This window comes from Bombus pascuorum, chromosome 7 (assembly GCF_905332965.1).
Source record: "Bombus pascuorum chromosome 7, iyBomPasc1.1, whole genome shotgun sequence".
NCBI classification, from domain to species: Eukaryota; Metazoa; Arthropoda; class Insecta; order Hymenoptera; family Apidae; genus Bombus; species Bombus pascuorum.
In genome coordinates, this window is record NC_083494.1 from 4,166,310 (window position 1) to 4,238,398 (window position 72,089).

Here is a 72,089-nt window from a genome sequence, read left to right on the forward strand (position 1 = left end):
TTTTGTAATAGTCTTTACGTGTTACGAATTAGTGGCAATGTTTGTATCTGAGCAAATAAACATCGTGAGAGAAAAAAATCTTTGCCTCAATTGTCTGTGTAGGACTCATTCCGTTTATGAATGTCAAGCAAGCAGCTGCACGCAATGCCATAAACTGCACCATTCTCGTCCGCATTTGATAATTAATTTATCATAGCCAGCTCAAACACATCTAATATGTCATTCGTCCCATATATCTTCAAATGTTATCTTGTCGACTTCTATTATAAACATCACTGATCGGAACGGAGATGTACAACCGTGTATAGACTTACGAGATTCCAGCACCGAGACACATTTTCCGACCGAAAAAATGTGAAAGCGTCACGGTTTAAACACGCGAAGAATTGTCGTATTGTTACGCGGCACCAATCAAATGACATCGCAGATCAATCAAATAATTCGAGTGAAAATCTAGTCACGCGCCAGTAATTATACGGCAGAATTGACATTTCTAATTATTAATGAAATATCGTCACTAGTTTCACTAGAAAATGTTAATCGCGACAATTTAAAAATACCACATGTCTGATGTCGATGGTCTCTTTGGAGCTCATACGTTTTGGGACTTCGTTCGCGTAGGAAAAATTAGCTTAGCGGACGAGGAAATTCAATTACATAACACAGAAGTCGGCTGGATCCTCACGAACGAAACGGTAGGAAATAATCAATCACGCAAAGCAATCTGCAGCACAATACTCAAGGCACTACCTGACTATATTTAAACCTTTAGGAACATAGAGGAACGCTCCTCAACGAGAATTCTTTATTTAGAGGAACACGCGTGCGGAACACCCTACACAATACATACCACACGCGATTCAACTGGCAACTACAATCACGAAACTATTTTTTAAACAATTGCATAAATTGGCACTTCACCAGTGACTTGTGCGAGTCTATCCGTGTGCGATAAGTGAGATCGAAATGATCACTTAAGCGTAACGTGCGTATTTCCTTTCTCCGCGGTGATAATGATTCTTGGACGACAATTTGCCCAATTCCAACGACAGTTTGCGACATTCCGATAGCGATTGGTATTATTCTGATGAGAGTTGCGAGCTCGAATCTTTGCACAGAGGTTCAATTTGGAGAAAGGGCCAGCGATTGGTTCGCGGCGATCTTTTAGCCAGGAATGATCCATTACTTGACGGAAACTATTGGCAATGGCGTAATAAAATCGAAATATCGAACCTTAACCTAACCTTAACGCAACCAGTCCAAACGAATTTTTCTGCGTTTGATGTCGATTTTTGTGTTTTTAAATGATTTAACAGATTGCGGTGGATAAGACATGGTTTTTAGGATGTGCAGACGCACAAACTGCAGTCATAACCCTGGTAAAGATACGTGAAAGTTGGAAAATCCGAACATAACTTAAACGCAACCACCCCGATGAATTTTTATAAGTTTGTAATGGGATGATAATTATATAAAAAAATGGGGATACTCTTAAAATTATTTCCACTGTTTGAACGCAATCCGTTAATATCGGCAAAATTTTAGTTAGTGTTTGTCTAAAGAAAGTTCATTGTATTCATTTATGTGAATGAGAAATAGTAAATACATAGTAAAGACAATAAATATTTGTCCCATGACAGGTTCAAATAAACGCAATTCTATATATTCCACATATACTACATACAAATTACAGGCGTTATTAAATAAAATAACGTAAGTAATAAAATTAATAATTGAATTAAAACAATACTTACATATTACAACAACATAATCTTATGTTAGAAAGTAAGATATAGTTGTGTGTGTTAAAATATATTTGATTTATATATTTAATAATTGACTGTTGAACAACTTTACTTGGAATTAAGTTAAGAATAGTTATAAATTGTTATAATGGGTTGCGAAAATTAAAAATTCTGTAAAGAAGAATTCTAAAAAGTATGTTATTATTATAAGTTGAAATATTATTTAAATTCTTCTGCTTTTGGAATGGGTGACTACTGATCAACTTTATATTTGAGTATTATAGTACAATTATTTTTTTCATAGATTGCCACTTAATATAAATTAATACAGTTGTAATACAGTAAAATATTAGTATTAAAAAAGTGTAAATTTACACTTATTAATAATTACAGAAGTAATTATTATAATAAATTATTGAAGGGGATAATTTACAATAAAAATTAAAAAATTATGGTATATGATTGTGTTAAAATGGAAAAATCACTTTTCATAACATCGATGAAGATCGTTACCTTATGACGAACTTTCCGGAACCTTGTAAGAGTTTTATCACCGGGTATACATAGTATGTATAAAGAACACTTGCTCATACGCGAGTTCGTCTTTGCCTTAACTCCTGTAACAGTTTTAATTGTTAATTTATGACATTTAAGAGATTAGTTTATAACAATTAAGCTGTTAATTTGTATCATCTAAGCCATTAATTTATAACACTGAAACTATTTATAACAATGATTCCATTAACTTATAACAATTATGGCACTAATCGATAACAATATGCCATTAACTTAAAATAATTCTGTTATTTATTAATAAATTAATATTAATACTGCAATGCTAATTAATAAATTAAATAATAGTTCTACTACTAATTTAAATGCATTGCGCTATCAATTCTGTTGAGGTTTTATCTCAGAATAGAGAGAGAAAATGCGTGGATGAATGTATTATAGGATTTCTTTATCAGAATTATTAGAAATTAAGATTCTAGTGATTTGTATACTATACGATGATTTATTGATAGATGGATTTATTACAGTTGATTAAACAGAAAACGATGATTATTTAACGTGAACTTACTGCAGTAATGTGATATGACTACGACAACTCTCGACTTCCGACTCTTGACTCTTGACTCTTCGGTAGTTAAGTGACGACCAACGACTGCAGTGCCGAAAATATATCGATGGCCGTTAGGCCTATTGAAGTTTTCCGACTCTTTCCGCTCGGCACTTTATCGCCGACATTGTGTGTATTTCGGCGATTTTTCCGCAGTACTATAATAGAGACCAAAGAAGCAGCTGGTCAGAGAATCGTTGTGACGCAAATGTCACGGACCAACTTTCCTTTTTGCCATGTGGTACGCCAGATGTGACGGTCCTTGTAAAATTCCACGTAGTCCGAACGCCAAGACCTATCTATTGTTCCATTAACTTGCAACAGGCCTAGGAAGACAAACATAAACCGAATCTGTTCAGTTTCAGTTTCCTTCACGTAAACATTTTCGGTTTATGTTTGTTGCACGCTCTTACCTAATACGGAGAAAGCGGGTGTCTGGCAAGATAAGAGTTTTTCCACGAACAAGGATGCCCACGAGCCATATCTAGCTCTCCTTGTCTTTACTACCTAATTCATTTACCAATGGGCATCGCGGATCGTTACCCTCACTTTTCCACCAAAAAGTGTGGACAACGAATCCGCGTTCTGAGTTCCAAAGGGAACACCCACACCGAGCTTTCTTCTTTGATGGTACGAGACCGTTCAAATAGTTCTATTTCTAATTTCAATCCGGTTCTATTTCTAATTCCAATTCAGTCACAATATTGACCTTTGTAATAAAACTCTAAGTCTAAAAAATAAAGACTATTCTAAAAATCACCAGTTGTGTAATTACTTAAAAATTACGTGACACAAACGCGTTGTGTTTGTAACATCAACCACATCTCAATCCACGTCAGAGGCCAGGCCGCGCTTTGGAACCGATAAGCTGATGACGGAAATAAAGATGTAGCGGCACTCAGCGACAATGTATGTCGCCGAAGCGAGGTGCCTAATGGACCCTCAATATCCCAACGGTCTTTTCGCCGAATGTTCGAGAACGTCTAACAAACGCGTGGACAGTGGGGATATTGAGGGATGACAAAGAAAAAGAATCGGATTCCGCCGGAAGTCAAGTTGTAAGAGTTTCAGTCTTGAAAAGTCGCGGCTGGAGTTCAGAAGTAAATTGTAGTTAGTGTAAATAAAGCGTTAAGAAATAAATTCTCTCTTTTTATTTCTTTATTTTTATCCTTTATTTTTCATCTTCGATTTGTCTTTTTTATTTTACGTGACATGTTCATCGTTAGTTGTAGCTTTCGCAGAACTAAGAACAGAAGATGTACAGTTTTCCTAAAACTTCTAAACTAGAACTAAAACCCATTTCAAAAAATTCTAAAAAATTAAATTAACGATTTATTTTATTTTATTTAACACTAAACTCAGTGCCGATCAACTTGACCGTTTTCAAACTTCTACACAAATTTTTTTTTTATTTGGAAGAATTTTACAATCAATTCTCATTGAGAATTATAAGTAAATTATTCTAGAGTAGTACTACAGGGTGCGCCGTTAGAATCCGGACAAAAGAAGTTTTGTGCAGAAAGTTGTTTATTTAAGTCAATACACAAAAACACATGAAAATGTTGTTATATCTCATTTAAAGGGTCCTTGCTGAGAACTTTTATTCTATGTAACCACCCTCTGCCTCTATGACCTGCTCTATTCTTGCTCTAAAGCGCGAGCACGCTGACTTCAACTGGTCGCGTTTAATTGTCGCGAATTCTGACTCGATAGCAGCTCGTAGGGAGTTGACGTTGGGGTGCCTGCATTTATTAGTTTGTCTCTCGATAACGCCCCACACGTAATAGTCCAATGGGTTTAGGTCGGGACTGTTAGGAGGCCAGAAATCTTTCGACCAAAACATGTCCACATTGTCAGAGAGCCAATTTTGAACAAGATGACTTGTGTGAGCAGGTGCGCCATCTTGTTGAAATAAATACGGCCTTCCAGAAGCCGTAATTTCCATCCACGGCTTTATTACTGTCTTCAGGACCTCCAAATAAACCTCCTTTGTGATTCTTTCGCCTTTTTGGAAGAAGTGCGGAGGCATGACGTCGCCCTCACTTGAGACAACGCTCAAAACGTGAACACTTGCTGGAAATTTGGTTTTGCCCACAACAGGAACATCTTCGAGATTGTGGGCCAGCCAACGGTCGTTCCTCCGAATTTTATAATTTCGACCGGCGTTCTCCCGGCGCGAAGACTTTCTATAATCGCCGCTCTTCTATCGTATTCCGGGTTTTGCTTAACGAGTTCTGTCATTTTGAGGTTATAGAAGACTTATTGACATATTTAACTAACTTCAGAGTCAATCAGCACAAACATCTGAATTCTAATATGGTGGGAACTACAAATTGAATTCTGTCCGAATTCTAACGGCGCACCCTGTATAACTTGAATAATAAGTATTTATCGTATGTTTGATTCTAGTTGAATCTAATGCTTAAATCTAACGGGTTATGTCTTTTTAGCCTGCGGATTAGATCCGTCGTGTCAAGTAATTGAGTAACTAGTGGATTTTGGTGGTTGTTAATCCTTATGTTATATTTATTACTGAATTTGGATATTTCTTCTTTAACTGTAGGTATCTTAAGGTCGCGATGTATTGTTTCGTTGGTAATATTCCAGGGTGCGTTTATTAAGGATCTTAGTGTTTTTGATTGGAATCGTTGAAATCGTGGAATTTCTATGTTGGAATTACTCGCCATAGTTAGACCCATAGGTCCAAACAGGTCTTAATATGGCTTTATATAGAATTATTTTACTCTGCACGCTTAAGTTTGAGCGTCTGCCAATGAGCCAATAGAATTTTTTAAATTTTCATTTAAATTGTTTGAATTTATCTACGATATGTCGTTTCCATGTCATTCTTCTGTCCAGAATCATGCCCAGATATCTGACTGTATCTTTATTTGGAATTAGGATATTATTTTTGGTCGTCTGTGTGCAGGATTGTTTTCGCAGCGTGAAGGTTATATGACTGGATTTATTTCCATTTATTTTGAAGCGCCATTTGTGAAATCAGTTTTCCATAGAGTCGAGACCTCGCTGAAGGTTGAGGTGGCAATTATTGGGTCTGAGTGGGGTGCTAATAAAGCTGTATCATCAGCAAATGTCGCTGTGATTACCTCTGTTAAAGTTGGTAAATCGGCAGTGTAGATGGTGAACAGCAGAGGTCCAAGGACATTGCCAGCTTCTATTCGAAATGTTGCAGTTATAATCTAAGTATTTAATCATGAACAGCCTATTGGTTAGATATAATTTTAAGATGGAGTAGTAGGTGTGTGGTAAGATTTTCTTTAGTTTGAACAAAAGTCCTTCATGCCATACTTTGTCGAACGCCTGCTGAATGTCCAGGAATACTGCAGAGCAATATTTTTTCTTTTCTAAATCTTGGCTGATTTTATGAGTTAAGCGATGAATTTGCTCCATCATAGAATGTCGCTTCCAAAAACCTAATTCATGATCTGGCATTGTTTTCAAATCCCCTAAGAGTGGAGGAGTTGTTTTGTTAGCATCTTCTCAAATAGTTTAGACAAAGTAGGTCGAACACTAATTGGGCGATAAGAGCTAGTTTCGTGTATTAGTACTCCAGGTTTAGGGACAAGAGTAATCAATGATATTTTCCAAGACTTAGGCTAGTATTCAAGGCGAAAAATTGCATTAAAAATAGAAATAATGAGTGCAATCCCTTTTATGGAAGCTCCTTAATAGCTTTGTTAGTTATCAAATCATGCCCCGATGCTTTCCTGGGATTTAGACGACGGATTAATTCTATAACTTCCGGAGATGCGAAAGCTTCAATAGGAGGAGACATCTGGAAGGGAGAGTGCAAGTATTCAGTTATTTCTTCTGCAACAGTGGAGGAATATGGTTTGAGAGCATTAGTTACGTTACTTGCAAACAGGTTGGCTTTTTGTATAGGGCTACAAGGCTAGGGGGATTATTTGCGAAGGACGAGTGAGTTTTCTGGATACCTTCCATAGTGAGTAGTTGCAGTCAGTTGTGAGAGACAGATTAGCAAGATATTTTTGAAAACAGTCACTTTTAATTTTTAAGGATTTTGGTTAGTTTTCTCGTTGCATTATTTAGCTTGCGCTTGTCATCGGGTGTTCTATGACTCTGCCATATTCTTCTAGGTCTGCATTTTTCTACGATTTTTTTATTATGTAATGGGAGTATTCATGTTTATTGACAAAACACTTAGTAGGTATGGAAGAACGGATCGCGTTTATTATGCTGGTAATTAAATTAAATTAAATATTCCGTGGCTGCTTCTATATTTTCGTTTGTTTTTAGGGATATTGAGGCTGATGTTGAATGATTGAATTGACCTAAAGAGCTGCCAGTTTGTGAGTTGGTTATGAATAAAGCCATTAAGTTGGTTTTCGATAATTGTTGAGTTAATTCTTGCTATGACGGGTGAATGATCTGAAGAAAGTTCCACAGAAGAGTTGATTTGGATGTATCTTGGCGAGATGTTTTTAGTTATGAAGAAGTCTAATAAGTTGGGTAGTTTGTTAGTGTCAGTGGGCCAGTAAGTGTGTTCGTTTGTACTGAGGTAGTTAAATCTGTTGGCGTTTATGGATTTCGAAAGGTTTTTGCCTCTTACTGTGATAAGTCTGCTACCCCATTGCGTATGTTTAGCGTTATAGTCTTCTCCAGCCATGAATCTATTGTCCAGGTCTTCGAGGAATTTATCGAAGTTTTCTTTGGAAATAGAATGTCTAGGAGGACAGTATACTGCTGTTGTGGTGATTGGACCATGCCAATCTTCTATCGCTACATTTGTAGCTTGGAGGTTTTTTTTATTTTTTTTAAATCGTTTATTTTGCCAAGATTTGTTTTTTTTTTGTACATTTTTGAAATTCACAATAAACAATGAATTTGAGTAAAGTGTGTTAGGCAAAAATACCGATACGCGACGGTACGACGTAGCCATGCTATATTATGTGTCGTGGTTTTACGGTTTTTGTGTTTATTTTTTTTTATTTTTGTTTTTTGGATTTAAGCCGCTGGGGAGCGGAGCTTTTGTGTATTCTTGTTTGTGTTGTATTTTTTGTCCTGAGACTTGGCCGCAAAACAGGACTCTTCGGTATTGTAGCTTGGAGGTAGTCCTTCTGGAATGATGGAAGCTCGTAGTGTTTTATGCTGGTCTTGATGATAATTTCGGTGCCGCCGTGGGCCTTTCCACTTGGGTATGGTAAAAGTTATAACCATTTATATTCAGGTAATTTTTATCGGTGAAGTGAGTTTCAGATATGAGCATTATATCAATTTCTTGTTGTTTTAGGAAGAGTTCTAGTTCGTATTTATGCTGAGCTAGACCATTAGCATTCCAAAGAACTATGCGTATTGGTTTTATTTTACGTCGGAGCGTATTAATTTATCCACTATGATTGTAAGTAATGATAGCAAGATATTACTTACTCTGTTTGTTTCACGATTAATTTTTCAAGCCTATTGAAGTTATCCGTGTCTTGTGAACTGGGAACACTAAATTGTGATTGAGCACTATGGATTTTCGATCCGCTTTGATTTCCTTGAACTGCCTGTACGTAAGGGATTGAAGGAGTAGTGAATTTTTGTGGATTAAGTGCTGGTTGGTTAGGTCCTTAACTCTGGGTTTGGGATACTTATTTTTATACAAAATCTTGTAGGCTGTGCTTTATAGTTCGCAGGATGCTCTTGTCACGTAAAATAAAAAGGAGATATCGAAGACGAAAAATAAAAGATAAAAATAAAGAAATAAAAGAGAGAATTTATTTCTTAGCACTTGGTTTAAAATTCACTTCTGAACTCCAGACGCAACTTTTCAAGACTGAAGCTCTTACAACTACTTTCGGCAGAATCTAATTCTTTTTCTTTGTCATCCCTCAATATCCCCACCATCTACGCGTTTGTGAGGTGTTCTCAAACATTCGGCGAAAGGACCGTTGGGATATTGAGGGTTCATTAGGCACTTCGCCTTGGCGACATATATTGTAGCGGAGTGCCGCCACATCCCTACTTCCGTCATCAGCCCATCGGCTCCGAAGCGCGGCCTGGTCCCCGATGCGGACTGAGATGTAGTTGATGTTAGAGATGCCCGGCTTTTGGGTGGCATTACACTCTCCTTGACAGAGGATGCACTTCGCAGGGGTTTCTGAAGATTCAGTGCACTGATCTGTAGGATGAATACTTGCACATTTAACACAGCGGTTGCAATATTTTTACGCGTGGCCGTACCTTTGGCACCTTTTGCATTGAACTATCTCTTTTTTTTATATAAAAGGTGGTTCAATTTTTACTACCGAATTCATTAAACGATTAATATTATAGGCTTTTTTGTTATTTGGTTTTTGCTTTAAGTCGATAAAGAATAAGGATAGCGGTTTTTTGTGATTCTATGTCTTATATTGCCAATGTTGGTTACTTCATGGCCATGATTTAAGAGTTCAAGTTTCAGTTCATCTAGGTTAGCTGAGTGGTGGATGTTGCGTAGTACCATACGAAAAGGTCTTTCTTGTCTCAGTTGATATGTGCAGAAGTTTGCGTTTAGGGTTTTTAGTAACTTTTTTAGTTTTCTGTAGGAATCTGGATTGGACGGCAGGATTTTAACCTGATTATTTTTACTTTTTAGTATGTAATCCTCTTGTTTGAATGTCGATAACATCGTCAATGAAGATTGGTGGGGAGGAGGATTTTTTGTGTGTGTGTTGAATTGTTGATGTTTCAACTATGTCCATAGAATTGTCTGTAGATCCTAATATTGCGAATCTGTTGTGAGTGGTAATGTGCCTTATTGTCGGTTCGTTCTGACTAGTGTTTACATTTTTCTTGACTGAATCAAGCTTACGTTTTTTGATGCTGTTGGTGTGGTTTGAAAAGTGGGTGATATATTATCCTTTTGCCACGGAGGAGGTAGAACGGTGCGGTTGTAGTTTTGTTCGTGAGGGCTTGATCTGGTTACTTGGGCCATCTTCGAGCTAGTTAATTCAAATTGAAATAACTAGTCGAGAGGCTATAATATAATATGAGATTTGAAGTGTTGGATTTTCCACGAGTAAGTTTAGAAAACACTTGGTTTGTTTCTGTTTCAACTCAGTTTCAACAGAAGGAGTTCCCTTTCGACAGCCGAAGAGTACAGACGTGTGCCTAGTGCCCAGTGAAGTACACAATAAGTGACGACTCTCCGTCGAAATCGGACGTGCAAAACAGTGCCACCGCAAGTGCGACAAGTGGGGAAAGCAAGGTAATGCAATGTGTGCCACCGCTAAGGATATTGAACAACGGCGAAATATACGCCAAAAACAGAGTTGTAGATGCTCACGAATGCACGGTTGCAAACGAAACGGAAATGGAAATTACACAAACGAGTAATGAGAGAAACACCACCAACATCGATTTATCACACCAGAATGAAAGCTGGAAGGTTGTAACTCCCAGTAAAAAAAGAAAAATAACAACAAACACAAATACTGGGAGGGCTGCAGAAACAGAAAGAAGGCACTGGCTCCAAGAAATTCCTCTACAAAACTCCTTCAGCGCACTGCCACAAGAGAAGGAACCAGGCCCAACTGAAAAACCAAAAACACACAACGCCAAACCACCTCCAATCTACATCGACGCGCAGATAATAGACTACCTCTTCGAACTGCTAAACACCACGGCAGGCAGAGAAAACTACAAAATTAAACAATTAAAACTGGACCAGCTAAAAGTGCTAACCAACACCCCAGAAACCTAAAGAAAGATAGTAAAAATACTCAAAGAAAAAAACGCCGGGTACCATACCTACCAACTTAAAACCCACAAAAGCTATAAAGCAGCAATCAGGGGACTACACCCAAAGATAAATACAAACAACATATGTGAGGAACTAGCCAAAATCGGACACCACGTAAGGGTAATTAACAACATAACGAGATTTGATACTAAACAACTACTACTGCCTTTCCTAATTGAACTAGAACCTAATAACAATAACAAGGAAATTTTCGAAATCAAACAAATCCTAAACACAATAACTACAGTCGAACCACCCAGATGCAAAAAGACATACCACAATGCATGCGGTGTCAACAATATGGACACACAAAAAACTACTGCAACAGAAACCCGGTGTGTGTCAAATGCGCAGAAAAGCATCTAACAATAAACTGCCCATACACGGGAAAAGTAAACGACGTAAAGTACTACAATTGCAGTGGAAACCACCCAGCTAGCTACAAAGGCTGCACAGCCAGAAAAATACTCCGACGTAAACTGTCTCCGCCGCTTCGAAGCAGGACATACAATAACCAACACACACAAAAAGACAGCGCAGAAACGGAGACGCCAACAAACGTACAGCACACAACGAATATCAACCACAATAACACCAATACCTCTGGCAGTCGAAGCTACGCTCAAGTAACCAAACAAACAACACCCGTAGTCAACCAAAACCAGAACAATAACACCAATGACGCTACAGAAATCAAAGAACTACTAAAGCAATCCATCAAAAACACCGAAATGCTAACAAAAATAATAAGCGAACAAAACGCAGTACTCAGACAGCAAACGCAACAAATAACAGCTATGTTGCAACTGCTAACAAACATGCTAAGCAAAAAATAAAAATGGACATACTTAAAATAGTAGCCTGGAACTCCAACGGCCTACAACAAAGCGCCCTTGAAACCAAAGCATTCCTGTACCACAACAGCATAGACATACTACTCGTATCAGAAACGCATTTCACAACAAAAAGCTACATAAAAATACCGCACTATACCATATACCATACCAAGCACCCCTCAGGAAAAGCACATGGAGGGACCGCAGTGATAATAAGAAACGACATTAAACACCACCTACACAGCCAAGTTAGTAAAGAACACATACAAGCCACTACCGTTACCGTACAAACTAGCAGCAACCGTCTACAGCTGTCAGCAGTATATGCACCACCGCGACACAAAATTACAGCACAAATGTGGGAAGAATACTTCCAACAACTAGGCGACAAGTATATCGCAGCAGGAGACTACAATTCAAAGCACACAACATGGGGATCAAGAATCACTACACCTCGAGGCAGAACCCTGGAAAAACACATCAGGAAAGACAACCTCAATATATTATCCACAGGAAGACCGACATACTGGCCGACAAACCTGAGCAAAATGCCTGACCTACTCGACTTTGCAGTCACAAAGGGATTAAATGGAAATAAAATAAATATAGCATCCAGCCTCGAGCTTAGCTCCGACCATAAACCCATAATAACAAAATACAGAAACAAGCCAATACTCTACAATAACTCGGAGACACTGTGCAACAAAACCCCCAATTGGCAAACCTTCAAAGAAATAATCGAAAGCAAAATCAACTGCAACATCCCACTGAAAACGCCCGAACACATCGAACAAGCTGTAACAACACTTACAAAAACAATACAAGAGGCAGCACGGGCAACCACAAAACCATCAACTACCACTAGACAAACAAAACAAATCCCATCAGACATCCTCCAAAAAATTAGAGAAAAAAGAAAAGCGAAAGCAAAATGGCAAAAACATAGAACAAAAGAAAACAAAAAACACCTAAACAAACTCGCAAAGGAAATACAAAACAAAATAAAAGAGCACAACAACAACGAATTGACAAAGTTCATAGAGTCACTATCTGCACACAAGAACTACAACTACTCACTATGGAAAGCCACAAAAAAAAAAATAAAGAAGGCGATAAAACCAGCCCCAGCAATCAGAAAAGCAGACAACACATGGGCAAGAAGCAACGAAGAGCAAGCCGAAGAATTTTCCAACCACATATGCAACACATTTACACCACACAATATCAATAACAGCAACCACAATTGTCATGCGGACGACGATGCGCTAACCACTAGCATCCCAACTGACAAGCAATACACCATACCTAAAACAACAGCACAAGAAATTAGAAACATAATCGAAAAAACAAAAAACAACAAAGCATCAGGAATCGGTTTAATCAATGGTAAAATCTTGAAACACCTTCCTCCAAAAGCGATACGACTAATCACTATAATATTCAATGCAATATTAAGAATCCAATACTATCCTAAATTATGGAAACAAGCACAGATTATAATGTTACCCAAACCAGGCAAAGACCCACACGGAAACAACTTCTTACAGATCAATATCATTACTTCCCGTGCTCTCCAAAATACTAGAAAAAGTAATATACGCCCGACTAAAACCAATAATAGAGAAGGAAAAATTAATACCAGACCATCAATTTGGATTCAGAAATAAACACTCCATCATAGAACAAATGCACAGGCTTGTCAACGAAATAATACACACAATAGATAACAAACAATATTGTACAGCCCTATTCATGGACGTAGAGAAAGCATTCGACAAAATAAACCACGAAAGTCTACTACAAACGATCAAGAAACAATTCCCGGAACAAATATACCAGTTAACAAAATTATACATAAGCAACAGAACCTTCACAATAAAAATCAAGGACGCACACTCCGAAGTCAAAGACATCAAAGCAGGGGTTCCGCAAGGAAGCGTCCTAGGACCCATATTATATACACTATACACGGTCAACATACCAACAACTACCAATAGCAAAATATTGACATTTGCGGACGACACAGCCGTGCTAGTCAGGCACACTAACCCTGTAACAGCAGCCACAATACTACAAGAACACATCACAAAAATAGAACAGTGGCTACAAGGCAAACAAATTAATGCTAACCCTAACAAATGCAACCACATCACATTCACACTGAGAAAACAGATAACACTAAACATCTTCCTGAACGGCACGCAAATAACACAAACAAGGCAAGTCAAATACCTTGGACTTCACATAGATACACAGTTCACATGGAAACAGCATATCAAATCAATAATAGACAAAATACAGACAGCAAGGAGACAAATGCACTGGTTAACAATCCGAAAATCCAAACTAAGCACAGAAAACAAACTGAAAATATACAAAATAATCATAAAGCCAATCTGGACATACGGAATTCCACTATGGGGAACAGCAGCAATGAGCCACATAAACAAAATAGAAACAATTCAAGCCAAAATCTTTAGAACAATAGTAAACGCCCCGTGATACGTTAGAAACGAGGACATACGGAAAGACCTGGGAATACCAACGGTCAAGAAGGAGATTACCAGACTCGCAAAAAGATACAGAGAAAGAATAGAAACACACCCGAACCAGCTGGCAGCGGAAACGAGCAACACAACAAACATCGCAAGAAGACTAAAAAGGAAACACCCAATAGACCTCATAAAAGATATAACTTAGAAAAAAAAAGAACGAAGCTGGTACCCCGCTGGGGGTAGCCGCCCACATGCTATATTATTTTTTATTTATATTTTTTTTTCTTCACCAACAAGATATAACACTTTACCAAATGTCCGCAAGGACAAATTGTAAAATAACCAAAATAAAATAAATAAAAAAAAAATGTATCGTTGAGGTGCTTCCTAATAGACTGATTCCGTTGTCATCACGATTTTGATTTCTGGGTTCCTGGTTGTCTCTACTGTTGTTTCCATTATTATTTTTGAAGCAATTTTTGCTGATGTGTTTCTTTTTACATATATAGCATCTAAAACAATCTCTTTTTAGATGTCCAACTTTTCCACAGTTGAAACAGCTTCGTCCTTGTTTCTCTTATTCAATTTTATTTGATCGCTTCTGCTGTTCCCTTTTACAATTATTACTTTTTGTTACCAGCGCCACCGATGTTTCCTGGTCGTCTTTCTTCCCTCTGATTTCTTCTGTCATCAGTCTGGTACTAAGCCTGTCTAGGGTCTTCTTTTTTTCTTCCATCGAATCCCACGCACTGTGAAAGTGATCAAATTTACTCGGTAACGCATGTTATCGCATAAAATGCGTGTTATCAGCATTCTCTCGGCGATTTCACTTCCAAGGGCTTTTATCTTCGCCGCTATTAGTTCCAACTTCGACAAGTTGTGGGACACATTTTCAGATTCCTCCCATTTGAAATTGAAGAACTGCTTCTGGACCATATTTAGATTCTCATTCGACTTCATATCATATACTGCGTTTAATTTTTTCCACATTTCATGTGCTGTTGTGCAGCATAAAAGAAGATCCAACGGTTTTCTTCCTACCGAGGTCACAATTAATTTCCTCACTAACCAATCTGCCTTCAAAAATCTTTCACGGGCGATTCCCTTTTCTGCACTGTTACCTGGATGATACAGATTCCCTTCACACACGTTGATCAGGTCGTCATCTTCCTCCAAAAGTGTACGCATAATAAAACGCCATTAGAGCCAATTTTCTTCGCCACGTAACATCTCGATCTTCGCACTTGGTGATTCCATTTTAGCACTATCACTTACTTTACTAAGCACAACATTTTAACACTTTATTCACTTCGCGTTGCTACCTTACAATTTACAGCCCTGGGCCCATAACCTGTTAAGGTTATTCGGTGGATATGTGGAATTAAAGAAATGCGTGGGTAAATCGTAAGGTATTGAAAGTATATACAGTGCTGGACAAAAGTATTGGCACAGCAAGATTGTTATGATACAAATGCTTATAACTATTAAACAAATTGATTTAAACAAAAAACTTTTTGACGTATTTATTTATTATCTATCCTAGTTTATTACATAACAAGAGCAACAATATAAATAAAATAATACGCAAAATAATAACAAAAATATATTTTTTGAACATTTTATGGGTGGACAAAAGTATTGGCACAGCATGGAACAAACAATGTATCGTCGCCGTTTTCAACGATTTCCGATCGTCATTTGGAAGTAGCGAAGGGAAATCCCCCGTTAGTCTTTTATTATAACACTCGATCAGTGAAACTGGAGACTTCAGTTATTAAACAACAAAAAACCAAGAAAGAGTAATAATGTCTAGAAAAACGAAAGAAACCACAATTGAAGAAAGAAAAATAATATTAAATTTATATAAGATGAATAAATCTTACAACGAAATTGCACAAATCATAAACAGAAGTCGTTTTACTGTGCGTTCAGTCATAAAACGCTTTAAAAGTGAAGAAAATCTAGAGAATCAAATTAGGAGTGGTCGCCCTTCTAAGGTAACAATTCGAGAAAAAAGGAAAATCGTAAATATTGTAAAGAAGGATCCAAAAACTAATTCGACTGAAATTGCTTCGATGTTAAAAGCTGAGTGTGAAAAAGAAGTAAGTACCAAAACTGTACGTAGGGTATTGAAGGATGCCGGTTATTCTGCCCGTGCAGCACGAAGAAAGCCCTACATCAGTAAAATAAACCAAAAGAAAAGAGTGGAATTCGCGAAAGAGTTTGTTACGAAAGATACTGATTTTTGGGAAAAGATCATGTTTTCAGATGAAAGTAAGTTTAATATTTTTAAATCTGACGGCAGAATATTAGTATGGCGAAAACCCAACACAGAGATGGACGAACTGAATCTGCAAGCCACCATGAAACATGGGGGTGGTGGTTTAATGGTGTGGGGATGTATGGCATCATCGGGTGTAGGAGAACTTATATTCATTGATGAGATAATGGATAAATATGTATATTTAAATATACTCAAGCAAAATCTTTTGAAAAGTACTCAAAAATTAAACCTCCCCAGGGATTTCTATTTTCAGCAGGATCGAGATCCTAAACATATGGCGTATATTGTTCGTCAGTGGATAATATATAATACTGCCCACACATTAAACACACCACCTCAAAGTCCCGATATGAATCCCATTGAGCACGTGTGGAACGAATTGGAAAAAAGAATTAGGAAACATAATATCACAAGCAAGTCTGAACTGAAGAAAGTTCTTCTGCAGGAATGGAGCAATATTGTACCTGAATTCACTAAAAAATTAGTCCACTCGATGCCCAGAAGATTAAAGGAAGTCCTTAAAAGAAAAGGACTGCCAACAAAATATTAGAAGTTTATTATGTAATTAGTTATAAGCGTAAATATTCTACTGTGCCAATAGTTTTGTCCACCCATAAAATGTTCAAAAAATATATTTTTGTTATTATTTTGCGTATTATTTTATTTATATTGTTGCTCTTGTTATGTAATAAACTAGAATAGATAATAAATAAATACGTCAAAAAGTTTTTTGTTTAAGTCAATTTGTTTAGTAGTTATAAGCATTTCTATCATAACAATCATGCTGTGCCAATACTTTTGTCCAGCACTGTATATTGTGAATAATAAAGTACAAAATGTGAAATACAATGTAAGCCGATCCAGATCCTCTCGCTAGCAACGTTACCCTGAGACTGAAACAACTGCTGAAACCAACGTCGCACGTGTACCGCTTATGGTCTTTCCTCGACGCATTCTTTTGTCTACGCGCTATCGATGACCTTAGCGCTTGAGAAACCGAAGACCAGATGTAGAGTTTTCTCAGAAGTGACGATCACTTCAACATTATATGAACACAGTCGCAGAAAAAATGTCGCTACATACGGGCTTGACTGAACTCCGTTTAGTATATATAGTAATGTTATGAAGTACATGTTTAATCAGGAATATTCTAGCGATGATGATGCATAAAGAAAAATACACCAGAATCGCTGCCTACTAAATCTATTTGAAATGTAAGTGGCGAATGACGATGCGATGAAACGACCCCTTAAATAGAGAAACAAGATGAAATAGATAAAACATAAACGTCTAATCAATATATGGAAAAACTAAAACTCGCGAAGAAGAACGAGAAATGTAATGTTAGAATAAATTGCAAAAAAGCAATGAAAAGGAGTTGAGGCTTATACAGATTTGACATCCAGATGGGGAGCACAAGGCGGGTATGGGTTCTCAGTGCGTAGCATCATGCCCTGAGAAATCCGGATGTATCTGATGTTCACTTATAGTCGGGTGGCGGCTGGTCGGCGCTGTGGCGCCCGTCAGATCGCTGATCCGATGCGGAGAACTTCGGAGAAGTTGGTGGGCCCATATCTGTCAAGACCACTCACCTCACCTTCACATGGGGTTCCCCGTCACCCTGCATCGGTCCCGACCGGGGTAGGGTGCGAAAGAGTGAGTGGCAAAGAGAAACGAGTGTATGGCTCGAAAACCATACAAAAGAAGAGTTATGGATAATGGAGGATATAACGAAGAACAGTTTACGGTGCAGGGGAGGGATACCCCAGTATCGGCGCAGTTGCGGGTTGTAAAGTGGGCCCCGTTGCGTCGTCATCTAGTGACCATGGCCGTTTGGGGGTGGACTGCCAGGCCCCCATACGAGTTGATACGACTGGAGAAGAGATAGAGATGGAGGAAACCCCAGCGGGAGAAACCTCTGTGGGAGAGGAAAGGGTGGCCGGAGCCACTGAAGAGAAAAGAAGGGAAAAAAGAGAGGGAAAAGAGAAGGAGAAGGAAAGGAGCAAAGGGCAGGGGAAACCACCATCGTCCCCGTCCACATCAGTGGTATCAAGCAACTCCTCCTCCTCCTCTTCCCCTTCGGAGGGAAGTAAGGAAGTTTTCCGGATCCCCAAGAAGGTGGGGAAAAAAGGAGAACAGAAAGAAGGGACCAGGTCTAGAGACCACTCAAGGGAGCACTCGGGATCGAGAAAAGGATCTATGGCAGAAGCCCGGTCTGAGGACGAGGAGTCATGTGGATCTAGGTCTACGGTGGCCTCGGTAACCTCCCGGGGCAAGAAAAGAAAGATCGCGAGTGTGAATCCGGAGGTGCCGTAACGCCTGAAGGCACTGATTCAAGCGTCCTCGCCGAGGGACATAAATGCGGAGGTCCTACGGCGTATGGCGGAGGTACTGCGAGTGGCAGTCACCTCCTCTAACCTGAAAGGGACCTACATAAGGACCCTGAGGGATGCTGCGGAGTACACGATGGCGGCCTGGACGGACCATCATGGTGACCTCATCTCCGAGACTGTATATTCTTGAAGAAAGAAAGAAGAGGGAAGCATTGGAGGCCGAGAACGAGGCCCTGAGGAGAAAATATAAAGAACTAGAGAGGAAGATGGCTAAAGAGAAGCAGAACGTCGCCAGAGAAACAGATCAACCCTGAACAGGGGAAGGACAACATGCTTTCTCGAGTGTCTCCACTCGAGAAGCAAGTAAGCAGCCTTGGTCCCACCATCATAGGGGCCATGGAAGAGAAGATGAAAGGGTTGATTAGAGAAATAATGAAGCCGTCGAAAGCTGCAGAGCCGGCCGGGAAGGGAGGCCAGCCACCACCACCGCCACCGATAACCAGCAATCGACCCCTTCCGCCGCCTCAGCCCCAAGAACATGGGCGCATGGAAGAAAGCGAGTGGCAAGTGGTGGTCCCGAGAAGGGCCCGGAGAAAGGCCTCGGAGTTCGCCAAATTGGAGGAAGGAGGTGGAGTATACATCCCGTCAGCAGCCACGAGGATGGCTGCACCAGCGGCACAAATGCCCCCCCCCCCCGGCTCGCAGAAGAAGAAGGAGGAGGGAGAGGAGAGAAGGTACCGGTAACGTACCAAGACTGGGAACAGAGACAAGGAAGACAGCAGCCGTAGGGCCAGCGCTCCCACAGGCACCCAAGTCATCGGCGGTGACCCTGACACTGAATGAAGGGTCACCCAGGTCCTATGTGGAAATGCTGGCCAAGGCCAGAAAAAGCCAAGCCCTGCAGAAATGCGGGCTAGAAGACGTTCAGGTGAGGAAGGCGGTGACGGGTGTGATGGTTATTAGCATCCCCAATGACGCCAGTAAAACTAAAGCCACGCAGCTGGCGACTCACCTGACCAGGGTACTAGATTCCTTCGCGGTCAAAGTGTCGGCCCCTACAACTATGACCGAGCATAAGATCGTGGGGATCGACATATCCCTGGAAAGACAGAAGCTGCAGGAAGAATTGACCAAGGCAGCAGGCTGTGAGGCTGCCGAGATCAAGATCTGGGATGCAGGCACATCCAGAAGCGGTATGGGGGTTGCCTTCGTCAAGTGCCCCGCAGCCGGAGCCCCCGCAAACTAGCTATGGGGGACAAGGTGGTGCTGGGAGGGACGAGGGCAAAGGTCATCGCGCTCCCCAAGAGGCCCCTGCAATGTTTCAGATGCCTCGAACTGGGGCACGTCGGGGCGGCCTGTGTATCCCCATTGGAGCGGGCGCACTTGTGCTTCCGCTGTGGAGAGTGCGGGCATAAGGCCCGAGATTGTATGGCAGCGGCCCCAAGGTGCCCCATCTGCGAATCTCGAGGGGTGCCGGCCAAGCACAGAATGGGGAGCGATGCATGCAGGCCCCCCAAGGCAACAGGAAGGAGCATCAGAAGGATGATGGCCAGAAGGGCTGTGGCAGCGAAGAAAGAGACCAAAGCCTCGGTAGGTGCAGTCACCGAGGCCATGGCCCAAGCAAAGATCGCGATACCAACAGAAGCGACAAAAGGCAGCACTTTACGCTAGCTCGCAGACGATACGTCAGGGCTCGACGGAGAACCTGGGGTCGAGACGAAGAGGAGATCCTTGTGAGATACAGGGCCAGAGTAGCCCTGCAGGGGCCTATCAGGGAAGCAAAGGAGAAGTCGTGGAGGCAGCTGCTCGACTCAGTCGAGAGCGATCCATGGGGAGACCGTACAAGCTGGTCTCGAAGAAGCTTAGACCCTCGCCCCCCCCCCGCTCACCGAAAGTATGGATCCGGGTCTCTTGGATAGAGTTATCAGCACGCTGTTTCCACGACAGGAAGCAGAGGATGACCCCACATCGCACTGGAAGGAAGATGATTTGGCCCCCCTGGACGAGAGGGGATGCGTTCAGAGCAGTGGAGCGCCACCAGTGGAACCCCTGGAGACCACGATCTCAGAAGAGGAGCTGCGCGCGGTCACAAAGAAGATGGCAGCCCGGGACGTGGCTCCAGGACCGGATGGAATCCCTGGGCGGGTGTGGGTCGAGACCATGGACATCATGGCCCCCCGCCTGCTGCATTTGTACAACAGATGCCTGAGGGAAGGTGCATACCCTCAGGCGTGGAAGAGTGCCAAACTGGTGTTACTGAGGAAACACGGTCGGCCGTTAAATTCTCCATCAGCCTACAGACCGATCTGTCTTCTGGACGAGGTGGGCAAACTATTTGAAAGGATAATTGCCACCCGTCTAGAAACACATATGGAGTCCAGGAAGCCAGGATGGCACAGTAATCAATTTGGATTCCGCCGGGGAAGATCCACTGTGGACGCGATTCTACAGTTTAGAAGAGGAGTGGAGAAAGTGGTCCCTCGAGACGGGACCACTTAGTGGTTTCGCTGGATATCACCAACGCCATCAACTCCATCCCGTGTAGTAGAATACTGGAGGCTCTGCGTTTCTTTCGAGTACCAGAGTACCTCCAAAGGGTCATTCGGGCGTACCTAAGTGAAAGGTGGATCGTCTATCGATCCAAAGAAGGAGAGACCAGAAGATCGGTCGAATGCGGAGTACCCCAGGGGTCGGTCCTTGGACCGATGCTCAGGATCACAGCTTATGATTATGTGCTCCGCAGCCCGATGCCCCCGAACACGGGATTGATCTGCTACGCAGACCATACCTTGGTCGTAGCAGGAGGGCGCTGGTGGTACGAGACGGCCGAGGTGGCCACGGAGGCCACTCGACGAGCAGTAAGGGCCATTGGAGACCTAGGGCTGAGGGTGGCTCCAGCCAAAACGGAGGTGCTAGGTTTCTTCAACCGGAGGTGCAGAGGACCGCCCCCGTCAGGATTGGCAATATCAGTGGACGGGGAGGAGGTTCAAGTGGGGCGGCAGATGAGCCTCGTAATTGATGATCAGTGGACCTTTGAGCCCCACTTCGAGCTCCTCGCCCTGAAAGTAACAGCCGTGGCCAATGCCCTCTGCGGTATCCTCCCGAACATCGGAGGAGCCGGTGTAGGGGTACGGCTGTATGACGGGGTGGTCAGAGCAAGAGTTCTGTATGGCGCGCCGGTCTGGGCGAAGGACCTGACGGCGAGCAGACGCAGCCAGGCCTTACTGCAAAAGATACAAAGAGCTCTGAGGATAGTAAGAGGGTACAGGACGATGTCGTATGCGTCCGCGATCGTCCTGGCGGCATTCCTTCCCTACGTGCTGCAAGCCCTGGCTCTCCAGAAGATTTATGAGGGAAAGAGAGCCAGGAGGCGAGATGAAGAAATAGAGGACCCTAACATCAGGGCAGAGATAGAGGAAGAGACGTGGGAAAGATGGCGATCCCAGCTAATAGAAGAGGCAGAAAAACAGTCCCACCGTGCAGTAGACGCCGTACTGCCCATATGGGATAAGTGGAAAGAAGCGCGGGGTGTCCCGCTGATCTGCAGGTTAACCCAGGTTCTCCCGGCCACGGAGTGTTCGGGGAGTTCCTGCTGAAGATCCAGAGGGAGGTGACCAACACCTGTCACCACTGTGGGGAAGCGGAGGATACAGCACAGCACACCCTGCAACACTGCCCAGCCTGGGCAGTACTGAGACATACATTGGAGGTGAAGATAGGAGAAGATCTGTTCCCTAGGGCAGTAATGGAAGCCCTGCTACGCTGCCGGCCGGACTATGAGGCTGTCCGTGAATTTTGTGAGTGGGTGATGCTCATAAAAGAGCGGGCAGAAAGGATTAGGATCAAGACCGGCCATCCAGCAAGAGTGCAGCGGAGCAGGAATCCGGAACGCAATGGAGGTGGGAGACCGCCATCTCCCCCCGCGGATACAGAAAGGTGACCATGGGCCCCGGGGATGGCTGCCTCGGGAATCACTATGAGGAAGCCTCTCCTCGGCCAGGAGAGATGACGGGAGAGAGGGGTCTTTCAGGTGGTATTTCAATTTGAGTGCCCTGAGACCCCTTTCTTGCGCGTCAAGCAGCCACGTGGAGCTTTAGTCGGTAAAAGTCCGACATTACCCGGCTTCCCGCTTGCGGGGACCGGGTGTCCATGAGGATTTCTCCGCGTTAAAAAAAAAAAAAAAAAGAAAAAAAAGGGCTCCCCCCACTGACCCATCCGTATCGCGCTTTTTTGATGATGATTCGTGTTGATTGGACTGGCTTGGCCCATGGGCTCTTCTTCGTCTCATCTTTAGTACAGAAGATGAAATCAGAAGTCTCTTATCTTCCTTTTGGTAAGACTCATTTCGTTCGATTGGATGCCGTAGATCATAAGCTCCAACAGCTGGCATTTGTAGCCATCCTGATTCCCTATATCGATAACTATCCGGTGCTAGATTGCTCCGAAATTGTCTTATTGACATTATTGCCGATTTGTGTGCGATAACGTCCGCTGGTTTCGTGTAACTCGGAATGTTCTGGCTAGACTCTGGTTTCAGGAGGCCGCTTCCCAGAGGCTTTTCTTGGATTCATTAAAGATAATTTTCAAGGCAATATTGTTGCATAATGGCAATGTATATCCATCGATACCAACTGCATACGGAACAAGGAGAAACGTATGACTTTTTAAAAATATTTTCGCAAAAGTCGTTCATACAACATATAACTAGTATATATGTGAAGACTTAAATGTTATATTTCTGTTGATGAATCTTCGAAATAGGTATGCAAAATATTGTTGCTTCTTGTGAAAATGGGACAGCCGAACTAAGTCACAGTATTGTAATATCAAAATCTAGCCCAAGACAAAATTTTGAATCCAACCAAAAATATGTACTAAATCCTAATTTAGTAGATAAAAACAATATATATCTGCAGCCATTGCGTATTAAATTAGAAACCATGAAAAACTTCGTAAAAGATTTGGACATAAACGAAGCAGCTTTCGGATATCTAAAGTTGAAATTCCCAATCTTATCATACGCAAAAGTAGAAGAAAGCATTGTCATACCATTCATCAATTACTGCCCTCAGATTTATCAATTAATACAAAACCTGGAATTTGAAAACAAAATGATACGCATAGAAAAGAAACATGGATAGTATATAAAAACTTGTGCTGCAATTTTCTCAGATTACATCAAACAACCAAGGTTATTTCCAAATTGTAGAAGAATTAATCTGAGCATGTGGGCAATTAGGATGTAATATGTCATTTAAAATGCATTTTTTGCATTCGCATTTGAACTTTTCCCTGAAAATCTGGTATAAGTAAGTGACGATTCCATCAAGGCATTAGTGTAATTAGGAAACGACATCCTGATAAAAATAATACTGTAATGTTAGCGGATTACTGCTGGCATTTAAAAACGGAAGCGGAGCGAGTATATAAATATCAATCAAGAAGGGAGCACTTTTAGATATGCCCATATCTTGAGTGTTCTTGCTTCTATTACATCGTGGTGTAAAGGAAACTATATTTGTTTAATAAAACAAAAAATATGGTTTATCTATTTAATGCTCCTGTACAATTTGTTCATCTGAAATTTTAGACACGGGTTGTGAAGAGGGATCTGTGCAGAAGAGCGTACCTATTTAAGCGAGGCTCTGTTCAAGTAGTAATCGCGCGGCACTTCAAGAACAACCATACTATAAGCTGTCCACAGTTGGTACTGCCGCGATTATCATCATATCAAGAAACGCGAGCGACTGTATCATAAGAAAATACTTGTCTCACTTCGTGGATCTGCTCTTAGTGGACCTGCACATGAAGGTCGCCCAGCCAATCCAAGCTATTACTAGGCGCGAATTTTACCAGTATGGGTAAAGATGGATACCCCACCCCGAAAAGAACCTCAAACTCAGCGTCCAGTTTGCACCATTCAGTGTGCGGTGGACTCGGAGCTATAGGGCCTATTAGAACGCTTCTGAGAACAGAAAGACATGCACTCACCTGATCCCTGAACAAAACATTTTATCCGAACATTCCGCCAGATCAGCGACGGAGAATTCGTCGTTCGGTTATCATTCAAAACAAGTTCAGAATTCGAAGAAACTAGGCCGTCGCTATGCACGGGAAATGTTGTTACGCATGCCCAGTGACCCGCATCACTGGGTTATGTGGGATTCGGGCGGATGTTGTTGCCATACCTTCTAAAAACCCCTCCTCCTTCTTTTTCTCTGCTTTGAGGGCAGACAACCCCGGTAATACCGGTCGGCAGTCATCAGGGTTGCCGCCTTTCTTGCCCCGTTGTATCTCCTTCTTCGGGCAGTTACTGCCCTCGTCATCTTCTCAGCCAGTTCAATACCGGGCTGATCTCCTTCTGAAAAACACCAACACCACACGGAGTTCCAAAGCGGTCACCCATCTTAGTAGTACTATCCGTGCCCAACGTTGCTTAACTTTCGTGATCGGACGGGAACGAGTGCACTCAACGTGGCTAGGGCGTTGGCTATCCAGGAGCTCCTATCTCTCATTGACCTGCAAGACGGACAGGTATCAATGACGTGAAAAGAAGAAGCTATTCAAAACGACATAGGCATCAGGTGGGTACCCGAGTTGAATTCTTTTACCAGAGGACCACAGATGTCATGGAAGAAGCTTCGCTGTCCACGAAGAGGAAGGTGCTATCTACACCATCCTCGACTCACTGAATTGGCTATCTGCGATCACCGTTTGGACGAGGACCATGTAAGCGCTGTGGATTATTAAGGACGCTTAGGACGCCTTCTGCGCAGGTTCGGAATTCACGAAGAGTCTGTCAGTACTCCAACGAAATTCACCCTCTGGATCAACTTGGCTGTGGGCAATCGATGTGTGGAGGTACGTGATTTCGTGGATGAAACTTCGGAAAGAATCTACGCTGCATTAGAGTATCTGCGGATAGTCGACGATGACGACCACGTGAAATTTTATCTAGTGGCGAGGTCCAAAATTGCTATGCTAAAGTTTGTTTTCGTACCGCGGTCGCAACCGTTCAGCGCCCTACTCGCTGCATAACTAGTCAGGTACGTTTTAAATATTCTCGACCTACGGGAAAGTTTCACCAATCTCTGGACTGACTCCACGATCGTTTTGGGATGAGTACTAGAAACGTCGCTGCAATGAAAGACATATGTAGTTAACGACGTTGCAGAAATTCAGCGATTAGTTTCTACGGCAACTTAACGTCACATCAAGGGAAAAGACAATGACGCCGACTGTGATCACGAGGTCTGCTCCCAGAGGAACATGCTTCAAGCACCCTTTTAGTGGACAAGAACCAATTGGTTGAAAGAAAATCAGTGAAGACATTTGAACAGGATGGACTTCGATTTGGGAAAAATCAATCACCTTCTATACATCCATGAAAGTCATAAAGAATGATCTCTTCCACCAGTATTCTTCTTTATAGCAATTAATAAGAGTTACAGCATAGTGTTGCCAATGGCTGAAAGGACGCCGAGACCGCAGTTAGCCTTTGATCGCTGCAGACATCGCTGACGCCCAGGACAAAATGGACAAGGTTGCACCAAACACCACATTTTCCAGAGACGAGTGGCCCACTGCCACGGGCTGACGGAGAATGCCGATCTCGGAGAGAAGCGCTCTCGCATGATTCACACTCTACAAGACGACTACTGTATTCTGTATGTCGGCAGGCAGCTATACTAAGCGTCCCTTCCTCAATAACAAAAGTATCCCGTCGTACTCCCCATGAATTTACGTTAATCCCATCTTACTACAAATCACAGGGAGCTGTATATTAATCGCGCGCGAGTGTGTCAATTTCAATCAATTGATTGATTTGATACAATTGATAGAAATTATATATATATGTCGGGTTGGCGTTAGGGGTGTGTAATGAGTCTTCGCCGGTGTTGTTTATTGTTGTTGCACAAACGTTTATTACACAGATGTAGTTGGTACAAGATTGACAAGCGGCCGCGGTGACTAGACGCTAATGACAATGACCCTAGGTTCGATATGGCGAATCCACGGTCCACGGGATAACGAATATACTTTGCTTCGAAGTCTAAGTCGGACTCGACTTACTACTCGTGATACGAGGATCGTTTAATTAGCTCTTTGCTAAGACGTAGATTATTCACCGATCGTACAAGCACACTAGGTATATGGCTAATAAGACTGCAAGAAAGGGAATGACTTTCCGTCACGACGACGCTGCAGAGGAAGACTATGATGGGATGTGCCTAAGGGCACAAGATCATCAGATTCGTCAAAGAAAGCCTCCACACGGAGGGTGGGGGAAATGTGCGTTGCTGTTAATTGGTCAATTTCTATGTTGGCGGTTAGAAAAGGATGCTAGCCGCCCTAGAGAGAGAGTTCCTGGCGGGAAGCGTCGCACGTGAGGAAATCTGATCTCCCATATCTTCCCGCAATAGGTGACAGATTTACGGGTGGATAGAATAAAGACTGTTTATCAATCGGAAGGACTTTAGTTAACTAAGTCCTAAGATTTGTAACGGTTCCTCAGGCTATCTGAACATAAACTGCAAACGATGCATCGGCATCTGGCGATCATCTTGCCCAAAGAATGGGGTCTGTGTGTGGCGAGCCGCGGGGCTGTTAAAATGTTTTATTGTCAAGTGTCGGTACTGCCAATTCTTTAAAGGAAAGCTATGTAACTTCATATCTCTGTTAGGCGGAAGGTTCATCCCGCGACCGTGGCTACGCTTCGGCGACCGATTGTCGCCTCGAGCGTAAAAGCTCATTGTCACAAGTTTCGAATGACTGTATTGGATTATTTCGTAAATGCTACGCTATTGAGGATTTCCAAGTAACCCCAACGGGGGACCCGGTGTCCTTTCATCTCCGACATATATGTCGGGTCGTCCTTGGAAAACGGGGCGTGTAATGAGTCTGTTGTTGTTGCGAGTTGCCCATAGTTGTCTTATACCAGATGATGTTTGTTTATGAGAATGTATTACAAAAGGTATGAAGTGATATCGGTGATTGAGCGCTCGAGATTTCGATGACGATGAATTTGGGTTCGATAACGAATACACGGTCAACGGGATGACAAGTGTGATTTTGAACTTGACGGACGTGTTCCCTGTACTAGTCGTACTTATCGAAGTGCCTCTCAGTCCAAGTGGAATTGCCTTTATATACTGCTCTCCGTACCTCTCCGTATCCCTCGGGTCAATCTTTGTTTTTAAGGAGAGTTATTTAAGTACCTTATACCTGTGTTAGGTACACGTCCCTCCCGTGACCGTGGCTACTTTCAGTGACCCGTTATGTCACTTCGAGCCTAAGCCCACTGTTATAAATCTCTGGCAACTTCACTCATAAACAGCTATTCCTCAGTTTTATTGTTTAAGTACGGCTATAATAAAAAGTTTGGACTAAAATATTGGGGACTTTCCCAAACATTCCAAAAGAAAGGCTCCGGTGTCCTTTCATCTCCGCCATATATGCCAGGTTCTCATTATGATTAGGGTTAGGGGCGTGTAATGAATCTTCACTGGAATTAACCATCGTTGTTATACAATCGAGGTAATGTTGATTAGCGCAAGTGTGAGTATTACAGAATTGACAAGTAAACGCGGTGATTAGACATTAATGACAATAGTCTTATGTTCGATAACGAATCCGCGGACAACGGAATAACAAATATACTCTCTTCCAAAGTCGGACTCGTAGTTAAAAACGTGAAGTATCCACTGATCGTAAAGACGATCTTTTTCTCGCTGACGAGATCGCACGAGAGTGTTTTCCGTCGCGGTGATGCTGCAGAGGAAAACTATAATGGGGTGTGTCTGAGGGAACGAGATCATCGGATTCGTCGAGAACAACCCTCATTCGAAAGATGAAGGAAATGGACGTTGCTGTTAATTGGTTAATTTCTATATTTGTGGTTAGAGAAAGATGCTAGCCGCCCTTGAGAGAAAGTTGCTAGCGGAAAGCATCGTTCGTGAAGAGAAGCAGATTTCCCGCAACTTCCCGTAACTTCCCGTAGGTGATAGATTTAGAGACTGTTAGTTTTAGACTTAAGGAATTTAGAAACTCTAAACCTTTTTAAGTTTATAATATGGAATTGTTATGTTTTTACTATTTTATATCTGCTTATAATGTTGAGATAAAATAATATAAACCTATTCTATACTAACTATTTTGTGAAATACATGTGTGACCAATCGCCGCCTCACGGAACAGACACATTTGTCCGCCTCACCGGTGGGTCGTGCCGGCATCAACGTGCTAAAGTTAAACGTTCAAATAAGGCCCTGTTGAAACGTTCGCGAGTAACCGTTTTGATCATAAAGTGATAGTTACATATATATATATATATAATGGTGGATTAAGGTTAGAAATACTATTGATGACTTTGGCTAGAGTATTACATGGCACCAACGCCGAAATGAAAAGGAGACGACAGCACAGGAGAACGGTGGCTACCCTGATGACTCCTAAGGAGCGAGAGGAAATACACCGTGGTGGCGTGTCAGTAGCCGTCCAAACCGAAGTCGGCCAGTCGGCAAAAAGGAAAGGAATATAGCCGTTGGAGGAAAGAAGAGCAGCCAATGAGATAAAGCCGAGGCAAGAGTAGCTATCATACGTTGAGGCATGTGGTAGTAACAGAGGAAACGTCGAAAGCGAGGGTGAATGGACAATTATCGCCAGGCGAAGAAGGATTAGGAGTGTAGCCGATAAGACTGATGAGGAGGCACTCAGAAGTAAAGGTGGTAAGGCAGAAATAAGAGATATAGTAGCAAGGGGAAGGAATCTTGGTTAAAGTTGACCAGAACGCTAACTGGATAGATTCTTACAAACCCTGGAGATAAGGAATATAGTTGACCTAGAACATAGTCATCGAACTGGACATCAAGGAGGAAAAATGGATTCAGATAAAATCGCTGAGAATGAGATCTTGGGGAACCCAGCAAGCGGTGGTGTTAGTTCCAACGAATAGCATTCCAAATGAGAAATCAACCATCACGATTAGGGCAGAGTTGACGATAGCAACAACCAGAGTTATCTCGAATATCCTCAGATGCTATAGATGCCACATGCTGGGGCGTAATGCGGTGAAGTGCACGGTATTGAGTCCAGAGAAGGAGCTATGTCGGAGGTGTGGCGATAGGATGATTCCTAAGACCATAAACGGCTGTAGTAAGGAGCCAAGGTGTGCAATCTGCGCGGCGGAGAGAAGAGCCAACCTGAGGCATATAACCGGATCGCTGGCATGTCCAGCGGTAAAGGATAGGATGAGAGGAGAAAATACACTTAGAAGATAAAAATCCTAATTATAAATTTAAATATGTGGCTGCACTCGACAGCAAATACCACCACGCGACACCAACTAGAGTCGGACGACGGCAGCTCAGTGGTCAGCGCCTTAGCTTACGAACATTCGAGAGCTGGGTTCAAATCCCGGCGACCGGACTCCGCTTTTTCTTCCGCGGCATCAAACATGAGAAGAAAAATGCAACAGTACCCCAGCAGCATTATCCACACCCGCAGCAGAACCTGTCTTACCCTACACACTAGTAGTAGCGCTCTATCACCACAACTAAACCGGCCAAACAACTACAAACAAACATGTCCACCTCAAATAGGTATAAGTTGGCTCAGGAGCTGATATACCAGTATACCTGCGAATCTAAAGTCGACATGGTCTTTATCACTGAGTCTTATCGACAGCAGGCTTACTGGTACAACGATGATCAAGTCGATGCATCGTTGTGGGTGACCCTGTTCAGAGAGAAACACCCGGATAAAAGTACGGTGACAACCAGGAACGGACTAATAGGCATTAGTGTCAGCGACATGTTTTCTATTGGGGGGTATTATTCCCCCAGTGTCAAACTAGAAGAATTTTACGATTACTGGAGACCATCATTCGGAAAACAGGAGGAGTTATCCCTCAATGATGATCGCTGGTGATTTTAACCCGAAATCTACTGCGTGAGGTGGCCAGAGAACTGATCGCAGGGGTACGAGACTAATGAATATGTTAATAAAGAACGGTATCGTACCCATTAACATGAAGGAAAACTATACGTTCTGTACGAACGGGGGGGGGGGGGGCTAAGTGCTGGACCTTCCAGCATCCGGGAGGCACCAGGCAGTCCGGTTGGTGATCCGGACGGCCCCTAGGAGAGTGCGTGACGTAATACGGACAGAATGTTGTGCGCGGGGGGCCCGGCGTGTCGCCGCAGCGGTTCCCGGGCACCTCTCGGTCGCAATAGGGACGGTCATCGTGGAGGTTTTAGTCGGTTGGAGTCCGATACTACCACGCCGCTCTTCCCCCTAGAAGCGGCGGGTGTCCGTGCGGATTTCCTCCACGAAAAAAAAAAAAAAAAAAAAAAAGGAACGGGGGGGGCGAGCTTCATCGACGTGGTCAGGACAGATAGAAGATTAGCCAAGAAATACGTAGGAAGGAAGATAGAAAAGGTGTGGGCAGCGTCAGACCACATGTATGTCCCTCACAATTTTAAAACGACAAAGACGAGGCGTAACCTAGAAAATTTTAGGTATACGTCGAAGGATGCTGATTTAAATAAAGATGTTTTAAAATTTGACGTGATGTATGATAAAATATTTAGTGAAAACACGGATTTAAAGGAGGAGGTATATGGTGAGCGACTGCAGTTTACGGTGGAAACATCTTGTGCCTCCGAATGTAACCTCCGACGGGCAAGAAAAACCATAATTATTGGTGGAGTGAGGAGTTTACACAATTAAGAAAGGTGGTGATGATGACAAGAAGAAGAGCTCAGAGGGCGATGGCGGGAGGAAGTAGAGATGCAGCACAGTGAACTCAGGAATGGAAGAAAAAGAAGAGGGAGATGAAGAAGGTGATACGAGCCAACAAGGAGAAGGGTTGGAAGGAGTTTAGTGCTACGGTGGACAGGGATCCATGGGGAAGGCCGTACAGGGCGATCATGACCAAGTTAGCCCGGACAATCCAAACGGATGGCCATCACCTAGACAAAGTGCGAGCCATTGTCGACGAACTCTTCTTAACGAGATCAAGAAATTTTATTTGCAGAATCAACGGCAGTATTAATATTAGTGAAAACGAAGGCAACTGTTTGATCACTGAGGAAGCGTTACTGAATGCCAGAGTTAGGATAAATTCTAATAAAGCGGTTAGCGTGGATGTCATACCAGGAACGGTGATGAAGGAGCTAATTGAGAAAATAACGGACAAGATGCTGAGAGTGTTGAACGCGATAAACGTCAGTGAAAGGAAACCTGCGATATGGAAAGTAGAGAGGGGTTGGTACTTATCCCGAAACCGGGTAGGGACCCCGCATTACTATCGTTGTACTGGCCGATCAGTGTGTTGCCAGCGCTCAGTAAAGTCTGGGAACACACTTTCAAGAATTTGATCGAGGAACGGCTGGGGCTCGACTCCTTCCATATAAATCAGTTTGGATTTCGCAGGAGAAAGAGTACGGTGGACACGCTGCGCCGGGTAGTTGAATTGGCGGTAGTTGAACTTCAAGAGAAGAAAACGGATATGTGTGCTCGCAGCAGTAGACATCAAGAACGCGTTCAATACTCTCAGCTGAAATAAGATTCTGCTGGAGGTTAAGGCGAGAGGGATGCCCCAGAAACTTTTATGTCTTCTAGGCAGCTACTTAGAAGACAAAAAGATTGTAGTCCGTAACAGCGAAAGGACGGTGAAGAAGACGTTTACGCAGGTGTCCCACAGGGTTCCATATTAGGTCCTCTGTTATGGAATCTTGTCTACGACGGCCTCCTGATGGAGCTTCGGGACATCCCTCGTTTAAATGTGGTCGCCTTTACCAACGGTCTGGCATTGATACTTGGCGTGGCCAGCCAGAAGGAGATCGGGGTAAGCCTGGGCAGGGCAATGAATGTGGTGACGCGGTGGTGTGCCGACAAGGATTAGTGATAGCACACGAAAAGACGGAGGTAATTCTGCTCACCGGGAAACGTATTTCCAAGGTCATGTATATCCAGATGGAGGGCCATCCAATAAGAATCAAGAAAGAGATCAAAGATACCTTGGGGTAAAGTTGGATAACTGCAGGAGGTTTGGGGCTTACTTTGAGAAAGTCTGCGGTAAGGTCAATGCACTCATGGGGACGCTAAGGGCGTTGCTACCTAACGTTAACGGTCCCATTGGTTCAGTCAGGAAGCTCTACTATGGAGTATGGGAGTCAGCGGTGCTTTATGCGTCCCCGGTATGGGCCAAAGCGCTGTTGATCAAGAAAAACAGAAACATCTTGAAAAGGATACAAAGGGTCGCACTCATAAGCCTCTAAACGCCTTGCGTTTACAGCCTACAGAACTTGTCGCATGCAGCGCTGTACGTATTGACGGGCACAATGCCGATTTACTACAAAGCGGAGCTCCGGGCCGAGATATACGAACTAAAGAATTATCAATAAGAACATTATGAGACCCGGTCTAGAGCAGGAATTGCCTCAAATTTCGTGAAAAGGATGCGGGCAGTGGAAGAACGTACAGACGACAGGTGGAGGGAAGAATGGAGTTTTTATAGAGAAGACAATTGGACGAAGAAATTAATAGGGAACGCTACAGAGGTTCACTCCAGTTGCTGGGATTGCGACGCGGAGCATGCGTTGTTACACTATCCTAGGTGGATCCTCAACAGGACCGAACTGGAGAGCTATGTTGGCACGCTATTGACAACGGAAAATATTAGTGGGCAGGTAATTAGGAAAGAGGACGATTGAACTAAGTTCCAGGCATTCTGCAAAAGGATTATGATGGCGAGACATAAGCAGGAGATGGATGTAGAAAGGAGAAGACGAACAGGAGCCAACAGAAATAATAATAATTGAAAAGATGTAATGAAAGAGAGGTACATACTAGGGCCAACCCTGAAGTAATGCCGAAAGGCGGTTCTGGAGTTGGTACCTGTACCATAAGAAGAGCGGATAGAGGAGAGGTTTTTAGTGGGTATGGCGACAACCTGCTGAGTCCCACTTAAACCAGTAACGTGGGTCATCAGGTATGTGTAACTGCATTTTCCCTTCCTCGCGGGAAAAAGATGGTTTGGTAACGGTATGATTTGTTTCAATATCGTTCACGCCAAGAAAAAATCAAATATGCTGCTCCGTCAGTCTGTATGCACGCAGTCACCATTCATTACTCACTTCTTTCAGAAGTAATATAATTTTGATTACAATATTTATATTAATTATAATTGAGTAATGTGTGGAATTTTTTAAAACATTCATTGGGATGCAAATTGGGTTTGCGTTCACAGGTGTCACAGTAGAAAACTGTTTGTTGTTTTACCGCATTACTTCCTTTTGGTGAACAAATAAGACACTTTTTCTTTTTCCCTTTCGACTACTGATTTAGTATATGGAGTTTCGCACTGAAACCTTATTCCTTATCTGTTCCGGAAGGCCTGCATTATACATTGTTATTCCGAAAGTTACTTACAAGCTGACTTACTAATAATTTGACAAACTTATAGTATGACAAAGCGCTTTCTTCTTTCCTTTCCTGAGAAATTTTGTAAAGTATATAAGCATTTATTACGCTTGTTTCTAGTCTCCAAAAGGACAATTTCCGCCACCATTTCAACGATTTTTTCAGGAAACAATATGTTGATGCATATTGATCGGCTTTATGTACAGTGCTTGAGAGGCACACTTTGAGCGTTAAGAGCTAAATGTAAAACGATTGTGAATAAACCAGTTATGCCACACGCCGCATAACAGTATAATGAAACAGTAGAAGGGCGCCGTCCATTTGTTGAATAAGAGAAATAACAGTTCATGAACTATAGAGTCCAAAAAACTAATTTTTAAAATTTGTATCTCTGTGTTTGTACTGTCCTCTCGCAAGGGGGACCGTTGGAAGTGAAGAACCGCGTGTCGCGGCTGGGAGTGGGACGAGTGGGACCGTCGAGATAAGACCCATGACCAAGACCATCGGCATCGATCGAAGACTGTACCTGTCGGACACCACTTACGTGAATGTCATCTAGTCTTATCAGTAACGACGGCTACAGGGACCCCGACTGACAGTGACTTGGCCGTCGAGCCACTTCGATAGTCCCACCAATGACTTAAATTAGTACCACAGGAGCCGAGATCAACCGGTACCTCGTGGCCTCCGCCGGTAACAACGCGGCAGATACATCGAGCGGCATCAACTAGGCGAGCTACCACCCGAAAGAGTAGGTTCAACTTGTCCGATGATCCACAAAGCGAGGCCAGCGCTTTTCTAAGTCTCGCACCCTCTACCTACGCGCAACATTCCACGGCAGGGATCATTAGAAAATCAGAAATGCGAGAAACGAACACCTTAAATGCGAAGCCAATATGAGTTCCAACTCGAGGTATGGCGCAGTCGACCGCAGGAACGAATTCTCTATGCACAAAATATTTATCTGTTTCTACACGCATCACGTAAAAGCTACTGGACGGATTTTGATAGGATTATCTATGTTATATAATTTAGCGTCCAAGAAAAAAAAACAGGCTACATTTCATACAGGCTCGATTCTTTTTGTATTTCATCCATAAAAATTTATCTACTTAAAGTTAAAGTTCCATATATTAATAGTTCATGTGAACGAAGTCGTGGACAAAAGTCGTGGACAAACAATAAGTGAAACCGATTAAGCACTGTTCTTTAATTATGTTTATGAAAATATGAACTCGCATAAGTATTTGCAGTTTAAAAATTACATTAAATAAGCTGAAATGTAACTACTACTCGCGTGGTCAACTCAATGATTCTTTTCATTTGTTTGTTTAATCCTGGATATTGCTTTGTCAATAATCTTCATGTCTACCACTGTTCAAACTACAGTAGTCGAGTAGGCCAAGTTCAACTGTATAGCCTTCATAACATCAATAATAGTAGTAGTTTTATTATCGTTTTAATATAAATTAATTGCACTCGCTTTCACAGAAAATTTCCGGTTTGATTAATATGTACGAAAAATGGAATCGCTTTGTATCGGGTGATAGAGGCGATAACGATATTTCTTTTTCTCTTATTCTATCCGTGCCATTGCCAATGTGAGAAAGGTTTCAAGAACAGCTTATTGTAATTTAATTTCACATAGTACTAGAATGTCGAAGAAAATAATTTATTAGGTTGTCTGGAAAGTTTCTGTCGTTTCATAAGATGATAATAGATGAACAACAAAACTATAAAACAAAAAAACACTGTGCGTCTATTATTTCCTTATAAAACGAAAGAAACTTTTTGCTCAACCTAATGTATGCGATGAATAGGTAAGTCGGTCTGCTTTATAGTATGATACGGTTTGTATTTCAGCAGCGATCAATCAATTTGTATTCGTTGCTTTCTGTGTTTAGTCAGAGTACTTTTACAGAAAAACCGTAAACCTTGCTATGATATTTCATTGCAGATGATTACGGATATCAGTTCTAAATTCAATTCAAACTCCAATGATGTGCTAAGTTTTGTATTAGTGCGGTTCTCAGCTGTAAGGATTAAAAATTTGTTTTGAGTGTAGTTTAGTGATCCCCATAAATTGCCATACTTGGTGAGGAATTTATATATACGACATTTACATAAATATTATTGTACATCTAAAACATTGTACCATTATTTAAAATTATTCATTAGCACTTTTCAAATCGCAGACAAGATTCTGTTTGAAACTGATGTGAAGTTTTTTTTTTTAGTTTATTTTGGTTTTTTACAATTTGTCCTGAAGGACATTTGGTAAAGTATTATATCTTGCTGGTAAAAAAATAAAATAAAAATAAATATAGCATGTGGGTGGCTACCCCCAGTGGGGTGCCATCTTCGTGTTTGCTAGGTTATATCTTTTATGACTGATGTGAAGTGATTAAAATTTGAGAACTTAAACTCAAACGCAGTATAAATTCCCGTTGTCTAGATATTCTAAAATTTCATATCATTTTCTCACCAAGTGTTATACTGTAGGGGTGTAAAATAAAAAGAACTCGGTGGTTGAAAAGCAGAGAATACCATGATTAAATGCGTATCTCATCCGTAAAACTTTATTCATTCTGGAATTTGATTCCATCGCCTTTGTCGGATATGTTACATACTTCACGTGGTTTTTAGTACGGTGAAATATGAAAAAGATGTTTTCAGAATCTGAAAAATACGATCTCGTGTACATTGATTTAAAAAAGATATTCTTCAAATATTTCCATATTATCGGGTTGGCAACTAAGTGATTGCGGATTTTGTCATTAGAGATAGTATTAACAAAATCCGCAATAACTTACTTGCTAACTCAATAATTGTGGATTGAAGATATCTCTGAGTATCTCTGATACTTGCCTCCGAGAAGTTTTTCAAATTGAAGACTAGCAGTCCTCCAGCTGATAGATTAGGAGCACTTGAGCAACTTCTTAGTACTAATACAAGCAACAGTTTCGTTCTCGTATTAGTATTATACCAGAACGTGTTATATCTGTAAACAAAGTTATTCATAAAATAAGTAGTCATAATTCAGTAAAAAAAGTTGTTCATTTAGGATAATGATAATGAAGGATTTAATTCAATTCATAATTTTAGTATTAACAACACAATAGAAATAAAGGAATCTTGCAGGTTTGATAGATCGACGTGTTATTCGTATGATACTGTAACAAAAAATGATTTCCAGACAATTTTATAATTGACATTTTCATAACCTCGCGAATTAGAAGAAAAATGTACAGGCACGTGTAATGGTTTCTAAAACCAAAGTACTTAGGACAACGTATATTCTATTCATATTTAGAAATTACTTACATCGATTCGGCAAATTCATCGTTTGCATTCAGTACGAATTGTCCTTGTAATAAAAAAAAAAATATGTGTACCAGTTGAGACAAGAGAAATACAATGTCCTTGATAAGTTGCCCAGAGACATTCGCTTGTGATGCAACCTGTTTTGAAGAACAATAATTATGAATAATTACGAATTGATGTCGAACAGTGTGATTTTTTAAATTGAAAAGCTCACCTTTACTAATGTAACGCTAAGAGTTGTCATTCCCAAAGCAACGGTGATGAAAAGATAAGCGGAATGACTGTTTTGAATAGTTCTTAGGTAACTGCTTTGAGATCATTAAAACCGGACCAGTAGACCGTCGTCAATAAAAAATTCAATAATATACATGTAAGACACATGCAAGTACATAAATTCTCTCAAATTCTCTCAAAAGTATTGAGATTATTCTGGATATTGTTTGAGAATTTTCAAGAATACGTGTTAAGCAATTGTTGTGCCATAGCACAAATGTTCAATTAATGAAATAAAATCATTGACACTATTTATCAATAATTAAAAGAATACGTCACATTATACTGTTTCAATTATATATTTTAATAAAACAAATAAATCTTTTTATTCGTAAGAATATTACTTTTAAACGGTGGTGAAAACCGCTTTTCAAGAAATAAGATTATTGGAAATATGTTTGAAGGGAATAAAAAATAAGCTAAAAATGGTTAGCTAAGAAATATTTTGGCAATTGTAGTACTGACTTTGTAGCATATTGATGTCCTCGAATCGAATGAACCACTCTTTCGTAAATCTTATCCTGCACGACACTCGTTTCACTGACAATAGAAAAATCTAAAATCGCATTCTTGAAACGATGTCTGAGAAAAAATGTATATTCCTTGCAATTCCAAACTAAAATTATTTGATCGAAGTGATATTTCTTTTTTTACCTAGCCACTGCTAACTGACCACAAGCGTGTTGTACAATGTACATGTAACTCGTATCGCAGCCAATATACACGAGACATGTTGAAACAATCGTACATATCATATGGAAGCTTATAAATGTACGATACATTTGGTCATTGACATAATAATAAGCTGGAAAAATGTACATTAAATCTCGCGTTTCGTTCATTGGTGAAATTATATCCAAAATAATTGGCGTCAAAGATAATTGAATAAAACTTATAGCACAGCAAATGCAAACTCCTGTAAATTGATTGCAACGATGTGTAGAATGAATTATAATTATAATGAATAAAAAGACGAAGTTTCAATATGATTTATCCTACCGAAATACAACCAAGAAAAGAATGCTCCCTTTTTGGCATACTCGAACATAATATCCAATTCATCATTTAGTCTATCGGTTGACCAATCCTTCCAAATAGCGTTAAATAACATCTTGTACTGCAATGTAATCAATCTCGTGCAATCAATAGATATATATAAAGATATGAAAAACTCGATAGGTCGTACTTCTCATTTTTTCTATACAGCAATATTTTTGCTAGCACACATTAAATGGATATGCAGACTAATATTAATCGTGTTCAAATAGTATTATTTCTTAAAGAACATTTTGGATTTATCGTCATCATTTTGATAACGCTTATAACTTCGAATTTATCAGGTTATACACTTTGTCAAATGTTTCATATCAAAATCCTTCTTTGTAATCTCCGAATGGCGTGAAAGTGGGAAACTCAACAAGAATCAACTTACTATATTTCACAGTGTGGTTTTTACATAAAACGTAATATGATTGAGTAGTAATAGAAAATGAAAAATGAAACAAACAGTTTCTTTACCTCTGCAGCGTTGATAATGTAATTCCCTTGTTTTATCAGTGCCCCGAGTATCGCATTAAAAAAACACACCTGCTCTATTAGCGTATTTACGCTAAAGAAACATATTACGTTTGCCATCTGTAATCAATGATCGATTAATTTAAAAATTAATTAAAAAAAGAAATTCTCGCACTAATAGGCATTGTCAATCCAAAAAATATTCAAGTACTAACACATATTTGATTTTCACGTTTCATATCATTCTTAATTTTGGTGAGTAAATTCGAGATTGTTTTCATTGGTAGATCATATATTTTGCTTTGAAATAAAAGTGAATAGAAAGAAGTAAATGAATTTTTAATAACCAATGTTCATAGTTCTAATATTTAGTAACATAGCCTTTTTATTTTATTACACATTTTAATCGTTCCATAATCTAATTATACTAATAATCTTAACGACCTTTTAATAACCTTCTTCTAATAACCTCCTAATAATCAATAATAATAATTTTAATCATAATACTAAATATGATTTTTTTAAGATACCCTGCGTTTGTTTTTTCTCATTTGTTTTGCGATCTTTTCTCAGTTCTTTTCTGCTTGCTATTGATGTTTCATTCTACGATTAAATTATAAATTTTCTATTGAACTAAAATCTGGGGGCTAAGGAGCGTACGACTTAAGAATAATTCTAAAGTAATTATAGTAGTTATATGTAGTAATTATAGTAATTAAAGCAATAATTATAAAGCAATGTATTTGGCATCATTGTCCTGATAAAATTAGCGTGTACTTTAAATTCCTATTTTAATGGCACACTGCAATAAACTTAAAAAATGCTAATGTTTAATTCTGTCCATAATACCTTCAATAAAAACGAGATTCTCTACAGCCCGCTCGAAATGCAGTACCAGAACATACATCCATCAATAAATTTAAAGATGGATTGCAAATTTTTTGGATTCAATGCTATATCCCGCCAGATCACACCATGTTTCATTCATTCGAGCCGTAAATGTCTGCCGAAAGTAACCGACGAATTATCTGTGTGCCTATATTTTTTGCACTCTGTAAATATATATGTAAATATTTTTGCACTCTCAAAATATTCTTGCCTTCTCGCTAAGTCGGTATACCAACTGACAACACAGTAACAAACTTGATGAAATCCGTTTATAAAGAAACGCTATGTTTCGAGTTAAACGCTTTCAAGAAATGCGATGTATCCGAACATTTTTGTCACACTTAAATTGAATACGATCTCTCTTAATTTTTAATATTGTTAAATTATATTACGTTAACTAAGAAGCTTCATCCAGATTTCAAAGTATTAGGTTATCGCAAAAGTTTTTTTCGTTTTATAAGAAAATAATAGATACATAACATTTTTTGTTCTATATTATTTTATTGAATTATGTTTGTATTGTTTCAATAGAACAAAATGGATCGTGCATAATTCAATAAAATAATATAAAACAAAAAGACATCTGTTATTTCCTTATAAAGCGAAAGAAACTTCTAGGACAAGCTAATACAATAAATGATCTATCAATAAGAACATGTATTTACAGAATTTATTAACAGAGCTACAACACGTCAGAATCAAATGTGCGTTAGTGTGCGAATATTTTGAGGATTCACTGTACATAGCGCATTAAAAAAATTTAGAATTTTGCGAAAAATTCGGGGAACAGCACAATGCTTGTGTGTGATTACTAATGCAGTGCGTTTATTAGTATAGTAGGTACATAAATATACATCAATAAACCAAAGTTTCTATAGAGTACAGTTGATTATAAATTAATATTTACGTACCTGTGTAACAAGCGATAACAAACTAATGATATATATAATTATTCGTGTGAACAGTTTCGAAAATTTACTCTGATCAGGCCAAATTCCGGCGATCATACTGCATGTCTTCACTACTTTCAGATACGTTTTTTCTATCGTCGTTTTGTTCATAGTAAAATGAAAAATGGCATCGATATTACACAGCTGTATGTACGACTGACAAGTGAAGAATGGAAGAGAAGTTTGTTGAATGATTGAAATTGACGTGTATACTCCTACCTCCTTTCGGTCATAAAAATTTATCGGAATGACGCTCGTAAATAATGCGTATTTGCTGCTATCGTGACCCTCGTAAAATAGAATGACTATTTAATTATTCATTCCTCCCTGTTAAGTCTGTGCCTCTAACAATGGTATACCTTTAACAATGGTAAATAATTGGTCGAAGCATTAGCTGTTGATCGATGTGTACTCTTATCGTTTTTCACAAAAAAAGAAGAAACCATTTCGAAGCATTATTCTCGAAGCTATTTTGTTTGAAAGGTCAATTACGATTAATAAAAATTGACTTAAAAAGAATAGATACTGTAGTATGGATATACCGTGAAATAATTTGAATTATTAAAAGCATGGAAAAGCTTTCTGGCCATGACACGTAAAAGGATAAAGTATAGCTGAATATCAAAGTGAACTATGCATATTTTGAACTCGTTATTTTCATCATCGAGCCACAAATAGTCAAAATACGTTTTGTCTTCCGTCTGTCTTCTCTCCGCAAAAAATTATCGCGAGCTTCATACTTAAAGCTGTTCTACTACCACATTCCAGATTAATATTTGCAACGAGATTAATGTGTGTGTGAATATTCAACCACTTATCATGATTAATACTAATATTTTTCTTATTGTTACTGGTGCTACCGTATTACTTTAAAAAATGCCAAAACTGATTGCTCACAGAAGCTAAATCGTACATAATTTCTGCATGTATTTTTCGTATTATGCGAAACATTTTGGAATTTCATTAGCATTGTAACGGAACATATTGGTAACATCTGAAACTAATTTAAAAATATATATATATATATGGAATTACAAAGAGTTTATTGCAAACAAATATTTAGTATAACATTAATATGCAGCCTAATATATATGTATATCATGATATAGACTATTTTTTTATATTATATATCATCATTATATATCTTTATATGGACTTATATATAGACTTTATATAGATTCATTATATATCTTTATATAGACTTAAAATTTTATGAATGTAATCGTGATTGTTAAGATTCGTAACAGCGTGAATGAAATTTCAAAATGTTGCGTATGGTACACATAATATATTCACAAAAAGTTTCCACAAGTGTCCAGATATTTTATATGTTTCTGTACGTAGAAACAAAATTGTTATTTTCTAATGGATTATTTCAATAATACTCGTATGTATACCGTGTATCGAGATTGTATAAGAACAGTTTTATTAAGTTATTTTACAACATTAATCGTAGTGATATTGATAAAACGATCGCTCTCAATAATGCATCTACTGTGAATCACTGAATATCGATCCGTTTTTCAAGTCGATCTCAACACTGTATAATATGAAACACATAGTTTTATCACCTGAAATTTACCAATATTGTTACAGCTGATGTGTTGTAATTATTGAAGATAACATTATTGATACATTACTTCTGAAAAGCTTTGCATGTTCAATTGTATTAAACCGCCGGCAGTTAAATAGCGTGGAGTTAGACTTCGCCGCAACGCTAATATGTACAATGCTTGCGTTTTTGCATTCATCTTGTACCATGATGCCTCGTATCTACGAATTTCATTATAATCTATAAATTAATATTATATTAATAAAGGTTAAATATAAACACTTCAGTCGTACAAACATCCATTCGAATGAAGCGAAAATAAAATAGAAGTTTCTTGTTTACACGACTCAATAGCAAGTATGATTATTTTATATATATTTTAATTACAAAAGGAAAATTATAGAGGACAATTTGAAAAATCATAAATGAATAAAAGAACTAGCAAATTACTTACAATGCTTTTACACTGTATAGAAACACATGTATAGTCATAATTTGTTATTCTTTTATTAATAAACCAAGCAAGTGATTGATAAGATTACAAGTAATGAGAATGCTGTTATAATATATGTTATACTCACATTGCATCGTAAATCTCATCGGACGAATTTATGACAAACTGACCCTGCATCGTTAGGTAAAACAGATGCAAGAACTGAATAATCAGAAAGCTGGTAAACTTGTAAAAATCCATACATATTTCCATCGTAGCGATCTAATTTCAAACAATGATAGTCCATTGACGAATCATATTCAACGATACAAAGTCGATTAAAAGAAGCTCACCTGTACCATCGTAATACTAACGCACAAGACTATTATACCCATACACATAAAAAGATATGTAACGTGTGCGCTCTCAATTTTTTCCAGAAACCTGTTTTACAAGTAAAATCAAGGAAAATATTTCTTGATTACAACAGAAGTACTTAAGAAAAATACATAATTAGAAATGAAAACGTAATACCGAAATAGGGCCAAAAAATATCAGTCGCTTAAAAAGTTGTGAGAGGATTAATTTTTGTTTAAATGGGAGATAATTATTACCAAACATTCAAAAGATTTATTAAAAACTGAAATTATAAAGGATATTTATCTAATTCAATGTTAACGATGGTTAAAATTAATTATCTAAAGTAACCAAAAACAATTTCCGTCGCCAATAATGGTTAACATTAACCGAAAATAATTAAATCATTTATCATGGTTATTCGCACAAGTCATTAAAATTAAAATATGAATTCTTATATCATATTTTTTTCAATTTACATTATAAGTCCAGAGACAAAAAATATATCCTTAAGATTTATGAGAAAAAAATAAATAAAAAAATAAATAAATGAAATCGTTTAAATAACAAGCAGCGATCACTAAATCTTGAATAAATTTTTCAAAAAAATAAACGATAAAAATATATAATTTTTAAGTATTACAAATAACCGTTATAAATAATCAACGTTTTTTTTTGTTTTAGCGATAACCATTATTTATAAGAGGATTCTTTTTTCGTTACTGATGATCATTATGGATAAAAAGATTTCATTTTGATTCCCGACGACCATTATACTACTAAAAGTGGTCGAACGCTGTCTTGCATGAACCACACACATTTTCCACACAAATTACTGATCACTACATATTACAATATTGACATACATACACATGAAACAAAAACTGAAACAAAAGAAACTACAAAAGCAATTATTTAAACTTATACTAGAAGGACTAATAAAGGTATTATTTTATAGAGTAATATGTAATAATACAGATTAATACAAATGCAGCGAAATGAAAAATTGCATTTATCGCATTGAACAGCTTTTTTAAGTTTTCGTTTTCGTTGTAATAAATAGTACTATCTTTGCAAGGCAGTTTAATCATTTTTAAATACATCTGGTTAGGAGCTTGTTCATTTTTTCAATACGCATACCCAACGATGCTTCTAAAAGGTACCTCAGATATCTAACTAACCCTAGCTAATTTCGGGAAAATGATACAAAGAAAACGAAAGCGTCGGCGAAAAATATCATAAATCTTTTTCTGAATGAACTCTTCACTACTACCTTGTTACGTAACATATTTTAACGATTTTAGAAATTTGATAGGAGGATAAAACAGTTCTGGAAGGACAGAATCATTTCGAAAACCTAAGAGAAATATTACGGGGAATTGTACAAACATAAAATTGCACTTAATTGTAAATTTAGTATAGGTTTAAGTTACTCTGATGTAGATTTCTTTAGACCTTTTCATTTTTAGTTCTTTGAACGTTTTATTTCCTTTATTTTTGTATTCTGTGTTATTTTTTAAATCTTTTTTATTTATTTCCAATACGAGTGATTTAGGTGTCTAATGTGTACAGTGCGGGTTGTATTAAATTATATTTACTGTAATATAAAACTTTTGCCATTTTCGTTACGATTTTTCCGTTAACAGGGAATACACTCACGGTGGGTGTGATTCCCCTCTGGACACTCACGAACGGGATGATCGTGATGCCTGTGTTAAATTTGTATAAATATTAATTATTTATGAAGGGGAAGGATTAGAAGAAACTACTCGAAAATTTCATGAGATGGATTTCGATATGCTGTTATAGATGTTAGTGAGTAGACAGATATTGCAAAACATCACGAATGAGTAAGAGGTAAGCTGCCGCCCATGTATCGTTCGATTTAAGGATCCCTGTGTAACCCGCTACCAAGGTTGACCTACTTTCATTCCGCATAAGTGATCGAGGATTGTATTTAACCCCTTAGGTACGGCTGAATTTTGCGCGGAGCTGTTTCTTTGTATGACAGAGTTTGATGCGAATTACGCGTAAATGATACAGCACTGCAATGTATGACGGATAATGCTGTTCTCTAACACATCGTAACGAACTGTTTGATTACTAAATTATAATTCTTCTTAAAGATATGATACATATGCTTTAACTTTAATAATTTACTTTAATAATTAATAATACAATCGAGTTTAATATATTTTAAAGCATGATACCACATAGATCCACGTCACAATTTTCACACTCATAGCGCGATAGTGTTTTTCAAATTGCTCTTCGTTTTCTATTTTGAAGCGACATTTTGAGGTTGAAGATTCTAAAAAATTATAAGGGTATGGATTGGCATGTTAATAAGAGCATCTAATAATGGTATATTTATATTAACGAGAAGCAACAATTAATACCTGACACTGGCGTAAAGACTATATATTCTGTCTATATATTGTTAACACTGTTATAAAACGTTTTGACAGCAAGAGAAGTGTGAGGCAAAACAAATGAAAAAGATCATTTAGTTCAAACGATGAGCGAATGAGTCAGTAAGGTGAGTTAATATAGTGGCGCGTCGTAATATAAGATGACATCCGCGAAAGCCACTATAGTGGCGCTTTGTACCTAAAAGGTTAAAGCTCTTCTATCCAAATGTTAATAAAAATTAACGATAGTCGCAAGTAACCAAAAAGAAAATTCCATCACCGATATGGATATCGGTACACAAAAAAGAATTCTCTCATCTATAATGGTAGTCGGTAAGTAAGAAAAATTTCGTTAGTCGATAATGTTTATCGGTAACTAAAAAAGAATTCTTCCAGTTATAATGGTTATCGGCAACCACATTTATATTGATTATCTATTGCGGGTATTCGTAAACAAAACCAGATAAACTTATCTACTAATTCTTATATTGCAACCTTTAGTCGTTTTGTTTATAACTGTCCCTGGTTATAACAGTTAGAGACGCTGGCTAATACTGACATTATTGCCCGTTGGTGCCCCTGTATAGAGAAGCGTACTCTGTCATATGTCTCCTTCACCTTTTTTTCAGAAATCTTCGTATTGAAAGAAATGTCGTTGATAGCATTCTTGAAGCGATACCTAGAAACAGTGCAATTTATTCGATAATATTTGAAATATGGAGGAAATTTTCGATTTGCTTACCCAGCCACAGTCAACAGTCCGCAAGCATGCTGCACAAGGATCATGTAACAAGTGTCACAACTAACGAACACGATTAGCACCACATATATAGCGAGGCCTAGATATATTTGAATATAGTAATAATATTTGAGGTCATCCTCGACAAAATAGTATGCTGGTATAGTGTATAACATGGGTGGCGATGTATTGTGTGGTTTTATTATGTGTATCAGACGCATTGTCCATGGTAGTTGTACAAAAAGGAATGCGCATATACACGCATTTACTGAAAACAAATGGTTACTATCTTAATTCACTGCGGATATTTATGCAAATACATACCTATTGTTGCAAACGTATGTAAAACATTAGGACATAAAAAAAGATTTGTGTAACTCATGAAATTGCAGAGCATTGAGTGCTATTCTTTGGACATTTTCTATTTTTCTACATATTAAGTGCATTTCGTGCATTTTAGCAGCTCTGAGGTTTCCATTAATACATAAACATTCGTATTCTATTAATTAAATTACAAAATGTAAAATAATGAACAGTGTGGACAGTCGGCGCCCTTTTATATTATTCCTGTCAAGTATTTTATCTTCTAATAAAAATACCACGAAACAACAGCGGATTGCTATTCATTACATATTATTACATCGAAAAGGCAACAGTTTTCAATATTAACCCTTCAAATTTTCTTATGCATTTATTGAATAATCGCGGCATTTTACTTATCTACATGAATGTTAGCCAGATCAATCTGTTATATAATAATGAGATTGTCAACTAAAACTGCGATTAACCTTTGCAAGTACATATTTCAACTTACCAAAGTAGAACATCGCAAGAATGCTTCCTCTATTAGCGTATGTCGTCATAATGGAAAATTCTTGTTTCAATCGATCGGTTGCCCAGTCCTCGGACATGTCATTCAAAAGGGACTTGAGCTATAATATTTGTAAGATTGGTATCCAAACTGAAAGAATCTTCTCATAACCAACAAGTACTTTCTTACCTTTTCAGCGTTCAGAACATAGTTACCATGCTTTATGATCATAAGAATTGTCGCACCTATTAAGGACGACTGCTCTATCACGACTTCCAAAGTACCTATATGTACGACTCTTGCTACCTTGGATTAAAGTTAATGGTCTACTCTTAATTATTTATAAGTTTTACCTCTATCTTTAGCCCTTAAGGGCTATTATCAAGATAATCGCAATAATGCCATTTACATCTTTTTATTTTAGAAATCAATTGTTTAAACTTCAAACAAATACAACGTTTTTATTATCTTTCATTATTTTATTAAAAATAACAACGTTCTTTTCCAAGTGGTATCAAAAAGAAAAATTCGCTAGGTGTGAAATTTTAATAATGATGGCACCTAATTAGTGGGTTAATCATGTCTTCCTAAAATTATCTACGGTATCCGAAAATTTCTTTACACGATCCTACAAGACTCCTTCTTTTTTGTTTGCGTACAGCTCTTTTAAAATCGAGAGTTACGTTTTGAGATGTAAATCATTAGAACTATCTATGGATTTTATTTGTATTTCATACCGGCTATAACAGAGGAGCAATGGAAAGTGATTTGCGTTACTATCATGGAACGTTTTGTTATCAATGTCGTGTTGTAATATTGCTGAATTGTTATATAAATTGATAGATACGTACCTGTACAACGACAAACGATCCCATGGTAATATGCACCATAGCCCACAAAATAAATTTTACTTTATTTTGATCTGGCCAAATCCCGCCCAGTTTCGCAAATATTTTCGTTATTTTCAAGAATCGCGTCTCTAATGTAGCTCTGTTCATGATGAAAGCTTGATCTCAACCAACTCAACGCTCGACAACTCTATAGATCATTACTAACACACTGTAAATGAAACCTTATAATGTATATGAAAAATGTATATACGATAAAGTGCTCCCATTCTTAAATTACAGTTAATCATACGTCACTAATGCAACGTATATGCTCCACGCACTTCATAAATATTTAATCACTACATTTGCAGAAAGAACCAGCAGGTGTTCTCATTAGCTGTCTTATCATTCTTATATTATGTATGTATGTCACAGACGTTGGGAACGAGCGGTATTTAGGTATACAATTGTATATTGACAACATAGAGTTTTAGGTATACCGTGAAAAGCAACATAATGTAATGTAGTAGGTTGCAACAGACCAACGAAGACAGTGAAATTCTGAGTGTCTAGTTGTTTTCACAAACTTCGTAATCGTAATTTTATTCCGTGTTGAAACTTCGTGAAGTAATGAGTAAATTCGATAATAAGTGCACGAATAACAATTATCGTATACATTTCATTGGTACAATGCATAATAAATTGATGTTTAATAGTAAATAATCAATATATCACTATGATTTACAACCAATTTCATATAACAAATACTTCAATTAACTAACACGCAGATTAACATTATAATAACGTACTTTATATTAATACGAGTCTCATACTAACGTAACTTGTTTTATTTCACTCTTATTTCGTGGAAATATGTCGTTTGCATTGTCATGTAATAAGAAACTACTTTGATGATCCGAAAATAAAAACTCCGCTCATATAAACATACGTTTGAAGTGTTTAAAATCACTTTGTAACAGATTGTTCTGTCACTTCTCGGAAAAATGGGAAATTCAATATTATAAGGTGTGTTAATAGAGGAGCATTTAGACAACTTTTCAACACTAATTTAATGCTCGAATTTTAGCTAATAAAGTATGCCATGGCGATTCATTCCCGCAAAAAACAATTTATATTAAATAAGAAGAATTGAAAATGAGAATTGGAAACTGGTTTAAACAATTAAATATTTTCAATGTACTGGAGGAATCCACAGTCGCGATACGAAGATATTAATTCTTTGAGAGGAAATGAGTTCGTAACGTATCCAAAAATTTCATTATGTTCAACATATTCAAGACAGGTGTATTTGGATGATTATTTCCAATGGTCGAGTAGTTTCTGCGTTTATAATTAGTACACGTGTGTATATGCAATTATAGAATATTTACAGGTGCAAAAGTTTGCACACGTAATAAGAAAAAATGTCCAGAACATCTAAACTATTTGTTTTATTTATATTATTGATATTGATATAATATTATGATTATTGAAGTTCTTGTTAGTATTCATTGTTTATTTGCATGGAGTCATAAATGCCTTCTAGATTGATTAATACAAACTGGCTTCGGTCAGTAAGATTCCTGAAGAGGAAGGTAAGAGTTAGATCTGTTAACCTCTCTCGAAATTCTCCTTCTTCTATAATGACGCTGCATAAAGGTTACGCTAGCAGTATTCTATTATACAATAGTATATCCGTACGTAGATATAGGTAAACACAAATCACTAATAACAGACATACTTTTTACGTCTAAGTAAAGATTTATTGAAATTGACATATTCGTGATTCTTTAGATTTCGATCATATTTTTAATCCTCTCCGCATTTAACAGCCGAGATGTCGCCTCCGGCGAATATTGCCTTTACAAATATCTTGAGTTGATATTCCTACTTTTCATATGTAATACAATATTAACACATGTAATGACACTTTATTTTCATGAAATGATATTTAAAAATATGTTTCCGCTGAAGAGGACTGATATAGACATGTTTAACCTTTCTCCAAAGAAAAAGAATTATCTTCCAAAAATTAAAGCTTATAGGAAATGATTAAATAACTCTTTTATGTAAAATAAGGTACGCTTTACGATGAAATACAGGAAAAATGTGAAGACATCTTTATTTAAAAAGAAATATATTAATTTTAATAAATGTTTTCAGTGTATATTCTCTAAAATATTTCTAGATGATACATAAAAAATTACGAAATACTACAAGGGTTAATAATATCAGATGGAGAAATGAACTTTTCTCTTTTTTTTTTTTTTATACGTGGGGAAATCTTCATGGACAGCTCCTCCACCCCTTACTCTTCTGGAAAGGGGCGGGGTAATTTTTTTTTTATTTTATTTTGGTTTTTACAATTTGTCCTGAAGGACATATGTAAAGTAATATATCTCATTGGTAATAAAAAATAAAATGAAAATAAATATAGCACGTGGGTGGCTACACCCAGCGGGGTGCTAGCTTCGTTTTTTTTTAAGTTATATCTTTTATGAGATCTATTGGGTGTTCCCTTTTTTATCTTCTTTCAATCCTTGTTGTGTTGCTCGTTTCCGCTGCCAGCTGGTTCGGGTGTGTTTCTATTCTTTCTCTGTATCTTTTTGCGAGTCTGGTAATCTCCTTCTTGACCGTTGGTATTCCCAGGTCTTTCCGTATGTCCTCGTTTCTAACGTATCACGGGGCGTTTACTATTGTTCTAAAGATTTTGGCTTGAATTGTTTCTATTTTGTTTATGTGGCTCATTGCTGCTGTTCCCCATAGTGGAATTCCGTATGTCCAGATTGGCTTTATGATTATTTTGTATATTTTCAGTTTGTTTTCTGTGCTTAGTTTGGATTTTCGGCTTGTTAGCCAGTGCATTTGTCTCCTTGCTGTCTGTATTTTGTCTATTATTGATTTGATATGCTGTTTCCATGTGAACTGTGTATCTATGTGAAGTCCAAGGTATTTGACTTGCCTTGTTTGTGTTATTTGCGTGCCGTTCAGGAAGATGTTTAGTGTTATCTGTTTTCTCAGTGTGAATGTGATGTGGTTGCATTTGTTAGGGTTAGCATTAATTTGTTTGCCTTGTAGCCACTGTTCTATTTTTGTGATGTGTTCTTGTAGTATTGTGGCTGCTGTTACAGGGTTAGTGTGCCTGACTAGCACGGCTGTGTCGTCCGCAAATGTCAATATTTTGCTATTGGTAGTTGTTGGTATGTTGACCGTGTATAGTGTATATAATATGGGTCCTAGGACGCTTCCTTGCGGAACCCCTGCTTTGATGTCTTTGACTTCGGAGTGTGCGTCCTTGATTTTTATTGTGAAGGTTCTGTTGCTTATGTATAATTTTGTTAACTGGTATATTTGTTCCGGGAATTGTTTCTTGATCGTTTGTAGTAGACTTTCGTGGTTTATTTTGTCGAATGCTTTCTCTACGTCCATGAATAGGGCTGTACAATATTGTTTGTTTTCTATTGTGTGTATTATTTCGTTGACAAGCCTGTGCATTTGTTCTATGATGGAGTGTTTATTTCTGAATCCAAATTGATGGTCTGGTATTAATTTTTCCTTCTCTATTATTGGTTTTAGTCGGGCGTATATTACTTTTTCTAGTATTTTGGAGAGCACGGGAAGTAATGATATTGATCTGTAAGAAGTTGTTTCCGTGTGGGTCTTTGCCTGGTTTGGGTAACATTATAATCTGTGCTTGTTTCCATAATTTAGGATAGTATTGGATTCTTAATATTGCATTGAATATTATAGTGATTAGTCGTATCGCTTTTGGAGGAAGGTTTTTCAAGATTTTACCATTGATTAAACCGATTCCGAACGGTGGTTGCTTGTATGTTTTCTTTACTAACGTGGCTGTGTAGGTGGTGTTTAATGTCGTTTCTAATTATTACTGCGGTCCCTCCGTGTGCTTTTCCTGAGGGGTTCTTGGTATCGTATATGGTGTAGTACGGTATTTTTATGTAGCTTTTTGTTGTGAAGTGCGTTTCTGATACGAGTAGTATGTCTATGTTGTTGTGATATAGGAATGTTTTGGTTTCTAGGGCCCTTTGTTGTAGGCCGTTAGAGTTCCAGGCTACTATTTTAAGTATGTCCATTTTTATTTTTTGCTTAGCATGTTTGTTAGCAGTTGTAACATGGCTGTTATTTGTTGCATTTGCTCTTTGAGTACTGCGTTTTGTTCGCTTATTATTTTTGTTAGCATTTCGGTGTTTTTGATGGATTGCTTTAGTAGTTCTTTGATTTCTGTAGCGTCATTGTTGTTAATGTCTGGTTTTGGTTGTCTACGGGTGTTATTTGTTGGGTTACTTGGGCGTAGCTTCGACTACCAGAGGTATTGGTGTTATTGTGGTTGATATTCGTTGTGTGATGTACGTTTGTTGGCGTCTCCGTTTCTGCGCTGTCTTTTTGTGTGTGTTGGTTATTGTATGTCCTGCTTGGAAGCGGCTGAGACAGTTTACGTCGGAGTATTTTTCTGGCTGTGCAGCCTTTGTAGCTAGCTGGGTGGTTTCCACTGCAATTGTAGTACTTTACGTCGTTTACTTTTCCCGTGTATGGGCAGTTTATTGTTAGATGCTTTTCTGCGCATTTGACACACACCGGGTTTCTGTTGCAGTAGTTTTTTGTGTGTCCATATTGTTGACACCGCATGCATTGTGGTATGTCTTTTTGCATCTGGGTGGTTCGACTGTAGTTATTGTGTTTAGGATTTGTTTGATTTCGAAAATTTCCTTGTTATTGTTATTAGGTTCTAGTTCGATTAGGAAAGGCGGTAGTAGTTGTTTAGTATCAAATCTCGTTATGTTGTTAATTACCCTTACGTGGTGTCCGATTTTGGCTAGTTCCTCACATATGTTGTTTGTGTTTGTTTTTGGGTGTAGTCCTCTGATAACTGCTTTATAGCTTTTGTCAGTTTTGAGTTGGTAGGTATGGTACCCGGCGTTTTTTTCCTTTAGCGCCTTTACCACTTTTCTGTAGGTTTCTGGGGTGTTGGTTTGCACTTTTATTTGGTCTTTTTTTAATTGTTTGATATTGTAGTTTTCTTGGCCTACCGTGTTGTTTAGCAGTTCGAGGAGGGGGTCTATTATCGGCGCGTCGATGTAAATTGGTGGTGGTTTGGTGTTCTGTGTTGTCGGTTTTTCCGTTGTGTCTGGTTCGTTCTCTTGTGGCAGTGCGCTGAAGGAGTTTTGTAGAGGAATTTCTTGGAGCCAGTGCCTTCTTTCTGTTTCTGCAGCCCTCCCAGTATTTGTGTTTGGTGTTAATTTTCTTCTTTTGCTGTGAGTTACGACCTTCAAGCTTTCGTCTTGTTGTGTTAGATCGTTGTTGGTTGTGTTTCTCTCGTTACTCATTTGTGTGATTTCCATTTCGGTTTCTTTTTCTGTGCATTCTTGAACGTCCATGGTTTTGTTTATGGCGTATGTTTCGCCGTTGTTCGATATCCTGAGCGGTGGAACCCGTTGCATTGCTTTGCTTTCCCCGCTTTTCGCACTTTCGGGGCACTGCTTTTCACGTCCGATTTCGACGGAGAGACTTCTCTGGGCACTAGGCACGTCTGTACTCTTCGGCAGTCGAAAAGGAACTGAGAAAATATTTGGTTTCTTTGTAGAACCAAATTCTGCTTTATATGTTGACATCATAATTGTATCAAAAAGTTGATGAAATTTCAATGTGCAAACCTGACACATGTGCCACAACAAGAAATTTTGTAATTTACTATGAAAATATGAAAATATATGAGGTGGAGGTGATAGTATTTTGTTAGATACCCGCTAACTACTGCACTGCTGTCACACACTCAAGAGGACCACCCGCTCAAGAAGGGCCATTCGATCAGTAACCAGATAGACCGAACACCCTGCATGCCACAGCTATTGAAACAATAACTAAAAAGGACCCTCCAAAGGGACTAGATCCACGGTAGAAGGACCTTCCTAAACTAGCGCTCGCACAGTCCGTTGTAACATTTCAAACCAGTCTGTTCTAACATCCCGAACCATTCTGTTGTAACGCTCAAACCGTCACTTTGTTGGATTTCTATAATAAATTTCATTGTCTCATACGAAGTTCAATTTTCTTCACCCTATTCGTGAAAGAATCATTTCGTTCGAACCGCGACGCGAGGAGATTACCGGCGATCCGTTAATTTCGCGATTTCTTGTGTCTCCGACGTGACACTGCTGTCGTCGGACAGTAGTTGCTGTCGAGTGCTGCTACATATACTTAGAGTACAAATATTTCTACGCATATTTGTATTAACAACACTCTTATCTCGAAACAAATGAGGGATGGATTTATTAAAAGCTTATATGTTAAACGAAACATATGAAAATTTCAAATCACATAGTAGAGATTTTAAACATATAATAAAAGCTGTATATATAATAAAATAAAATCTATAATAAAATCTGTTATAATAAAATCTTTGTAACGTGGGCTACAAATAAATTTTCATATTCCGAAGAATATAAAATAGAAACTCATGAATCGCTACTTGTTACTAGAATGAAACGGAAGAAACGTGCAATAAGAGAAGGTAACTATGTAATTAATGATGGAATTCAAAATTATCGAATTAATGTGCATATCATAATATTTGATGCCGTGTGCGAAAGCGTTTATCGTCATGTTCTAGCGAGTAAAACATTATATACTGACTTTGCCTACCTTGATCCCAAAACTTTTTCCTATAATAAAAAGATAGATGTTTTTAAACAATTGAGCAAGAAATTATTACGTGCCAATAGTTATGAGAGTTTTAACATTTTTAAAGCTGAGTACGATAATTTCAATATTCACAGTGGAATATTAATTATTAATTATTATAATATAAGTTTAAAGAGAACAATAAAAGAAACATATACTATACGGGTAGCGGAAGAAAGTGACGTATACGAACGTGAAAATGAAGAAGTTAATAAAATCTTCAAAACAATGTCAGTTATGCAACGATTGTGCCTTTTGCTTTTACAAAATGCTTGATAAATATAATTTACTAGCAAATGCTTACTCCTTATCGAAATTCGCATACAAATATCTACTTACATCATCAGTAACTGAAACAGCCTGTGAACAAAGCTTTTCTACATTTCGATTTATAAAAAATAAATTGCGAAATAACTTGGTATAAGAAAATTTAAATTCTTTGATGCTTATGTGTATCGGAAATTAGTAAGCTTGCCGAAAGTAGTGATTTTTTAAATTCTTTATTAATTCCGTAAATGTAAAAATTATAGCAACATATACCAGAGCACTTAATAGATAAATCTATATGTATCATAAAGAGAATGTTGTTTATATATACTTTACTGTACTTGTTTAAAAGTGTACGTGAATTATAATATATTAAACATAGTACATCATTTATATATTGTTTCTCTGTACCACTTTAAGCCATAAAATCCACGTGACGTTTTTCTTATTAATTAAACATATTTGCTACAAGAGGCACGACCATATCGGTGGTCCTTCGGTAAAAATTTACGTCTCAGGTGAAATTATTTTCGATGAATCAAATGTTGTATACTTATCACCATTGAAAATTTGTTCACAGAACAAAAATTTGTAACATAAATTATTAAACAGTGCACATAGCACCAAATATAAATTAGTTTGATAATTAATTAATTGATACCTAAAGTCGAACAACAGTTTTATGTATATAATAGACTCATAAAAGTATTATTTGTACGTTTGTCGATGCATTTTATGAGAAATATGAGCATATTACATAGCTCACACGACGTTTTGAAATTTTATTAGCGCTATGGTGACATTTAATTATCACAGTTATACTGCTAAAATTTATTTTATTATTTATAAACTAATTTTCGTACCACTTTTCTTTTCCTCGGTGAACATTATGTCATAATTTCTCAATATGATTTCAAATATGCCACATTTTGTCCCATATTACATTGACATACAAAAATATATAACATAACATACAAAGATTGAAAGATGTATCATGATTTTATAGTTATAAGACTTGGTATATTATTTAAATCATGCTTAACCCTAATGGCTTACAATAAAATCTAACTAGTCCTCATAAATACTGACATAAGTGTACATAAAATTAAACAAAAATGGAATTTATCCTTCATATATTCATAATTTTTGGATAATAAGTAGAAAAGATAACAAATAAACAGAATTTTTTCATTTCTTTTTACATGAAATATTGCATTTCACAATTAATAACAAGTAATATATGGAACATGGCAATTAAGTACATAATTACAAAAAAGCACTTACCAGAACAGCATAGAAAAGAATTTATGCAGATTTGTTTTATCCAATAATAAGTTCTCTTCAACATCACAAAATCCATATATCATTTTCTGGCAGTAAGGATTTTTGAAAAAATTTCCTAAAAAATCTTAGTCAATCAGATAAATGTAATAAAAGATTCAAAAAGCAATTAATATTAACAGAAACCTGATTATTTTATAAGAACAAAGAATTTAACTATAAAACTATTGGAAATGCAATATACCTTCACTATATGTATCACTGATGCAATAAATAACATTTTCTTTCGTTCTTTCTTAAACGCAATAAAAGATTGAGAAAGAAATTAATATTAAAAGGAAACATGATAATATTACATATTAATATTAAATAATATTAATTTTAAGCGTCCTGGTTATGACCAACTGTTATAAATGATTTTGTTCAGTTATTAGCGAACATTATCAATAATACAATTTGTTTTTGGATACAAACATCTATTCATCCTTCTACGATGAGAACATTACCATGCAGAACAAAATAATTTCATGGGAAGAACAACGTAACTTTTATACACGAAAGGCTATAAATATAATATAATCAATACATTCAATTAAAACTAATTAATTGGACTTAGAATGTAAATATAAATCTCTCCATCTCTCTTACATGAACATAAGTAACCAAAGAAAATATGATTGAGAAAAATAACTGCAGAATTGTTTATTCTATGCAAATATAATGAAGACTAAATTTGTAATAAAAATAAAACTTAATAAGAAAACTCATTTTGCTTTTATGATTTACTTTTACACGTAGAATGACCTATCTGGTTCCTGTATGATCCATCATACACAAAGAAGGAAGCTTTTCGATTACAATAATCCACACAAAGTTTTTAATTCATGAACGTATAAAATATTTACAGAAACTTTATAAGTTAAGTGTCTAATAATCAAATTTTATTCTTCACTTACCATTTATAAGTAATAATAATTAATTCTTGATCGACAACCTCGGTACCATTCTTTCGAATACGAATACGAAAGACATATTTAACTCTGCGACGATAGACTAGTACTGTTCTTTCACTGGCTACGCTTCAGACCTATCAGCGGATCCTGCTCATAACCACTGCGCAAAAGTCTGCGACCAAAATATTTCAATTTTAAGACAAATTAAATACATTGAAGTAACGTAGTGTTTTCTTTCTTTCTTTCTTTTTTCTTTGTTGAAAATGATAATTTATTTACATATCGCAATAGGGAATGGAAAGAACTTAACTTACATATATTAATTTACATTTATTTTACGATAATAAATATGTCAAAATTTTATTGTATTCGATTTAGTTTGCTAGTTATATAGATATGCGCGCGCAAAAAAAAAAAAAAAAGAAAGAAAAATAAAAAGCGTGCGAAATAACAGCTTTAAACGAACTTAATATTATATAATGTATACTATATTTTGTAGATAAACCCTTTGCACTTAAAACGGTTATAATCCGTCTTGGCATACTTTCAATCAAAGTTTCTTTCACTATCGACGACAGGTTTTCAATCAGATTCAAGTATGGACTTTGGTTTGATCAGTCCAAAGCTTGATATTCTTGCAATTATAACCATTTATGTGTCACGTAATTTTTAAGTAATTACACAAAAGTTGAGTTCAGTATAGTCTTTATTCTTTAGACTCAGTGTTTTATTACAGAGGCCAATATTGTAACTGGATTGAAATTAGAAATAGAACTATTTGAACGGACTCGTACCATCAAAGAAGAAAGCTCGGTGTGGGTGTTCCCTTTGGAACTCAGAACGCGGATTCGTTGTCCACTCTTTTTGGTGGAAAAGTGAGGGTAACGATCCGCGATGCCCATTGGTAAATGAATTAGGTAGTAAAGACAAGGAGAGCTAGATATGGCTCGTGGGCATCCTTGTTCGTGGAAAAACTCTTATCTTGCCAGACACCTGCTTTCTCCGTATTAGGTAAGAGCGTGCAACAAACATAAACCGAAAATGTTTACGTGAAGGAAACTGAAACTGAACATATTCGGTTTATGTTTGTCTTCCTAGGCCTGTTGCGAGTTAATGGAACAATAGATAGGTCTTGGCGTTCGGACTACGTGGAATTTTACAAGGACCGTCACATCTGGCGTACCACATGGCGAAAAAGGAAAGTTGGTTCGTGACATATGCTAGGTACATAATTTTATTCTTTGCCATATTCTCTACAATTTCTCATAATTTTACATTTTAAATTTCTCAGTATGTATACACTGGTTTATTCTGCCATTAATATGACTCAACGATCCTAGGCTATGCAATGTAGAACAAACTCATCGTATAATGGATTAAAAACATAAAATAAGTAGAGGTGATATAGCACGAGTAAATTGAGTTAGCAACAACGAGAATTTGCTCGACCTTTTCTCTGTAAATATTTTAACTCTGACATAGTCCATAAATATTCGGAAAGAAAAACTGTCTCTAAAAAGTAGTTATACTATGTATTTACGCACTTTTTGTACTATACGTAAACACTAAACCAGTGACTTGTAAAAAGTTTGCTCCGGGATAAAATTAAGTACGTTGCCGCGAAAGAGCAAGGTTCTTTTTCTTTTTTTCTTTAATCGTATTATTATAAATTTTAACATTTGTACAAGAAATGCGTTAAAATACCAAAAAGTACGCCGTAAATAGTGTCACGTAATTTTTAAGTAATTACACAACTGGTGATTTTTAGAATAGTCTTTATTTTTTAGACTTAGAGTTTTATTACAAAGGTCAATATTGTGACTGAATTGGAATTAGAAATAGAACCGGATTGAAATTAGAAATAGAACTATTTGAACGGACTCGTACCATCAAAGAAGAAAGCTCGGTGTGGGTGTTCCCTTTGGAACTCAGAACGCGGATTCGTTGTCCACACTTTTTGGTGGAAAAGTGAGGGTAACGATCCGCGATGCCCATTGGTAAAATGAATTAGGTAGTAAAGACAAGGAAAGCTAGATATGGCTCGTGGGCATCCTTGTTCGTGGAAAAACTCTTATCTTGCCAGACACCCGCTTTCTCCGTATTAGGTAAGAGCGTGCAACAAACATAAACCGAAAATGTTTACGCGAAGGAAACTGAAACTGAACAGATTCGGTTTATGTTTGTCTTCCTAGGCCTGTTGCGAGTTAATGGAACAATAGATAGGTCTTGGCGTTCGGACTACGTGGAATTTTACAAGGACCGTCACATCTGGCGTGCCACATGGTAAAAAGGAAAATTGATTCGTGACAATAGCATGGGAACCACTAAGCACTAAACGGTTGAGGAGTCTGCTACATAATGCTGATTGTCGATGTAAACTATCCTTACTTCTTACCAATTTTAACAAATTTGTTGTTTTATAGGAGGAAAATTGATTAAAGAATGGGTATACAGTAACGAAAGAAAATATTGACCACAGATCAAATTTTCGTATCAAGTCTTACATAAATCTAGAAAACTTACAACTCTTACACAATTTTTTTGTAAACTATTGCAGATATCGAGAATAACTTTATCTAAGATATATAACGTTATCTAAGAGAACATCTAGTATAAACTTTAAATGTGTCAAATGGGTTAAAGATAGTTATAACATCAATTTCTTAAATCAATCAAGTATCTTTATTCGAACTGTTATATGTATTTACTTCTCAGTTTTATGCATTCATTAAAAATGTACTATTTTAATGCAAAAATGTATAATATTGATAAAAACATAAGGCATTTATAATAGACTTGTTATAGTATTTAATAAATAAAATAAATATTTGTGAGTAATTAATTATTCAATTCATTTATAATAAACATAATTTATTAATTTAATATATTTTTTACTTATTCATAATAATTTTCAGAATTATTTTATTTTTTGAATAATTGATATTTATTCATTATATTTTCACTTGTGCAATAGATCGATTATTTTTAACTGATATGTATGTTTCCTTTGTATATATCATATATTCTACATATAAAATGTTTTATGTATATATACTCCATATTTTTGACATACTGTAACCATGTATCGTATATTCTTAGCTGACAAGTTAATCACATTCACAATGAGATCATAAAATATTTGAAGAATATCTTATTAATTTTTCTTCCTACATCATATATATATATATATATATATATGTAGGGTGGTAGGTGGGGGGGGCGGTAGGGGCGTATAATGAATCTTCACCAGTGTTGTTCATGGTTGTCGCACAGATATTTATTACACAAGTATGGCTGATACAAGATTGACAATCGGACGCGGTAGCTGGACGCTAATGACAATGGCCCTAGGTTCGATATAGCGAATCCACGGTCAACGGGATAAAGAATATACTTTGCTTCAAAGTCTAAGTCGGACTCGTGATACTAGGAACGCTTGATTGACTCTTAGCTAATCGGATTGCCAGAAAAGAATGACTTTCTGTCGCGACGACGCTGCAGAGGAAAACTATGATGGGGTGTGCCTAAGGGCACGAGATCATCGGATTCGTCAAAGAAAGCCTCCACTCGGAGGGTGAGGGAAATAGGCGCTGCTGTTAATTGGTCAATTTCTATGTTGGCGGTTAGAAAAGGATGCTAGCCGCCCTAGAGAGAGAGTTCCTAGCAGGCAACGTCGTACGTGACCAAATCAGGCTTTCCCATAACTTCCCGCAATAGGTGACAGATTTACAGGCTGATAGAATAAAGACTGTTTGTCAATCTGAAGGACTTTAGTTAACTAAGTCCTAAGATTTGTAACGGTTCCTCAGGTTATCTGAACATAAACTGTAAACGATGCATCGGCATCTGGCGATCATCTGGCCCAAAGAATGGGGTCTGTGTGTGGCGAGCTGCGGGGCTGTTGGAATGTCTTATTGTCAAGTGTCTGTACTGCCAATTCTTTAAAGGAAAGCTATGTTACTTTATGTCTCTGTTATGTGAAACGTTCATCCCGTGACCGTGGCTACGCTCGGCGACCGGTTGTCGCCTCGAGCCTAAACTCATTGTCTCAAGTTTCGAATGACTGTGTCTGGGTTATTTCGTAAATGCTACAGTATTCGGGCTTTTCCAAATAATTCCAACGGGGGGGCCCGGTGTCCTTTCATCTCCGACATATATATATGTCGGGTTATGTGGCCCTCTCCGCGACACTTGAAGCATGACACCTTGGACGATCCAGCCGGTCGGCTTTTCTCCTGTCTCTCGGTTCTCATTCTCGTACGACACTCCGCTATCTTATGCCCGGGAATACCACAATGACGACACTTGATCCGGGGGTTAGGTATCTTCTGCCGTTTAACTTCGGGGCCAGCTGATGGATTTTCTGACGAAGGCGCCAGCCTCTTCTTCGCGTAGTGGAAAGCTTTCATTTCCGCCAAAAATTGATCCCGAGTCTTGATGTCGCTTGTAAGCGCTAGTTTCTCGACACGTTCGTCGAGCAGACTCAGGTGATGAAGAACGGTGGCGTTGACTGTCTCGATCCCACCCAGATGATCCCACTTCTGATGTCGGGTTAGCGGTAGGGGCGTATAATGAATCTTCACCAGTGTGGTTCATGGTTGTCGCACAGATATTTATTACACAAGTATGGCTGATACAAGATTGACGATCGGACGCGGTAGCTGGACGCTAATGACAATGGCCCTAGGTTCGATATAGCGAATCCACGGTCCACGGGATAACGAATATACTTTGCTTCAAAGTCTAAGTCGGACTCGACTTACTACTCGTGATACAAGGATCGCTTGATTAGCTCTTTGTTAAGACGTAGATTATTCACCGATCGTACAAGCACATTAGGCGTATGGCTAATGAGACTGCCAGAAAGGGAATGACTTTCCGTCACGACGACGCTGCAGAGGAAAACTATGATGGGGTGTGCCTAAGGGCACGAGATCATCGGATTCGTCAAAGAAAGCCTCCACACGGAGGGTGAGGGAAATGGGCGTTGCTGTTAATTGGTTAATTTCTATATCGGCGGTTAGCAAAAGATTCTAACCGCCCTTGAGAGAGAGTTCCTGGCGGGAAGCGTCGCACGTGAGGAAATCTGATCTCCCATATCTTCCCGCAATAGGTGACAGATTTACGGGCGGATAGAATAAAGACTGTTTGTCAATCTGAAGGACTTTAGTTAACTAAGTCCTAAGATTTGTAGCGGCTCCTCAGACTATCTGAGCATAAACTGTAAATGATGCATCGGCATCTGGCGATCATCTTACCCAAAGAATGGGGTCTGTGTGTGGCAAGCCGCGGGGCCGTTGGAATGTTTTATTGTCAAGTGTCGGTACGGCCAATTCTTTAAAGGAAAGCTATGTAACTTCATATCTCTGTTAGGTGGAACGTTCATCCCGTGACCGTGGCTACGCTCGGCGACCGGTTGTCGCCTCGAGCCTAAACTCATTGTCTCAAGTTTCGAATGACTATGTCTGGGTTATTTCGTAAATGCTACAGTATTGAGGCTTTTCCAAATAATTCCAACGGGGGGGCCCGGTGTCCTTTCATCTCCGACATATATATATTAGGGAATGAGAATCGCTGTAACTGAACAGGCGACGAAAGTTTAAGAAAACAACCTGCGAAGGTCAACGGAGACGATAAAGATCGTTCGAGAAAATTTACGTGTTGTTCAAATAGAAAATTTCAATACGATCCATAATTTTTTAGTAATTCAGGAATATTAATAATATAATATACACATAATGTACAAGAATTGAAACGAATAGAAGAAATATTTATGCAACATAAATATTTGTTTTTATTGTAACTATTTTTATAATTATAATTATTACGTGCTGCCTGCTCCATTTGATTGCGTTGGGCTATCTACTACCTACTCGCGTTGCTCACTAATTGTTTTTTATCTTGTCCTTTCCCTCTCATGCACACATGCATGCGCGTGCGTACACATGTACTCACGCGCTCTTACTCTCTTTATAAACGTTTTATGTCCTTTAAATATAAAACTTTTTTTTAGCGTGGAGAAATCCCTATGGACACCTTGCTGCTTTTCTTGGAAGCAGGAGTACCCCGGGTCCTTTTGCGAATTACGGCCGATGTATCTCCGCGCATCTTCTCCCATTATGGAAGTCTATCCGTCAAGCTAATGTCACGAACCAACTTTCCTTTTTGCCATGTTTTTTTTTTTTTTTTTTTATAACGTTTATTGTCCAAGAAGATGAGTATTACATGTGTATGTTATTCACAATAAACAATGAATTTCGGTTGTAGGGTGGATTAGGCAAAAGTACCGATACGCGTCGGTACGACGTAGCCATGGTCTAATATGTGTCGTGGGTTTTAGGTTTTTGCGTTTATTTTTTTGTTTTTTTTGGGTTTAAGTCGCATTGGTGCGTGATTTTTGTGTATTCTTGTGTGTGTTGTATTTTGTCCTGAAACTTGGCCGCAAAACAGGACTCCTCGGTGTATTACTTTTATGCGTTGTGGGATTTTGGGGGGGGGGGATGAGTGGGAAGGGGAGGGGGGTGTTAAATTATATTATTTACAATGATTATAGTATTTACATATTTACAGTACTTACATCTAGGTTATACGGTGGTAGGAATGGTTTTTTTTTTTTTTTTTTGTCGAATTGGTAGTTTTCACTTATATTTTCTTATGGGTTTGGAATCCACCAATATTTTTTTGTGTTTCTTCTGTGTTTGTCTTTAGTGTCTTTTTGGGGGAGGGCCATGTTGTACCTCCACCTGGTGTCTGCAGTCAGTCCGTTTAGGTTTTCCTCGTAGAGTATTGTTTTTATCCCTATTTTTCTTTTTATGTGGAAAATTATCGGGATATTGTTTTGGTCTTGGAGGTAATTTTTTTCGTCTAGGTATAGGAACGCTTCTGGGGGGATGTAGCCTGTTGTCATTGTGTTTTTGTAATATAGTACGTTTGGGTATAAGCCGCTGAAGATTAGGCTGTTTTCTTTTATTTTTGACGCTTGTGCGAAATGATTTCTTGCTAGTTTTAGTATGTGACAGTCAATGCGGTGAATGTTGGCTAGGTCGTAGATTTTTTTGTTTTTTATATATTTTTTGTATCCGCTCTGTTCGGATCTGTACGCATTTTGGCAAGCTCTAATGCATTTTCTTTCGAAAACGCGGATTCTCTCCATTAGCGATGCTGGTATGTTGTACCAGATTGGGCAACCGTATATTATAATTGGTCTAATTAGAGCTTGGTAGCATGATGTTTTTACATTATTCTTGAGATGTTTCGAGTAAAATAGTCTCTTTGCTCTCCAGAATGCTTTATTGGCCTTGGCGAGTTGGGTTTCTATGTGTTGTTTGTAATTTAGTTTGTCATCTATGTTTATGCCTAGGTACTTTACGCAGTTTTTGTGTGGTATGATTGTCTCTTCGGATGACTTTTCTTTTAATTGGAAATTTTTGCAGTGTTTTCTTTCTGCTGGGCCGATTTCGCTGGTTTTGGGTTTGAACAGTATGCTTTCGCATTTGTTTGCGTTGATTCTTAGTTTCCATGTGTGGTAGTAATCATTGATTTTGTCGAATAGTTCTTGGAGGTCTGTGTTTATTGTTTTAGTTTTGCGGCCTGTTACGTAGATGATTAGGTCGTCTGCGAAGGCTATGGAGCGTTTGTGGGTAGATTTGTTCATGTCGAACAGGTTTAATATGTCACTGTTGTATATGTTGAAGAGTAGCGGGGAGTTTACAGTTCCTTGTTGGAGTCCGTTTTTTATGGTGAATTCTTTGTTCGATGTATGGGAACCCTCGGTCATTAGGAATGTTCTGTTTGTAATCATGTCCCATATTATTTTGATTAAGTATCTCGGGAAGTTTTTTTTTATTAATTTATAAATGAGGCCTGTGATCCAGACTGTGTCGAAGGCTTTTTCGAGATCTATTAAGCAGGCGGCTACTCGTTGTTTTGCGTTTAGTGCCCAGCAGATGTCTGACGTGAGTTTGTTTGTCGCGTGTAGTGTGGAGTGTTTGTGTCGGAAGCCAAATTGGTTTTCTGGTATAATGTTTTTTTTTTTGCAGAATGTAGTTAGGGGGTTATTGATGACTACTTCAAATACTTTGCTTATGTTGGGGAGGAGACTTATTGGTCGTAGGTTTGTGAGTGATGAGCCGTCTTTATTTTTTTTTGTGATTGCTATTATTTTGGCTTTTTTCCACTTTTTCGGGAAGTATGCGTTGTTTAGCGCATTGTTGAATATTACTGTGTAGTACCATTTTATTTTGTTTGGTAGGTGCTTAAGTGAGATGTTCGGGATGCCGTCGAAGCCGGAGGATTTTTTATTATTTAGCTTGGCGAAGATTTTGTTTAGTTGGTTATAATTTGTAAAGTAATTTATTTCTGTTTCTGGTTGTTTGGGATTGTCTGAGGTGTTTTCGTTTGAGAACGTGCAGACTGTTTTGTTTAACGTTATGTCTTGTTCTATTTCGTTTTTGAGTTTGTTCGTTTCTGCGATGATGATTCTGTTTAATTCTTCTCGGCCCATGTGTTCGTTTTGGGTGTGTGTTTTGGAGAAGTGGGTGCCTATGATGTCTAGTTTTTCTGTTGTTTTAGTTATTATGAAGTTATTCTCGGTGTCTTTGCTGGTGTTGTGTATCTCTATACCTGCTTCTTGGATGAGGGGAGCTTTCTCTGGAGGCAATTTGAGCGGAGTGCTGGGGTTTTGTTCTTTCGGTCTGAAGATTTGATTTATTTGTGGGAACATGTTGGCTGAGTCGTTTTTGGAGATATTTTTTATTTTGTTTGTCCAGTAGAGGTTTATAGAGTTTGCGAATTCTTGTTTCTGTTGTAATTTTATTTTGTGTAGTAGGTATTTTAGGTATTCTAATTCCTCTCTTTTGTCGTAAGAGTAGTTGTGTTTTATATTGTTTATTTTGGAGAGTATGTAGCTTTTGTCTCGTTGTAGTTCTTTTATTTTGTTGTTGATATATGGATCGCAAGAGTTTTTTTGTTTGAAGGTTGGGACGGATTTTTGGAGTGCGCTTTGTATGTGTTTTTCGATTTCGTCTATGTATGTGTCGATTTGTCTGTTTGTTAGGTTGACGTTGTTGTAGATATTTAGGTCGCATTTCTGTTCGAGTAGTTTTTGGAATTTTTTCCAGTTTGTCTTTTTGTAGTTGTACTTGGGGGTTTCGGTTTGTGTTTCAAGTGTTAGGTAGTCGGATGTGTTTTTGTTTATCTGTAAGAGTATGGCTTTATGGTCGCTGTCGTAGTCTAGGGTTTTGAGCGTGTTATTTGGTCGTAAGTTTTGGATTTTTAGTCGTGCATCTGTTAGGCATATGTCGAGGTATGAGCCTCCTTTTGGGTAGGAGGGTAGCTCGGAGCTGTAAAGGTTTGTTTTGTAGTGTATGCTTTTATTGTCTAGCCAGTTTCTGATGAAGTTTCCTCTCGTATTGTTTAGTGGGTTTTTCCAGCTTGTGTGTTTTGCGTTAAGGTCGCCGGCTATTATGTGGAAGTTTTCTTGTTTGTCAAGCTGTAAAAGTTCGAAGAGGTTATTGAATTCGTCGTTAAATTCTTTTTCGTTTCCGTAGGTTGCGTAGGCTGCGGTGATGAGTAAGTTTTCCTTTTTGTTTATTTTTATTTTTATGGTTGTCGTCTCCAGGGTTTTAAAATTTGTTATTTTGTCGTTTTGGATTTCTTTGAATTTCAGGGGGTTTTTTATGAGGATTGCCGTTCCTCCTCCTTGGATAGCGTTTGGTCTGTCGTGTCTTATTATGGAGTAGTTTTTGAAGGATACTTTGTGTCTTTTGTTCAGTTTTGTTTCTGAGATGAGTACGATGTCGGGGGTTTCTTTGTTTATTAGGGTTAGCATACTGTATCTTTTTTGGTTTGAGATTAGAGAGTTTGCATTTATTGCAATTATTTTCAGGTGTTTTAAATCTAATTTGGATGTTTTATGTTGTGTTTGTTGGTTTGGTGTGTTTTGGCTAATTGTCGACTGCGATATCTAAGGAGTTGAAGATGGTGTTGAACCTGTCTTCGTGCGATGATATTGCATTTTTTAATTCGTTGAGTTGTATTTGTTGTTGATTTAGTGCTTGGATGATACATTTTTTAAAATCTTCGAAAGCGTTTAATATGATTTGTTGAGGGATGATCTCGGTTGTAATTGGGATTTGGTTTGCCCGCGAATCTAGTTTTGGGTTTATTGTGTGAGGGGGGTTTTCGATTTCCTGCTTTGGTCTTGCTTGTTGTTTCACTGCGTCCGAGAACTTTAGTTCTGGGGTGTATTTTCGGCTTATCTGTTCTAGTCGTTTGATTTTTGTTTCTTTGTCTTTTTTAATTTTTTCTGAAAGTTTTTGGCGCAGCTCTATGATTTTGGGGCACCCTTTGTATGACGCGGGGTATCCGTAGCTTTTGCAGTTGACGCAGAATATTTTATCCTTTGTGATTGTATCGTCTTTTTTTATTTTGCACTCGCCTGGGCCATGGGGCTCGGTGCATTTTACACAGCGGTAGATTAGGTTGCAGTTTTGTGCTGTGTGGCCTAATCGTTGGCATTTGTGGCATTGGGTAATGTCATTTTTTCTTATTTTTTCCCACGTTATTTTATAGTAGCTTAGTCTATTTATTTTTTGTAATTTCACGACGTTGCTATTGGGGGATGCCTGTACTATGTATATTGGGAGCAGTCTGTTACTTTCCCTTGACTTTCTTGTCGAGAAGCGCGATACTTTCGTAAACTGTATGTCGTCTATTTTTAATGCTTGTAAGTCTTCTAGTATTTCTGTCTCTGTGAGGTTAATGTCTAGTCCTTTTAATAGGAACGTGTGATGTTTTTGTGCTTTTGGTGTGTATGTGTAGAACGTTGTGTTTGTTGTTATCAGTAATTCTTTTGCTTTAATGTAGTCGCTTAGATTATGTAGGTATAGAGCGTGTTTGTTCGCGTGTATTCTGTTGATGTGAAAGTTTTTGATTTTGAGAGCGTCTTGTAAGAGAGCAATGGTGTCTTTTGGGTCTTGATGAGTTATGTTGATTGGCGGGGGCCTGTTACCTTTTGTGGGTGAGGGGGCGTCCTGTTGTTCCTCTGTGGGGTGGTTGGTGGGCTGTTCCTGTTGTGCTTGTTCCATCGGTGTCTTTGTCGGTGGGGGTTGCTCTTTTGGTTTGATCAGATGAGTGTGTTGATTTTGTGGTGTCGGCGGCCTCCTAGGTGGGGCGAGGGGGCTGTTTGTTCGTGTGTCGTTTGATTTTTCTTGGGTGTGTGGTGTTCCCAATGTGGACGTAGTCCTCCTGTTTGCTTTGATTCGCATTTCATTGTTCTTCTTTCTTATGGCTTCCACGATCGCATTTTGTATTGTTGATTCTTTTGTTGACGTTGCTTGAGTGTGATTCTGTTGTTGAGGTATGGTGGTTTCCTGTGTTTGTAACACTTCAAATCTGTTTTTTGTTGGTATCACTGGTGAGGGAGGGCTTCTTGTAGTTTTCATGGTTTTGCTTTCTTTGACGGTGGGATCTTGTGTATTGTTTTCTTTTTGGATTAGAACGAGATCTTCTTCTGTGTTTTCCGGGTTGTCTGGTAGTCTTTTGGACCTTCCCACTAGTTTTGGTTGTGGGTTGAGTTTCCGCGTTTTTTGCGCGGAAAGTCTTATGCTAATGTTGTTTTCTTTGTCCGTTTTTGGCGAGATTGCTTTTCTTTTACTTGTTTTTTTTGTTGGGATTACGGAGGGTTCCGTTTTTTTGCTTTCTACTTCATTATCGATGTCGCCTATTTTTTTATTTATTTTGTTGTTATTATTTTTTTTTCCTATTTATAGCGATGGTGTCACTAATCAATTTTCCACTTTCTGTCACTTTTTTCTTTTTTTTTTTTTTCACTTAGACTTTCTCTACGCGAAAGATTGTCTAGTTGGCGCGCGCACTGTTCGGGTCTGGGTCAGCTGTCCCCTTTTTTTTTTTAGGGCTGAGAGGTCCGTTTGGCTCGGAGGTTCGCAGTCGACTGCGTCCTTTTTGCCATGTGGTACGCCAGATGTGACGGTCCTTGTAAAATTCCACGTAATCCGAACGCCAAGACCTATCTATTGTTCTGTTAACTCGCAGCAGGCCTAAGAAGACGACATAAACCGAATCTGTTCAGTTTCATTTTTCTTCACGTAAACATTTTCGGTTTATGTTTATTGCACTCGACTCTTACCTAATACGGAGAAAGCGGGTGCCTGGCAAGATAAGACTTTTCCCATGAACAAGGATGCCCACGAGCCATATCTAGCTCTCCTTGTCTTTACTACCTAATTCATTTACCAATGGGCATCGCGGATCGTTACCCTCACTTTTCCACCAAAAAGTGTGGACAACGAATCCGCGTTCTGAGTTCCAAAGGGAACACCCACACCGAGCTTTCTTCTTTGATGGTACGAGACCGTTCAAACAGTTCTATTTCTAATTTCAATCCAGTTACAATATTGGCCTCTGTAATAAAACACTAAGTCTAAAGAATAAAGACTATACTGAACTCAACTTTTGTGTAATTACTAAAAAATTAGGTGACACTAACTTGGATGTTAGGAGAGACCATTACTCCTAATGCCACCACTCCCTGGATCATCGTTTCAAATTCGCGGAGGTCCCGGTGTCTCTCAGGTATGATGACCCTTTTATGTCATCCTATATGTGAGAAGGAGTCCACCACAGTTCCTCCAAGCCTCCTAAGTTGGGAGGACCGCTTCAAAGGCTCGGTGCCCTCTTCCTCGATCCGCCGGAACCGCCACCGGTCCCACGTCTGTGTTTCTGCCACCCTCCGGAAGTCACGAGCCGTCTGCTCGGTAGCATCATTCCCCGAGCCAGTGCTTTTAGGCGTTTAATAAATATAAAACTGCACAATTATCTATGCCTCCTGAAAATATCGTATTCCTCATGCCTTCTAACGTAACGACAAATAGCACAATTTCAGTGCTAGGTAGAAAATTAGAGTTTCGGAAGTTAAGGAATTTCCTTTAAGGAAGTCCTTTAAGGATTAAAGGAATTAAATTCCTTAGAGGAATTAGAAAATCAAAGCGGATTTTCATGGTTGTCACAGATCATTTCAGAAATCATAATTTAGTTAGTTCACGATTCACGATATGGAGAATTAGTTAATTAATTCACGAATTAAGACCGAATACAAGCTCGCAGTTGCTATTTTTTATAGCCAATATGAAATCAAAAAATGTTAAGAATTTGTAAATGTTTAGAAAAAGACGTTAATAGTAGTATTATTTATATCTTATATATTTGCTTTTCAAATTAAAGCAAATGTAAAAATTGTTTTCGCTGGAGAAATATCATTTAATGTTTAAGTAATGGATAGATGTAAGTTATTTAAATTCAACAATAAAACTCCAACAACATAAAATATGATGAACAAATTTTTTGTTTTAAATATATTTTTTCTAAATGTGTACTTTAAATATATAGTTAATATAAAAAAAGGAAGTCTGTGCCGGGATTTGAACCAACCTCTTTCGGATCGATAAAACAAAACCGTGTGCCAATTTATTTAAATTATGTTTTTTAGCAACAAATGTTAGATTAAGTAGAAGAACAGAAAAAGTTATCTACGTACTGGAGAACATAAGTATTAGTATGTCTATCTGTCATATTTATTAATTTTATTAGATATTTGTAACAAATTTTATCTGATATAGTGTTTCTTGTTACAAGGCATATACAACACTGTTACGCTAAAGATCGTGTGATCTTAATCTTAATTACTTGTCCTGATTACATCTTTAATATGATCTTAGTCTAGAAAGGTCGATATATACATTTGGCATGTAATTTGAATTGTCAACCATGTGTGTTTTAAAAGATAGCATGTGTTTGTAGACTATCTGATGGTTCGATGCGTAGTGCAGTGACAAGAAAGATAGAATTCGGGAATAGAAATGTTTTGTTTAGCAAAGTGAAGGCCTCCTTAACAGGATGTTTCTTCTGAATCTAGAAATACGTACTCTTTTGTTTACGTCGTAATTTTCAATTAATAATTTGTTAACTATCACTTTCTATAAATTGATCGTTACCTGCTTTCCGAGATCACTATTGTGAATGCGTTAAATGTAAGGATAAGAAACGAAGAAAGGAATTGAGACACAGCAAGACAATTCACAGAATTCATATCTTGACAGACCGATTTAAAAAATAAAAATTAATTTAACTCTCGCGGTTTAGTCCGTTTGTACTAGTCAGTAATCGATGGGACTTGTTGATGTTACAGAGATAAACCGAACGTGTTTCTAGAGCATATTACACTTTACAGACCGCGAAATTATTGATATTTCTTTCTGCAATCTTACTTTGGAGTGTTTCGACAAAATCAAGCTTTAACGTGCGGAATACATTTGATTTAAATGTAACTTTCACACTGTGATTTACTGTTTTATGAATGAATCATTCTGCAACAGGACCCGCGTAACTTCGAAAACAATCTGTATGTTACGCCACGAGGCTCAGTATAGATCGTATTTCTAACCGTCGCTCGCGGTCCTCCAGCGTCGCAGACATATCCTCTTATCTGCCCGACGAAAAATATACAATATATCGACGAGCGCATAGTTGTCACCAAGCAGCGAGTTCTGGAACCGTCGATTTCGGACCGTTATTTTATTCTCACGAAGAAGTCGGCCTATGTGATTGTCACGTAATTTTTTAGTAATTACACAAAAGTTGAGTTCAGCATAGTCTTTATTCTTTAGACTTAGTGTTTTATTACAGAGGCCAATATTGTAACTGGATTGAAATTAGAAATAGAACTATTTGAACGGACTCGTACCATCAAAGAAGAAAGCTCGGTGTGGGTGTTCCCTTTGGAACTCAGAACGCGGATTCGTT

The 72,089-nt window shown here is 38.3% G+C and overlaps 3 protein-coding genes and 1 pseudogene across 3 annotated transcripts; 1 reads left to right on the forward strand and 3 right to left on the reverse strand.

Annotated features, from left to right (window-relative positions):
* Window positions 1-21,265: 21,265 nt before the first annotated feature.
* Window positions 21,266-22,156, forward strand: LOC132909081 (uncharacterized). The gene has a single exon (XM_060963666.1). It carries the CDS (start codon window positions 21,266-21,268, stop codon window positions 22,154-22,156), a length of 891 nt encoding a protein of 296 aa, XP_060819649.1.
* Window positions 22,157-24,929: 2,773 nt separating this feature from the next.
* Window positions 24,930-25,051, reverse strand: LOC132909414 (5S ribosomal RNA; annotated as a pseudogene).
* Window positions 25,052-37,961: 12,910 nt separating this feature from the next.
* LOC132909060 (uncharacterized) lies at window positions 37,962-41,311 on the reverse strand. Its single transcript, XM_060963643.1, has 3 exons — window positions 40,898-41,311; window positions 39,102-39,218; window positions 37,962-38,700 (listed from the first exon to the last, which is right to left on the reverse strand). Exons 1-3 carry the CDS (start codon window positions 41,045-41,047, stop codon window positions 38,539-38,541), a joined length of 429 nt encoding a protein of 142 aa, XP_060819626.1. The 5' UTR covers window positions 41,048-41,311; the 3' UTR covers window positions 37,962-38,538.
* Window positions 41,312-42,264: 953 nt separating this feature from the next.
* Window positions 42,265-46,691, reverse strand: LOC132909101 (odorant receptor 4-like). The gene is made up of 6 exons (XM_060963692.1): window positions 46,432-46,691; window positions 46,249-46,368; window positions 43,275-43,365; window positions 43,070-43,203; window positions 42,577-42,709; window positions 42,265-42,507 (listed from the first exon to the last, which is right to left on the reverse strand). Exons 1-6 carry the CDS (start codon window positions 46,647-46,649, stop codon window positions 42,460-42,462), a joined length of 744 nt encoding a protein of 247 aa, XP_060819675.1. The 5' UTR covers window positions 46,650-46,691; the 3' UTR covers window positions 42,265-42,459.
* Between the last annotated feature and the right edge of the window lie 25,398 nt (window positions 46,692-72,089).

Coding starts and splice junctions, on each gene's coding strand:
- LOC132909081 (XM_060963666.1), top strand. CDS start 21,266: ATGCTCAGGATCACAGCTTATGATTATGTGCTCCGCAGCCCGATGCCC.
- LOC132909060 (XM_060963643.1), bottom strand. CDS start 41,047: ATGAACAAAACGACGATAGAAAAAACGTATCTGAAAGTAGTGAAGACA. Junction 39,219..40,897: donor TGTTATCGCTTGTTACACAG/GTACGTAAATAT, acceptor CATTGATTACAG/ATGGCAAACGTAATATGTTT. Junction 38,701..39,101: donor ACATTATCAACGCTGCAGAG/GTAAAGAAACTG, acceptor ATTACATTGCAG/TACAAGATGTTATTTAACGC.
- LOC132909101 (XM_060963692.1), bottom strand. CDS start 46,649: ATGCGTCTGATACACATAATAAAACCACACAATACATCGCCACCCATG. Junction 43,366..46,248: donor GGGCACCAACGGGCAATAAT/GTCAGTATTAGC, acceptor CTTGTAAAACAG/GTTTCTGGAAAAAATTGAGA. Junction 42,710..43,069: donor GATGAGATTTACGATGCAAT/GTGAGTATAACA, acceptor TGAAATTCGTAG/ATACGAGGCATCATGGTACA.